At 35.7% G+C, this 53,902-nt stretch overlaps 12 protein-coding genes across 14 annotated transcripts; 5 read left to right on the top strand and 7 right to left on the bottom strand.

Annotated features, from left to right (window-relative positions):
- Window positions 1–318: 318 nt before the first annotated feature.
- On the bottom strand, window positions 319–2,180 carry LOC121807076. The gene is made up of 2 exons (XM_042207271.1): window positions 1,414–2,180; window positions 319–597 (listed from the first exon to the last, which is right to left on the bottom strand). The coding sequence occupies exons 1-2, from the start codon at window positions 2,115–2,117 to the stop codon at window positions 528–530; spliced, it is 774 nt and encodes a 257-aa protein (XP_042063205.1). The 5' UTR covers window positions 2,118–2,180; the 3' UTR covers window positions 319–527.
- Window positions 2,181–5,748: 3,568 nt separating this feature from the next.
- On the top strand, window positions 5,749–9,345 carry LOC121807679 (pentatricopeptide repeat-containing protein At1g43980, mitochondrial-like). 2 transcript variants are annotated; one of them, XM_042207945.1, is made up of 4 exons: window positions 5,749–6,135; window positions 6,253–6,869; window positions 7,143–7,751; window positions 8,853–9,345. In XM_042207945.1, the coding sequence occupies exons 1-3, from the start codon at window positions 5,768–5,770 to the stop codon at window positions 7,679–7,681; spliced, it is 1,524 nt and encodes a 507-aa protein (XP_042063879.1). In that variant the 5' UTR covers window positions 5,749–5,767; the 3' UTR covers window positions 7,682–7,751; window positions 8,853–9,345. The 2 variants fall into 2 exon arrangements, with proteins under 2 accessions (XP_042063879.1, XP_042063878.1); XM_042207944.1 differs by having other exon boundaries at window positions 6,253–7,751.
- A 997-nt stretch (window positions 9,346–10,342) lies between these two features.
- LOC121807865 (serine/threonine-protein kinase PBL34-like) lies at window positions 10,343–15,787 on the top strand. Its single transcript, XM_042208210.1, has 11 exons — window positions 10,343–10,550; window positions 11,823–11,959; window positions 12,047–12,144; window positions 12,916–13,262; window positions 13,677–13,820; window positions 13,900–14,544; window positions 14,659–14,816; window positions 14,919–14,992; window positions 15,072–15,210; window positions 15,287–15,436; window positions 15,658–15,787. The coding sequence occupies exons 1-11, from the start codon at window positions 10,343–10,345 to the stop codon at window positions 15,760–15,762; spliced, it is 2,205 nt and encodes a 734-aa protein (XP_042064144.1). The 3' UTR covers window positions 15,763–15,787.
- Window positions 15,788–17,341: 1,554 nt separating this feature from the next.
- Window positions 17,342–21,671, top strand: LOC121809379 (probable serine/threonine-protein kinase PBL23). The gene is made up of 10 exons (XM_042209962.1): window positions 17,342–17,579; window positions 18,351–18,490; window positions 18,845–18,942; window positions 19,419–19,777; window positions 19,868–20,308; window positions 20,383–20,543; window positions 20,693–20,766; window positions 20,861–21,008; window positions 21,109–21,258; window positions 21,411–21,671. The coding sequence occupies exons 2-10, from the start codon at window positions 18,431–18,433 to the stop codon at window positions 21,486–21,488; spliced, it is 1,569 nt and encodes a 522-aa protein (XP_042065896.1). The 5' UTR covers window positions 17,342–17,579; window positions 18,351–18,430; the 3' UTR covers window positions 21,489–21,671.
- A 652-nt stretch (window positions 21,672–22,323) lies between these two features.
- On the bottom strand, window positions 22,324–23,676 carry LOC121807863 (putative late blight resistance protein homolog R1B-16). The gene has a single exon (XM_042208209.1). It carries the CDS (start codon window positions 23,674–23,676, stop codon window positions 22,324–22,326), a length of 1,353 nt encoding a protein of 450 aa, XP_042064143.1.
- Window positions 23,677–23,801: 125 nt separating this feature from the next.
- LOC121807202 (putative late blight resistance protein homolog R1A-10) lies at window positions 23,802–24,912 on the bottom strand. Its single transcript, XM_042207419.1, has one exon. The coding sequence runs from the start codon at window positions 24,888–24,890 to the stop codon at window positions 23,802–23,804; it is 1,089 nt and encodes a 362-aa protein (XP_042063353.1). The 5' UTR covers window positions 24,891–24,912.
- Window positions 24,913–25,181: 269 nt separating this feature from the next.
- On the bottom strand, window positions 25,182–28,047 carry LOC121806516 (chaperone protein dnaJ 10-like). Its single transcript, XM_042206577.1, has 10 exons — window positions 27,772–28,047; window positions 27,075–27,134; window positions 26,911–26,993; window positions 26,651–26,804; window positions 26,438–26,567; window positions 26,183–26,341; window positions 25,947–26,125; window positions 25,772–25,852; window positions 25,572–25,697; window positions 25,182–25,463 (listed from the first exon to the last, which is right to left on the bottom strand). Exons 1-10 carry the CDS (start codon window positions 27,856–27,858, stop codon window positions 25,383–25,385), a joined length of 1,140 nt encoding a protein of 379 aa, XP_042062511.1. The 5' UTR covers window positions 27,859–28,047; the 3' UTR covers window positions 25,182–25,382.
- An 894-nt stretch (window positions 28,048–28,941) lies between these two features.
- Window positions 28,942–34,629, bottom strand: LOC121808653 (putative DEAD-box ATP-dependent RNA helicase 29). Of its 2 annotated transcripts, none has more exons than XM_042209243.1 (11): window positions 34,158–34,629; window positions 32,434–33,595; window positions 32,280–32,337; window positions 32,087–32,194; window positions 31,644–31,686; window positions 31,240–31,313; window positions 30,751–30,803; window positions 30,493–30,574; window positions 29,927–29,983; window positions 29,691–29,826; window positions 28,942–29,531 (listed from the first exon to the last, which is right to left on the bottom strand). In XM_042209243.1, exons 1-11 carry the CDS (start codon window positions 34,528–34,530, stop codon window positions 29,122–29,124), a joined length of 2,556 nt encoding a protein of 851 aa, XP_042065177.1. In that variant the 5' UTR covers window positions 34,531–34,629; the 3' UTR covers window positions 28,942–29,121. The 2 variants fall into 2 exon arrangements, with proteins under 2 accessions (XP_042065177.1, XP_042065179.1); XM_042209245.1 differs by having other exon boundaries at window positions 32,434–33,498; window positions 34,158–34,295.
- A 1,202-nt stretch (window positions 34,630–35,831) lies between these two features.
- LOC121809448 (probable protein phosphatase 2C 11) lies at window positions 35,832–38,746 on the top strand. The gene is made up of 8 exons (XM_042210082.1): window positions 35,832–36,109; window positions 36,487–36,629; window positions 36,740–36,838; window positions 36,925–37,083; window positions 37,394–37,480; window positions 37,917–38,008; window positions 38,169–38,240; window positions 38,362–38,746. Exons 1-8 carry the CDS (start codon window positions 35,967–35,969, stop codon window positions 38,485–38,487), a joined length of 921 nt encoding a protein of 306 aa, XP_042066016.1. The 5' UTR covers window positions 35,832–35,966; the 3' UTR covers window positions 38,488–38,746.
- Window positions 38,747–39,091: 345 nt separating this feature from the next.
- Window positions 39,092–42,324, bottom strand: LOC121809404 (ras-related protein RABC1). The gene is made up of 7 exons (XM_042210005.1): window positions 42,135–42,324; window positions 41,872–42,047; window positions 40,459–40,527; window positions 40,180–40,245; window positions 39,868–39,989; window positions 39,625–39,753; window positions 39,092–39,510 (listed from the first exon to the last, which is right to left on the bottom strand). Exons 2-7 carry the CDS (start codon window positions 42,008–42,010, stop codon window positions 39,403–39,405), a joined length of 633 nt encoding a protein of 210 aa, XP_042065939.1. The 5' UTR covers window positions 42,011–42,047; window positions 42,135–42,324; the 3' UTR covers window positions 39,092–39,402.
- A 203-nt stretch (window positions 42,325–42,527) lies between these two features.
- On the top strand, window positions 42,528–45,026 carry LOC121806912. The gene is made up of 5 exons (XM_042207089.1): window positions 42,528–42,994; window positions 43,164–43,223; window positions 43,500–43,544; window positions 44,423–44,520; window positions 44,683–45,026. Exons 2-5 carry the CDS (start codon window positions 43,170–43,172, stop codon window positions 44,768–44,770), a joined length of 285 nt encoding a protein of 94 aa, XP_042063023.1. The 5' UTR covers window positions 42,528–42,994; window positions 43,164–43,169; the 3' UTR covers window positions 44,771–45,026.
- Window positions 45,027–45,892: 866 nt separating this feature from the next.
- On the bottom strand, window positions 45,893–46,897 carry LOC121807862. Its single transcript, XM_042208208.1, has one exon. The coding sequence runs from the start codon at window positions 46,895–46,897 to the stop codon at window positions 45,893–45,895; it is 1,005 nt and encodes a 334-aa protein (XP_042064142.1).
- Between the last annotated feature and the right edge of the window lie 7,005 nt (window positions 46,898–53,902).

Raw genomic sequence — 53,902 nt, 5'->3', positions numbered from 1 at the left:
GGCCAAGAAACCCATGTCTTCGCACAGACCCCATAGCCCAACTCCCAGCTTGGAACAGGAAGGCCATAATCAGCATTCCAAAGCTCAGCCACATAGTTCGCCCCTACATTCAACCACTTTATATCCCCACTTGGGTTACAAGCCCATATTACTAAGCTCGGTGACATAAACTCTATTTGGTATTATTATATGCATTTGGCATTTATCATGACGTGGGAACGTAGTATCAAAGCAAGATAATTTTATTGTTCATGTACTAAATGAAACTTACAACACTGAAACAAGACAAATTGCAACAGAATACCCTCAATTAAGACATATTTCGTCGAAAAAGCATCCTTTATAATGTAGATGAGACTGCAACAAATGTGTTATTGTGTGATGTTAAATTATGGTTCATTAACAGCAGCACTATTCAACTTGGAATTTTGACAACAAAGGATTATTACAATTGACACAAATTGAGTCTCGATTACAAACAAAACAGAATAATATCGGTTTCATGAATGTACAAATCCCTCGCTCTTCTACTCTGTTGATTTATTGTTTTTGGCTCGAAAAAAGGGCCAGCAGCCTGTTTGATAATCGTTCCTTTTCCTGCATCAAAATAAACATATGTTTCAGACAACCCCTTTGCATTTCAACAATCACATAAACAAACTGGACAAAAATAAGTGCAAATTCTAATCCGATCCACGACTTTAAAATCAGGAAGGAAAAATCATGCATACAGTTTTTATTTGTTTGTAGTTATTCCACAAATCAGGAAATGAATCTAAATTTCATGATTTTTTTGGTGTTCAATTCATAGAGAAAAATGGCATCACGTTTATAAACATACCCTAATAGGTGTGTGATCAAATACTAACTTTTTATAGTAATAACTAAATATCAATTTTGTATGTTAAAAATATCAACACATAGGTATAAATTTATCAATCTTCTTGTGTTGATAAACTTATGTCTTTGTGTGGATATTTAAATTTACATGTTGCATTGATATTAGTATTATATCTTTGTGTTGATAATTTTAGTACACAATATTAAAAGTTATTAGTATTACCGTAAATTACTTAGTACACTAAAACAACCCTACTCCAATATAATCCATTTTTCATGGAATATAGCTTCTGTCGTGAGATAATTGCGAAGAAATATAAACATAATTATTTTCAGCTTATTTTTTAAATTGTTGGTCGAGCACAATTTACAAAACTAGGCGAATTTTTCCGGCACACCAAATTTTTGGCGAAATCATAACGTTACACAGTGAGTTAAACAATGTTGTCCATCTATAAAACGGCGTTACCGTGTTACGTTGTTGAAAAACATCAATAATATATTCCCGACAATTGACCAATACCAAGAAAATGTCCAATACCAAGAAACTGAAAAGGAAATAAGCCAACATACCTGCCGGCGCCAAAGCTCCGGCAGCTACTGCTGCCAGCGCTGCTGCTTCTGCTGCTGCCGCCGCCGCTATTAACGCTCATCCTGCTACTATCACTCTCACTCGACCGACTAACCTTCTTCCTCCACCAATCCCCTTCCCCACCGCCGCCGCCCTTCGCCGGCAAAACCCTCCCACTACTAAAACTCCGATCAACACCACTCCTCTTCTTCGCCGGCAACGAAAACGGCAACACCATATTCAAAAACACCCCTCTGCTCTCAACCTTCAAGCTCCCGCTCCTCGACATACTCCTCTTGCTCTCCTGCCTCCTCACTCTCGCCGGCGATTCCTCCGGCGGCGGCGCGTGGGCCTCAATCCGGTGGTGCTCGACCAGATCCTTCAGCGACAGCTCGTAGGAGGATTCCGGCATGTTTTTTACCATCTCCATGAGCTCCCTCTGCCCCCTCGCGATGGCCTGCAGCCTCGCCGCCGGAGAAAGGTTGCGGTAGTGGTGGTGGCTGAGGAGCGGCTCCGACGGCGTGCTCGGGCTGCTCTTCCACAGCGGCGGCGAGCACGCGCCGGAATCGTCGTCGGAGGTCTGGAAATTCGGCCGGAATTGGACGAATTCGTGATCGATTGATGCGCTGTTGATGCAGCGGTTTTCGATTTGGGGATTGAAATTGTGATCGTTGGATTTGGAAAGGTCGAATCTTGGATCGTTCATTGCAGATTTTTTTTTGAGTTTGAAGAATTTGAGGGAATTTTGGGGAAGAAGAAGAAGAGGTGGTTGTGGTGGGATTGTTATTCAATAGATGTAGGTCCAATTGTCACTTTTTTTTAAATTAAATTTTATTTGAAAAAAAAATATTTTGATTATTTATTTATTTAGTATTAGTACTATTATTTTATTTTATTGGTTGAGGGATATTAAAAATGTTAATAATGAAAAGTCAAGCGTTTCTAGATTAGTGGGGCGATGATTATACCCTGTTTTTCTGGGTTTTGTCTGTTTTGTGTGGCATTAAAATTTGTTTTACTTTAGGTTTCGTGGAGGAAAAAGATTGAGTTTGGAGTTTTGTCATTAGCTTCATTTCTAAAGATTGTTTATGAGGGAGTAATATCTTATTTTAATAAAAAGCGTTTGTTAAAATAGAATTATAGAAAAATTTATATTAATTATGTTAAAATAAATTCAATATATTTGTAATGTATTATGCGATTTATGCTTGTGTAACAATGACACTATTACAAAATTTAAATTGAATTATTATTGGTTGCGAGAGATCGATGTTCGTCTCATCATGCTCACCGACTTCATTTTATTAAAATGCATATGCTACATACTGATAATCATTAATACACACAGCATACGTGTTATAATGCAATAAATGATTAAATTTTTTAAAAAGCTTGGCCAACCAAAGTGTCCAATATTTTAAATTCGAATGTGAGGTCTCTTCTTGATTCTTAAGATTAAGTATCGTAAATTGAGTAAAACAATTTATTGGCATAATTCCTTGGAAATAAATCGTTTTTTTGGTATTATACACATGTGACTCTAACTCTCTAAGCGGGTCTAAATATATCCATTTTGTAAATCTTTTAAAGAAACGAATTTATATTTAAATGAGTAAAAACAATGAAGGCTCACATATACGACAATGAAAATAAGAATATAGAGTTTTATTGGATGATGGAAAGGACAGTTGAAAATTGTGCCACGACAGTCATTAACGTTACCAATATTATTATTTAAAAATTATATGAAAGTGAAAGTTATTGGTAATGATTGTGACGAGCTACTAGTATATACACATATGTACGAAATTATATATACACAAACAATTCAAATTTGGTGAAAAGGTTATATACATACATATGAGTGGAAGGTTTTCAGCCTTTAATTTATAAACCAAGAAAATAACATCTTGGCGTTGAGCCGCCATATAACATTGAATTTTTGTGAGTGGATCAATCGTTCTAATTTTTAAATAAATTAGACCCGATATAATATTTCAGGGTGTGACACAACAAATTATTGAAAGCATATGAAAAAGCCACATTGAAGTCAGGGAGATTGGGTCGTAAATTTAATATATAAATTCAAGAATAAAAATAATAAGTAGAAAAAATTATATGATTAAAATTCTAAACATAAGAATTAAAAATATATATATTATCTCTAAACAATGTCTTTTAAGAAGAATTCGATAATAATATAATCTTGTGAAAATGTGACAAGATTTATACTACTGGTACTTAGCATAATAACTCTATTTGATAAGTAAAATAAAGTGAAAAATTATAACTTTATTAAATTCAACATATTAAAAGTTTGGTCATAGAAAAAACATCTTAGTTTAAGTTTCTATACATAAAAGTGCTCGAAGTCAGGCTAGTTAACGAGCAAAGCTAAAAATCTCAGACAAAATTCACCAACCTAACAACACACTACCTGCGATGTAGACGGGATGAAAAATCAAGATACTAACAAATAAACCTCAACAACTCAAATAAAACAAAAACACATAATAGAAAAAAATAGCAAACATTACATCAACGGAAATATAGATAGAATCAAGTCACCCAAAAAATGAATCAGCCATCTTAATTTCGGTTTAAATGTACTATTTCATAGAAATTCCTATATATACAATTTACATTGTAGTAGTACATAATTTCCAAATTTCAATTCGTCGTATAAGATTATTTTTGTCCTTATTTGAATGCATTGAATAATTCATTGTTTTTAATCAAACATTGCCTACTCCACTAAATAAAACATTTTAAGTAAAAAACAAGTCGAAGTCTTGGCATCATTTATATGAATATTATTACCAGAAAAATCCACCATAAAGATTTGCCAGCTGCATTATACCCACACGTGTGTAATTTAATACTTGTTGCGTGAGCAGCTAGCTTTCTTCACAGAATCACACTAAATTACAAAAATATTAATAATGCGACAATACACAGTTATAATACAAAATATAGTTGAAGAAATTAAACTAAAAATGTGGAATTCGAGAAAGTGGAATTCTTCTTGAACGGATGTATGCAAATAAAAGATAAGGTCAATATAATGTTGTTCTTCTTAAACTATGTTTCAAAATACTCCCTCCGTCTCTTAATATGTACACATAGACCTATTATAGCTTTTATGAAAGAAAGTGAGTTCGAAAAAATTAGTGATATATAGATCTCACTTTTATATATTAATTTTATTATATAATGTAAGAGGAAAATAAGTTAGTGAAAGATAAAGTTCATTATCAAAATTATTAAAAATAAAATGAAATAACTAATAAAGAACGGACCAAAATAGAAAACTATGACACGTGTGGGGAGAGAGGGAGGGAGTACAACATACTCACATATTTGCTTAGGTTTCATGAGTCAATGATGGCAAATTGTGTGTCTATTTTTCCTCTTTTGTATTTTCGTTACGGTAGTATTTTTAAACAAACATATCCGCAATAAGGAAATGTAAATATTAATATAAAATGCAAACGTAAAATTCCATATCGAATTATTTCGTCATAGAAGAGCGTGCCTGATTTAATTGGTGATCTTGTATTTTAGCTGATGAATGCAACATGTTACATAATTTTTAGTAGACTAAATTAACAAATCAAAGTAATAACAATAAGATCACACGCAACTTAACTCCAAAGTTTAATATACAGCTCTCTTATAAGTAGAGTCAGGATCAATTTACAATTTAAAATAAGAGAAGAATAATTGAGATGAAATATGAGAATCAATGAGGATCAAATAGCTATAGATCAAAAAATATATTGGTAAATTATTAAAAATAATGAATTTAATTCGATTTGTTTTTTTAAGGAAATTGTGTGCCTGCCACCGTGCCCGCAACCCAGCCGCCCCGATCTTTCTTCCCTCGAGAATGGAGTCGGCTACGCCTCTGTGTTGCGCAGGTTCTAAACTTAAAGGATTATAGGACAATGTATCTACTTTATTCTGCAAAGACAAGTGACAATATATCAATATCAATGACATAAATATAGCAATAATCATGTAGGCTTGGTCAACATTCTTCCCATCACATTATATGCTTCCTTCACAAGTGACAATTTTTTAGGTCGGGGTTATGGCTTGGTCGCATTAAGAAATATATATAAAAATTTGTTAGTTCATTCTTATAAGTGTTTATGTATTGACCTTATAAATTTATGTTTACTTATTCATAACTCAATCCAAAACTGCTTGGGCTTTGATACTCGCTTTTGAGCCCAGTAAATTATGCTAATTTATTTACTTAGCCCCAATAAGTTCAGGCCCACTAACGATTAAGCCGTTTTATTGAGCTGAATTATACCGCTTCAGAATTTCATGATTGTCGTCTTCGTTTGCATGTTCAATTTGCTTCAAAAAGCTCACAGATTTCATCACACGGTGTCGTTTTTCTCTGGCATCAACGATCAGTGTTCTTCTCTTAAGAGCCCCTCAAATTCTTTGAAATTAGTACACGCGCAGTTGGTAAAAATTGGCTTGAATTTCTCAAATGTATACCTGGGCAATCGATGTGTCGATCTCTATTTCAAGTCGGGATCACCGAAAGATGCTGTGAAGGTGTTTGATGATATGTCCAGCAAAAATATCTTTTCTTGGAACTTATACTTGAAAGTCTTGGTGAAATGTTCCGACATGGCGACGGCGCGTAGGGTGTTCGACGAAATGCCTGAACGAGATGCTGTGAGTTGGAATACGGTCATATCTGGGTATGTTTCAAGTGGGTTTCGTGATAGTGCGTGGGAAGTTTTTGTGGAGATGAGGTAGCGTGGGGTTGGGCCGACTGAGTTCACTTTTTCATTGTTGTTGTGTTGTGTGAAATGTAGGGATCATGCTAAGGAGATGCACTGTCGCATTGTGAAGAAAGATGGGTGTTATTCTAACTTGGTGGTGGGGAATTCATTGATTGATATGTATGGGAAGCTTGGCCTTGTCGATTATTCTCTTGCTGTGTTTTTGAGTATGGAGAGAGTGGATGTGATTTCATGGAATGCTATGATTTCTGGTTGCTGTACATCGGGTTATGAGCGTTTTGCTTTTCATCAGTTCTGGGTGATGAGAAGTAGTGGTTTCGAAGTAGACGAATATACGGTCTCTGCGGTGCTTACTGCTTGTTCCAACTTGCGGAATTTGGAGAAGGGTAAGCAGATGTTTTGTTTTTCTACTAAGATGGGATTTCATGGGAATGCGGTTGTTTGTAGTGCAGCTATTGATCTGTTCTCAAAATGCAACAGACTGGGAAGCGCGTTGCGTGTTTTTAAGGAGTCACATATGTTCGATTCAGCTGTGTACAATGCTATGATCGCGTGCCATGCTAGTCACAATATGGAGGAGAATGCTTTTGATCTTTTTGTTTATTCTTTGAGGGAAAGTATTAGGCTAACAGAGTTCACACTCAGCTCTGTTCTTCACTCTGCTGCTGTGTTTGTTCCAGTGGAGCAAGGTAGTCTGCTTCATTCGCTCGTGATCAAAACAGGGTTTGAAACGGAGGCAATAGTGGCGAGTTCACTTGTGCAAATGTATAATAAATATGGGTTAGTTGAGTATGCCTTGAAAATTTTCTCGAAAATGGCTTCTAGAGATTTGATAGTATGGAATACTATGATACTGGGATTGGCTGATAATGGAAAACTATTCGAATCTATTGAACTTTTTGAGAAACTTCTTGAAAGTGGTTTACATCCTGATCAGATTACATATTCTGCGGTTCTTTCAGCTTGCAGTTATGGTGGATTGCTCGAGGAAGGCATGGCTGTCTTCTCCTCCATGCCGCAGCAGCAGCGGGGAGTAGTTCCGACGAATGAGCATTATAATTGTGTAGTGAATATGATGATCCGATCTGGCTTGATTAACGAAGCAATTTATTTCTTGTACTTGTTGCAATGGGAACCTGATTCTCGTATATGGGAATCCCTACTCCTTGCTTGTGGGGATTATGAAAATCTAGAGCTGATGGAAACCATTGCAGACAGATTGATGGAGTTGGAACCTCACTCGCCTCTTCCTTACTTGAGTTATTTGGCTAACACTTACGAGAAACGAGGTAGATGGGAAAGCGTTGTTCGACTGAGGAGGAAGATGGAAAAGGTGACCAGAAAGGAAGTAGCTGACATCAGTTGGATTGGTATAAAAGGCCATACATATTCATTTGAGGCGAACCCAACGTTTCATCATGGTAGGGAGAATGTTTGTTCGATTTTGGGATTTTTAAAGCAGGATATGTCGACTGGAGATGATAACGTGTTCATCAACTGATGAGAGATCGCGTTTGAGAGGAATGATCGGATGGAAAGAAGAGATAGTGCTCTACTACTCTGCTATTTTGGTATGGCTATACTTTTGTATCTTCTCTACGATGCTTTAATTCTGCATATTTGCAATTCCTGTGCATCTCGCGAACTTTTGAACTGCAAACTCCATATATTGATAATGAACTATGAAGAAGAAGTCGAGCGACAAGTGAGTCCTTGTAAGTACTAAGTACAATTTAAGTGAAGATAAACACACCCCTTTCATGTTATAAAATGGATTTGTAGATTTTAGAAAAACTTTGGTAGATGTTTCTGAAATGTCTGTTTGTATTATAAATTATCAAAGAAAGAAATATCTCGATATCGACCAACCTTGAAGGGATTATTTTGGAGATCAGGCTAGAAATCTCCATTTCCCCTTGTGATGATTTCATTATTATGGAGATTGTCTAAAAATTACTTTACGTGATTGAGCATTTGTTTATCTTTGAGTTGATTTATTTCCTAGTTTAGAGTTGGCAAAAGTCCTATAAATAGCTCTTCTTTGGAAGAACTAGATATCTCGGAAAATAAACAGTTTAGGACGGTATCAACTGTAAGCCTCTTTTGAGGATTATTAGGCATCTTCGGAGGATTGTTCTTCTCACAATAAGTTCTCTTCTTCCGTTTTCGCTTTGTATTCGTTCCTTTGCATTCATCTACCTTTATCTTTATCAATTGGTGTAAGGAAGATGGAAAGAACAAATACAAAGCGGAAACCGAAGATGAGAACTTGAACTGAAACTCAAAGAAGAACCGTCCTCTGAAGAGGCCTACGGTTAAAACTGTCCTCTAAACACTTTATTTTTCGAGATAACTAGCTCTTCCAAAGAGGAGCTATTTATATCTCTAAACTAGGAAAGTAAAACAACCAATATGAAAATAATATAATGGAGATCTCTATCATATCTTTCATCCGTGAAAAAACCAATCATCAATTCATAAGGATTCTCGAGGCTTGCATAGTACGGTAGATCTAGTAATCTGTCTTAAGGGGTTTGGTTTGATAGACTTGTAAAATTCATTTCTTCTTTGGTAATTCTGACTGTTGTCCATTAATCGTGATCGATCCTATGCTTCTTTGTTGTCTTGGCATTGTGAATTTAACGCGTGGTTATTCCAATGTTTTTGACCAGATTCCGCATCTCCCTTGTCAATATCATAGGTATCCTCTGATGATTCCGACCAATCATCAGTAAATAAAGTTTATTGCAGGCAGACAACATGTATCTTTCTGGCTGGGATTATCGACTTGCTAGACGAAGAGAAGGAAACCAAGGTTAGCCAAAATACGAAACAATATCTCAAAATTCACTGTTTTGGTGCAGGGTGGAAACATTATTCGACTGACAGAGAGGTTTGAGAACCCTTCTGATGTCTATGTTTATTGGTCAGCTTATCTCCACGAGCGACGTAGATCAGCTGGATTTCGTTCATGTGCAAAGACAGATACACTTCCACAGAGACGAGGAGAGAGTACTAAGTATTTCAACAAGAAATATCTGTTTTTTTTCTGCTGAATTGTTGAACATAGTTTACTCCAAGTTCATGCTAGAATGATCATTTTCTTGTAAATGTACAGTCGTTTGTCTGATTCATTGTTATTTTGTTGTTTATGTTTATCTGTAATATTGGAATACAAAATTATGTGTAACATAAAATATATGTATATAGCTCATATTTATTTTATATTGATGAGATGGTGATTTGGGAGGTTCGAAATTGTCCATAATAGTTGGCCATCAAATATTTCAATGCCAGTACATACTTATCCTACTCTCCCAGTGACCTATTTCGTTCGTTACACTCAATGATTTAGTATAAAATTATTCATCAAGGAAATTTGCATGTAATTTCTTTCTGAATATTTTCGGCTTCAGAAAATTCTGGTTATACATATCAACTTTAAAACATGTTTGTAAATTACCGAACTTTTGATTTGTTATGCAACGTGGCACTATTGGACATGACATGGTATGCTACGAAACAAAGTCGTATTGTTGAATCAGAATTTACATTTAGAAAGAATGATTATCTCAGAAAACGAGCAGTAAAATTATTTCATTTAGTATAATATCATGTCGGCTCTGAAATCTTGATTAGTTGCAAAATCAGAACGAATCTACAATTCAGTAATTCACGTACATATTTAAAGTAGTTGTACAGAACTAGAATTTAACGAAAGTTTTCTACAACAAACACGTACTATACAAGAAGACAATAACAAACAAGAAAAGTGAGACGTAGTGACACGATTAATGCAGCAAAACGACCGCGTACAAGGTTCAAAATGCAAGCCACCTACCACATTTTGTGTTGTTCAGCCTCAATAACAAGATACCCAAAAAACATAGTGTTCTTGAGAACATCATCATCTGTGCTTCGATAATGTCTATGTGTCCCTCTTACACAGCCTGTTTCTGTATATATAATCAAATATTAAACACATATATATCACTATTGTTATCCTTTTCACACAAAATTGACAAATGACAAAAACAATGACAGCAAACAAACAGTAGAAAGGAGCCATAAGTTTTGCTAAGGAAACTCTGTCATGTTATTTTCCTTAAAGAAGATTTGTGTTGTTCTTGAATTTACATAGAACATTCCAGATTGAATCTGCATGGATTCATTCGTTGCTCGGAGCTGCAGCACCAGGAGGTGCACTCCTCTCATGCTCGGTGGTGTCGTGATTGCTTTCGACGCATTCAAAACTCATGACATCGACGAGTTCAAGAAGATTATTAGTGATGTTTTGAATAGGGAACAGACGTTCGAAGAAGTTAGAACAATCACGTTCCTGGGAGCGCTCGACAGAGTGCTGCATCCCAGTAAGTAATTCTATGTCTCGTTTTACTATAGAAGGCGTTGGTAAACAGGGCCGGATGCAGAAAAAAAGTGTTGGTAGGAGCTTTATTGTGCCCGTTTTCTCATAGTTGAATGGACAACTATTTTTCACTTTGACATTTTCCTTTTCTTTATTAAACCATTTTTTGCCTCAATTTTTCTTTTCTTCTTTCTTGATGTTTGACAATTTTCTTTGTAAGCGTCAATTTAGTAAGGATTAAATCTTGCATGATAAGAGGGTGAGTGTTTGATTTTTAACAAAATCAAATCAAATTGAAAAAAATGATTTCTTATAAATAAAATCACAATCTAATTAATTTTTGTTACGAGTGTTATGTTAATCAGTGTTATAATATTAAAAATAAGAGTAAATGTTAATTTAGGTCTTAAACATATGACCAAAAAACGTATTTGGTCCAAAACATTCACTTTTTGAAAAACATGTCCATAACAAATAAAATCCTTGTCGGAGTGGTCCTTTTTTTACGGTTCCGTCGAAAAACTAACGGTCATGCTACTGTGCAATTAGCGTTGACCATTAGTTTTTTGACGGAACCATAAAAAAAGGACTACTTCAGCGACATTTTCATTTGTTATGGACCTATTTTTCAAAAAGTGAATGTTTTGGACCAAATTCGTATTTTGGTCACATGTTTAGGACCAAAATTGACATTTACTCACTACAAAAAACACGCTCATTAGTGACGGAAATTAGTGACACCGCGGAAATTTCAAGAATTAGTGACGGATATATGACTGAAAATCGTCAGTCACTAAATAGTGACAGAACAGTTCCGTCACTAATCCAAACTTTTTCATGACAGATATGTCAATATTCACTCTGTCACTAAATATGTTTAGTGCCTAAATTTTGATGATTAGTGACGGATAATTTTGTAGTGATGGACAATTTTGTAGTGACGGACAATTTTGTAGTGACTCTAAAAATAAATTAGGTTCTTGTATTTTATTTTTCAAATTTTTGTCACCCGAATAGAACCAAACCGATGAAATAATTTTCTTAAAAATAAAATCGAACTAATTGAAATTCAAACCAAATTATAAAATTTGGTTTGGATAATTGATTTTTGAATTCTTTGCTCACCTAAACTTATGCTGAGAAAGATATGATTTTTACCTATGTGATTCAGAATTTTTGTAATGTTCTATACATATCACTTATAGTTCCATATACTCTTAATTGTTTATTTATTGCAACTTTATTACATGCTCATTGTCAACTGATGTATCTTCAGTGGGGTTCAAGATCCAAGTAGAACATAAGACCTTCGTGGGAGCACACGGTCGTGCAATCGAGGAAGACGTTTCTAGAAAGCTCGAACAGTACGTAAGCGCACTCCAAAGTAGTGCCGTTGAATGTGAAGAAAAAGGGGTAATATATATAACAGCAAGATCCTCTTATCTTTTGTAGAAAAATCACACATATTTCATTGCATTCACAAGAAAATCTTTTAAATAGGTGGAAATCCAAGTTAAAATCATAGTTGGAGCTCCATTGATTGATGTTATTGTGGAAGAAATATCATCACTACGCGCAACATGGACTATACTTGATAGGTATGTCCAAACTATTGATACGCAATCGAAAAATAAACACGATTCATAATTGATATTTGAGTTGACTATATAACTAATCGAAATTCCCGTCATCATCTAATGATACGCAACCGGATCTAGATTCATTATCAATATTGCTATTTGAGTTTGTTAACACAATACTTGGAAAATTCACTCTTTGGGTTATGGGATGCTAGTCTACAAAATAGGACGTGAATAAACAAATAGGAAACAGATCTAGATTCATAAAAGATATTGCGAGTTGTGTACATAAAACACAACCGTCAAAGAACTTACTTGTTGAGTAATTTGTTTCTCGTGTTTGATCGGATCCTGCAAGGTAAATTCACTGCTTTTGGTATAAGGCACATGTCAATCTGATACATGAACAATTCTTCGTGCACAATTCAATTAGGGAGATGTTAAACATATGTGATTGAATAAACATACTCTAACTAAAAAATTATTCTACATTCCAAATGTTCTAAAATCACTGACCTATTTCTCTATAATAGAGAACAATATATTAACTGCACCATATGCACCGGGCACAGACTTGCAGTATTATTTAGTTGCATTAATTAACTAAAGTTCAATCGTGCTTGGGCGAGAGTCGTGTTTCACCTTTCAGGCACATGTATTGTCTCGATTTAACATTTTTATGATCGAAAAGTGTCCGAAATAATTAACTAAATTTAGATATCCTAATCTAGTCCATATATCTAATCAGTTCGTCACCAATTTTCTCAAGCTGATGATTCACTACTTCAGGAAACTGAAAAAGGAAACAAGGTCTTGCTACCTTAAAAATCTGTCTTGCAAAGTTGCACAAGTGCGTGATAACTTGTGTTTGGAGATATTGAGGCCTTATAACATCGACACCGGCTACAGAAACACGAAGCATAAGCTGATTTACTCGTTAGGCAAGGCGGTGCCACTGCCTCCTACTCAAGAAGATGAGAGTGACATGACCTCTACCAGGTCCCTGCCTATCACTCCCATGATAAGGTCTAGAAATCCAAACAACTGCTTGATGGCGCCTCCAATGACGAACTCTGAGGAGAAGCTCGTCTCCTCGGACGATGAGAGTGACACGAGTCCTCATCAAGAATCACAAGGTTCGTAAGACTATGTTTGGTTTGGTATCATGTAATTGAGTGCGTGGATTTGGAATTGGTGTCTTCAATTACGATTCCAATAGTTGTAATATTACACACACTGCACATACACAACACACACTACACACTCATGCACTACACACACAATAACACACTACACATACTTACATACATAAGACACACTGCACACACAACACACAATACAAACACTGCATAATAATGCACACATCCAATATGTGTATTGACTATTGCGTATGCAATGTATGTATTGTGTGCGTAGTGTGTGTATCGCATTAATTCTTCCCGTTCAATTTCGTATCAGTTACTTTAATTTTATAAAAACAAATGATTTGGAATCAAACTAGAATACAATTCTAAAGTCCAATTCTATAAAATTCCAAGTCCAATATGCAGTTTATGCAGGAGAGATTGAGATCGGGGAAGAAGATAAACACGATGGCTCCAGGCAAGTGGAGAACGAGGATGATGACGTTGATTTGAGTTACTCGGAAATGAAGATTGAGGCAGGTGAATATTCCTCCGACACTTCACCAGAAGGTAAATGTGGACTAATGAAAAATGTCCTAATTCTGTCCCTTCACATTCTTGTAACGACAGGTTTGAATAACTCGTGCAGATAACGATCCCAAAGAAGAAAACAAGGCGGGAGACGAAGTAGACGACGAAATCCAAGAGTGTTCCAACGTTTCTGATCAGCCTTTTCCTTGTGATTCTGAGAAGACGAACGCATGCCTTGAGTCACTGAGATCCAGCTATTCGCTCGTGCAGACTGCAACAGACGACTTCTCGTTCGACAAATTTCTTGGCGAAGGCGGACACGAGGTTGAGTACAAGGGAAAGCTTAGTGATTCCAAGGAAGAAAGCAAGGCAGGGGAGGAAGTAGAGGACGAAATCCAAGAGCGTTCTGATAAGCCTTTTCCTCGTGATTCTAAGAAGACGAATGCGTGCCTTGACCCACTGGGATGCAGCTATTCAATCGTGCAGTCTGCAACGGATGACTTCTCGTTCGACAACTTCATTGGCGAAGGCGGGTACGGGATCGTGTACAAGGGAAAGCTCAGCGATGGGCAGCTTGTGGCTGTGAAGGTGCAGAAGGAGACAAAACCACAGACTTCTGCTGAGTTTCTTGCTGAAGTCTCGCCTCTCAGCGCTGCTCGACACGCCAACATTGTCCCGCTTCTTGGCTACTGCAGCAAGGGAAACCTTAGAATCTTGATTTATGAGTACATACACAACAAATCACTAGAGTGGCATTTATTTGGTAAGGATAAATTTTTTTTTTCACTTCAAAATTGCTAAGTTAAGTGATCGGGGGGGGGGTCGAGCCCCCCCTAAGTATAGCACTTTAACTGATGCCAGCCTTTTTTCAAAACAGATAATGCAGCTGGAGTTCTTGAATGGAGCCAGCGATACGCTATCGCTGTCGGCGCAGCAAAAGGGCTGCGGTTTTTACATGAGTGCTGCGAGAGTCCCATCGTTCACTGCAACGTTAGGCCAAGCAATGTGATGCTAACACAAGACCTTATTCCAATGGTAATATTTTGAGCCTAAACTTGATTGAACCTTTGTTTTGTAAATCTGGGTGGCTCAAGCCCCCCCAAGCCGTTTTTTGTGTGCTAATTTGATTCTCAACAGCTGGGAGATTTTGGGCTTGCTAAGTATAGCACTTCGAAATTCGATAAACAGAGAAACTTTCTAGGCAACCTTGGGTGAGTTGTGAAGTTTCATATGTTGGAATATCCATGAAACTATGTTGCATCTTTCTTATTTGGAGAAGCCCTTGTGCAGATATGTGGCACCAGAGGGCAGCATTGGGTGTGTGAAGGCAGACGTGTATGCGTTTGGCATAGTGTTGGCACAGCTCGTATCAGGGCGGAAGGCGGTGGATGCAGTGCCCGGGGATCAGCAGCAGTCAATCAGGGAATGGGTATGTAGTTACTAGTTAATTAGGCCTAGTTGCACAAGAAGAGTTTAAAATTTGTTTTTTTTTGTTTGTGTGACAGGCTTTATCTTTGATTGAATCTCTGGCGTTGGATGATCTCGTTGATCCACGCCTTGGGGCTGCCTACTGCACCTACGAACTGTACAACATGGCTCGAGCCGCCTACTCGTGCCTACAGACTGCGCCACTGTCGCGCCCAACTTTGACGGAGGTGTGTTTTATTTCAAATTTAGTAGTCTTACTGTAAAATGTAGTATACAGAAATGCATACTGTTACCGTACCACAAAATTTTTTGGTGCGATAAGAGATATATACCACTATTTTGGTATATTTTCTTACCCCTGCGCCTTTACTCCTAACAGAAGAATTTGAGGGTTTTGTTTTCGGTGTTTTCTCTCTCAATTTATATCGTAACACGAATCTTTTTGTAGATCGTATGCATACTCGAGGGGGAGAACGATCATCTTCGCCATGTGAGTAGCAACTTATACCCCATGATAATAAGAGCAGAGGACTGCAGCCTCTTGATACGATGAAAGTCGAGACAAAATATAGTATGTAACTGTACATCTCCTATTCAGATGATTTAATCATGAACCTCTTGTTTTGGGATGGATTTGTGACATTTTAACTAAAAAAAGTGCATGTGTGTTTTGTGTACTCTAGTGATGTTATCAATTCTTGAAGGGTTATTTGCATGTAAATAGAAGAAGTTTCAATAGTAATTTTCAGTTTTTTCCTCATAACTTTTTTAAAATCTAAATACAAGAACTTTGAGATTTTCTTAATTTCTCCTAGACGAGCAATTCCTATCAAATTAAAGCTGATATGGACAACAAATGTCATATTACCATATAAGTGGTAAAATGTGTCACGACAATCTATCAGGTTATTTGCATGTAAATATACGAACTTTTATCATTTTATGATTTTCTCCTGAACTTTTATCATTTTATGATTTTCTCCTGAACTTTTCCTTTTGAATATAGATACAAGACTTTCGAAAAAAAAATTCTCATGACACTATTTCGATCAATTTAATTGTGAATTGCTCTAATTTGTTTCTTTTGTAAATTTATTCGTTCACCTTTTTTGCAGACAGCAACTGTGTGTGAATTGCATTGGCTTCAACTAATCAAATTGAATTTGGTTGGACGTTTTTATGATTTATTGTAACATAATCATGATTTGTAGGCACAAATGCTAAGATTAAATACAATCACATGAATCTCCTTACAAGATTTGAATATGCAACTTATCTTACCACATAGACATATGAACTTGTTATATTCATACTGGAAACACATGTACTTGTAATAATCACACCAAACAGTAACTAATTGCGCGGAAACATCTATTGCTGGGAAAAATTATGAAATCGCAAAAGTTCGAGGAAACTCTAGAAAATCTCAAACTTTTAGGAAAAAAGACATAAATCGCGAAAGTATGTGTATTTACACGCAAATCACCTTCTTCTATTAAAAGCGACATCATTTTAATGGTCGACGTTGACACTTCCGACGAACACGTCAGCTTCAATTTGAAGAAAAAATACAGTGGAAAAAAATAAAGTTAATGTCTTTAGATCTATAAAAAAGTGTTGGAAAAAACCATAATATATAGAAAATTCACACATTTAGAAGAAAATCACTTGATTATTAATAAGATCAATTATATTTCTGAAATATTGTCAAATTGTGGTTACTCTTATATTAAAATATACTATATTTTTTACAATTATCGCATCTATTTACAAAAGGATGCATTTGGTGATGTTTAAAATAAGCTCGTTCCATTAAAATAAATATTTTTTCTTTTCTTATTGTAGTGAAGCAATAATGTTTCAAGGATCACCAAAAGACTTCCCTTTATACATTAAGACAGAAAAATTAAACTTTACAATTTAATACTAGTATTTTATTCTTAAATCATAGAACTTTTAAATAAATTTTGTAATTTAAATAACTATTACTACCATTTAAATAAAATAAAAAACCAGCTTCATTTCTATTCTTTTCTTTTCTTTTCGTAAAGCCAATTTTCTCCTTTGTTAATCAAAGTCCGTTAAAACCGTTGCATTTAATAATTAAATAAATAAGTAAATAATATCTCGAAGAAAATGCGATCGTAAATTCAGAAGCGTACGGAACAGTGAGCTCGACCGACTTCTGAGAAACCAAGACGCAATTTTGGCTGTTTGAAGCTCAGAAATCCTCCAAAAATGGTGAAATTCTTCGACGTGATCTATTTTGTCTCTCATCATTGGAGGCCTCCTCTTCCCTCCGCGCTGTAGTTCGAATATCCGCCGCATATTCACTCGGATTATGCTCCAAATATCTTCATCCAAACCGAGGTAAATTAATTTACTGCATTCGATTGGATGGAATCTGATTGGATAAACCCTCACTCTCACTTGCGCTGCTAGTTTTTGGCCTAATTCATGATTTTCCTCCTTATATTTCCCCCTCAGATTCATGCTCTTGCATTGTAGGGAAACAAGGTTTAAATTTTGGGTTTTTTTTAAAAAAAATTCTTCATTCCATCAGTTATGGGGAGTAAGAGGGATAGTAATAGGGATGGTCGCTCAACGCGGATTTTGTTTGTGTGTGATGCCACGAAGTATCCCGGCATTCATGAGTTTAGGCATTCGATTCATAATGTTCGGATGCAGGCCGGCATCGTGAATTCAGGGGATACAATTGTGGTTTTTGGGGCGTTGCATAGGATCTTACATCCTAGTAAGTTTTTGCATTGTGAATTGTGATTAAAGTTCAGGTGTAAGAGGAAGTTGCAGTGTTTGGAGATGGATTTGAGTGAAATTGGGGGTCTTATTGTGATTGTTCAAGATTAGCAATCATGTAAAATTTTATGCATCTTATTTCAGCTGCAAATTTATTGAAATATAGATAGATTCCACTCTCTATTGATGTGTATCGAAAGACTGGGATTGGAAAGGTTGTAATTTAGGCGTTTTAATTTGTAAGGCTTTTCTGTTGCTCGTGGGTAACATTCTGTGGGCCTGCGTAAATTTAGGAATCAGATCATACCACATGTCGGTTTCCCATTGTTTTGCTTTTATATCTATCTTCTGAAACTCTGTTTATTGGTTACTATTTCTGTGCAGTGGGTTATTATGTGGAGGTGGTTCCTGATAATTTCTTCGGAACAACACATACACGTGCAAAGGAAGAACATGTTTCTAAAATGGTTGATTTGTATGTCAACATGCTCCAGAAGAGTGCAGAAGAATGTGAAGCAGAAGGGGTAAATTTCTCATTTCTACTGATTCTGAATGAAGTCCTGTTCTTATGTGGAGATGGGGAATGCTGTCTTTAATATAAAATCGAGACTTTGTAACGAGCTGTTTGATCATCATTGATGCATATTAGTGAGCCCCTAAGTTATAGTTTCAACATGATGCAGTGCTTGATAGTATCACGCCTTCATAATCAAGATTCATTTTTGCCTAGGATAGAGAACATTCAGTTTAATTTTGTTATACTGTAGCATAAGCTTATCTGGAAACATGTTTTGTCTCTTTGGATTATTCGTATTTTTTTGAGTGGCAACTTTCTCTTCAGGAAGCGGAATTGTTTCATAGTTCTTATCATCGTGCAGGTAGATATAGAAGTTAAAGTTACTGCTGGAACTCCCATGAGGAAGGTTGTTATGCAAGAAGTTGCAATTTCTGAACCAACATGGGTTATACTTGATAGGTAATGTTGAGCCTACATACTTCTATGTTACAGTTATCATGATGATGCCATTGCTTGGATGTATTCGAAGCTACACAATGACAAGCCTCTAATTTCTGATTTGCCACAAAACCTTTGTCAATTCGCTATGCTTGGGTTGAATAGAGAATTCTACCATATATAGGAGGTGGATAATAATAAAATTTGGGAAACAGAAGTTGATTACATCAATTGAGGATAAGCATCTTTCTTCTATCAGTTCAAGAAACATCATTTCTATATTCTTCAATCATAATCCATATTCTGGACATATACCTTTTTGGCCTTTTCCCACTGCATAGTTCCATAAATCAAGAAAGTTTTGGTATACCTTTACGTGTGAAATATCGATACCTTTATTTTGTTCATACGAAGAGATGTGAAAAATCCACTATATGTTATTCTTCAGTTGCGGCTTCATATTATATGTGGTATTGATCCAATATCTATAATAACAGGCACCTAAGAAGGGATATGAGGTTTTACCTCAGACACATACCTTGCAAGGTTGCTATGATTCTTGATAACTCGTCAGTGGAAGTTCTGAGATCACATTCCTCTAACAAAAAAATTGAATATGTTGAAGATAAGCTCTCCTACTCTCTATCCAAGCATGTGCCAGTTCTACCGATGCATGGTAATGAATACAGCGAGCAGTCCACCATACCTTTCAGCTACCATGGATCTATGTATTCGATAGAAAGCTCAGAGATGGCAAAGAATGGGGTGCCTTCAATTGCGTCCACGTCGAAGAAGCATAGCTCTTCCTCAAGAGATGATTTTGAGACAAACTCGAATCCTAAGCTAGAGAAATCAGGTCAGAGTGCTTGTGCATCTTTTATGCATTGATTATTATATTGATGTTCCGGTCTTACATACTTTTAATTGTAATGAGGAATGTCTGTAGGTGGCTCTGATAATGGCAACAATGAATACAACTTTCCTCCGCTGGTGATACCACAGCAGTCACAGCCCACTTCACAGAAATCCCCCAATGGTCCTGCTATGTGCGTGACTTGTGGTTTGTGCACGGAGCTTATATCTACGAGATATAGTTACGTGGATATACAGCTCGCAACAGATGATTTTTCATCTGACAATTTGCTAGGAGAAGGAGGATATGGTCCTGTATATCTAGGCAGGCTGAAAGATGGCCAGCGTATTGCAGCAAAGGTGCAAAGGGAAGCGAGTATAGTCGGGCCTTCAGAATTTAATTCCGAAGTGTACATCCTAAGCTTTGCACGTCATAAGAATATTGTGATGCTTCTTGGTCATTGTTCCAAAGAAGACCGTAACATCTTGGTTTATGAGTACATTTGCAATAAATCACTCAACTGGCATTTATTTGGTAAGTACAATTATGAAGTCTTTACATCTTCTATTGCCACCAGCTGCCTCAACCGGTTTATCGGATTTTGACAGAAAATACAGAGCGTGTTCTTGAATGGCACCAGAGGTATACTATTGCCATTGGAATTGCCAAAGGGCTGCGCTTCCTGCATGAGGAGTGCCGTGGAAGTCCAATCATCCATCGGGATGTTTGGCCAGGCAATATAATGCTCACGCATGACTTTGTTCCTATGGTGATCCTTAAACCTTCTGTATTCATTTAGTCGTCCTTCATTTGGAGGATTGTCAAATTGATTTTGAGTCTTTGCTTCAATTATTTTCATCTACTAATGCTCTAGCAGCTAACTTTATTCTCCCCGTAATTTTTATTCTCCGCAAACAGCTTGGGGACTTTGGGTTTGCAAAGTGGAAGATGGATGGGGATGACGTACAGACGAGAATTCTTGGCTCCCTTGGGTGAGTATATTATGTCTACCGTTGGTGCTTCATGTCATGTTACCTTCAAAAATTTTATAGATGAGTTGAACTTGTGGTTTCTTGTGTTTTGCAGATACCTTGCGCCAGAGTATGCTGAGAACGGCATTGTCTCTATAAGGACAGATGTTTATGCATTTGGTGTCGTCTTGATACAACTGATCTCTGGACGCAGGTCGATAGATTTGGATAGAGATGGCCTACAAGTGCCTCTCAGACAGTGGGTATGCCGTGTTGGACTCTCTTTTGTTTGTTATTGCAAGTGCATCTCACGAAGTATAAGTTATCATATATCTGCTGTTGATATCATTCAATTCCTTTCAGGCATTACCTCGTATTGAGGCTCTTTCATTTAAGGAACTTTCCGATCCCCGTCTTGAGGAGCCATGTAGCACATGTGAACTCTACTACATGGCTAGAACTGCATATGCATGTATTCAAACTGAACCTGAGATGCGACCGTCAATGGCAGAGGTACTTAGTATTTAATCTCATGCCACAATCAGTTTATGCATTCTATGCCTGCAATGACAGTTTTATAGCAAATCAATTAATCAATTATGTAATGAAGAAACATTTTAGAGTCAGTTCGGTGAGTTATGACGCTGTTTAACTTGTTGTTGCAGGCGTTATCCCTCCTCGAGGGGGAAAACGATCATCTCCACCATTTGACCGAGCAATTCATACCTCATTACAGCAAGTAGCTGGAAACAAGGTGTATTAATGACACCAGTAATCCCCATACTCTTCCCTTGTGTATATGGTTTGTGTGTATCCTAGAATAGTCTTGAACCCGTAGCGTTGTAGCTTTTTACGCGATACGTCTCGTTTCTCTTGTGCTGTGTAAGACTTGTACTCTTCGTCGAGAGTGATGTTTTGATCCTTAAGGTTCTGTTTCTGTTTGAATAGATGCTGTTTAATGCATGATTTCTACTTCTACCTGCCCTTAATTATTTAGTTTTTGTACATTTCTTCTAAGGATGAAACATACATTTTTCTTTTGATATCTTTTTATACTAAATTAGCAATATGTGATCTTAAATACACAAAAATCAATTTTGGTTTATGATATTTTGTGACATTGTGTTGGTCTCTGGCCTAGTTTATAATTATTGAATTCAAGACCTGAAATATGAATTCCTAAAAAATCTAAAACGTGAAGGAAAAGTACCCCCAAAACCCAGAAATTATGAAATACTATTAGTGTATGATTAGTACAAAAGTAGGTGAAAATTCAAGAAATCTTCTTGAATCTTTAACGATATTACAATATACAAACTTGCACAAATGATGTTCATCAATTTAGAAAATGGAACTCGTCGACTGAAAAAGGTCGCTGGCCCATTCCTGCACACAAGGCTGCGTTGCATCCAACTCCTTACACTTGAAGATTTGATAAAGAAGAAAAGATATAGTGTAACACTTTAAATGAAAATAAATGAAGTTGCCAATCCTACTAAGCCCCACCTGTTGTTGAAACCACAGTGCATTCAAAATCTTCAAGGTAACAGAAATGGTTACCTTTTGGAAGTGCGTTCACTAGCGCGGGTTTAGGATACAAAGTTTGAGATCGTAGTTGTCATAGTCAGATTGCTGCTCCTCCACAATCGTTTCTGCTGAGGCCACTGAGGATTTGCTGCATCCATCTAACTCTATTAATTGGAGCGTTGGGATTTCTCCAATGCGGCTAGGGATTTCCTCTAGATATATGTAGTTATCTACACGGAGGTGGTGGAGTCTGGAGAAGTTGGTCTCATCGGCTATCCAACTCACAAGAATCAAAAATTCGAGATACAGGAACTCATCTCCATCTGCTAACTCCCACTCCTCATCGCGTGTCTCCTCGCTTTTAAAACTGCATGCGTTTATCTTGAGCACTTCCAGCTTATGTAGTTCACACAGAATCCCCAACACTCCCGAATTTATTTCACACCCACACAGTACTAGTTTTCTGATGTTACAAGGAAACATAACTCTGGAACAACAATCCGAACCATCTACAAAGGATATGATTCTGATATAATTGCATCTTAATATCTGTAGCTTGTGGAGATGACTAAGATCGATTGTCGTGGATCTTCTGCTGTAGCCATCATCAATCCCCAACTTTTGGATATTTGGAATGCTTTTGAGGAAACCATCCCAAGTTTCTGCCTCTCTAGTTAGAGTTGTAACTGAAATTATTTGGAGCTTCTTCAGAACACAGTAGTTCATTTCCTCGTCTTTTAACAACTGAATTTCACGTACGTTGAGATTTCTTAACTCAGAGAACTGCCATAGCTCAGATGGCACATCAAACCAGATATAACCTATCAAGGTTTGCAAATTCCGCAATCTTGATATTCCTCTAGGTATCCTTGAACGGCACCAGATACTTAAGAAGCGTAGGTTGACAAATTCAAATATTTCAGTTGGGAACTCTTCAAAATTTATGTACATTAAATCCAACACTGTTAGCAATCTCGAGGAGAAAAAGGCAACAGGCGGAATCTCATCCCTCTGAGAATCACCAATGCCTATAACAGATCGAGTAAGTGACATGGACTCTGTTAAAACGTTAGCATTGTTCATGCTATTTGATATGTCAGAACTCACGCGGCGTGGATTAGATAATATGAGCTCGGGACCATTCTTCACATGCAGAAACTTGTCTTCATCAGATTTCCTAATGCATACATCCCTCATCGTATCATGCATGCTGTAACTCTTTGAATTTCCATACTTGTTCTTTCCTCTAAGCATAATTAGATTTCTCTCTACTAGAGATTTTAGCCAGTCCCGTGCCTCTTCCTCCAAACTTCTTTCCCTATTTGATTTTACAAATCCTTCTGCCACCCACAAATGTGTGAGTCTAGAGCCTTTAATCTCGTAGTCTTCAGGGTAAGCCCCCATGTATAAGCAACATGGTTTCAAGTGATTCGGCAAGTGGTTATAACTTAAAGATAACATGCTATAGCATTGCTCACCTGATTCAGCAATTGCTGCTTTTACATCATTCCCAATTTTCTTCCAAACATCTAATGATCTTTCCGTTTTAGATAGTAGCCCTCTCCAACCACACTGATAGCTAGAGGAAGCCCACCACAACCTTCGCCAATCTTTTGACCAACCTCTTGTAATACAATAGGGCAATTCTCTTCTCCAAATGCAAGTTGGTGAAGCAGATTCCAACTTTCAGAATCACTAAGCAACTGCACCTGATGTTGCGCACTCAACGAGTCTACATAGTACGCCACACCAGATTCCCTAGTTGTGATCATAATGCGGCTCCCATTGTTGTTATCTGGAAAGTACATCTTTATCTCATCCCAGAATTTGGTACTCCATATATCATCTAATACAATCAAGTACTTTCTACCATACAAGCTCTTATGCAACATAACTTTTAACTCATGCCTTCCCTTTTGCTTATGTTGATCACATTCTTCTTTTCCGATTATGCAACTAATAAGGCTTAAGAGATTTTTTTGCATATTGTAATCTTGTGAAATAGTGGTCCAAGCACGATAATCAAATTGATAACCAATCAGTGGATCTTCATAAAGCTTTCGAGCAAGAGTGGTTTTACCTACTCCACCCATACCAACGATGGGGACCATCTCCAGCTTTGTTTGCATCCCTGCTAGCCGATCCTTGAGCTGCATCAGATCTTCATCAATTCCAACCACAACACACTTGGAACTCGATGAATTGCTATGCAGCATATCCATGGGCTTCAACACTTGTTCCATAGCAGAATCAACTTGTTGAAGCATCTTGTTATCCTCCATCTCCATGAGCTTCTCCGATTGCTCCAAAACAGAATCAAGATTCCGTGTTACTTTCTTCGGACACGGTTTGGAAGAGGTAAATCTCACACAATTAGATCCAGAGAGTATGTGACGAACCATGTGGGATTCAATGATGTCTTCAGCTTGATGTGCTACTTCTCTGATTTGGCTGTCTAGTTGTGTGAGTGAAGATTTATCAAGGAGCTTTTGAAGAAAAGTAACTTTATCGAGCAGGGATTGGAGTTGTGGATTGTTTTCATCGACAATCCATCGTGTTTGGTCAGGATCAAGGATACCTTCAAGAATGGTGATGAGAGGTTGAAGATTGTATGCCATTTTTCAGATCTCAACAAAGGAAGGAAAGCTTGTTGCAAATGGCAATCACACAAAAAAACTGGTATTTGATGATAATATAAAAATGGTCATTGTTGACCACAAGCAAATAATATAAAACTATTATCTGATAATATATTATGCAGTTCGATATGATTTTCTTAAGGTAGTTGTACTTACCCTTGAATTTTGTCAAATATTTCCACTAATTATCATCTGCAGAAATAGCATGCTATTAATGCTATGATGTTGTTGTTGGTCATATCAAAAAGGTAGAAATATGATAGAAGCTTCTACTGAATGCAAATGAAGACATTAGATAGAAAATAAGGAAAAAATTTTAGACAGAGAATCAATTTCAGTTTCTTGCAAAACTTGAAAATGAGACATTTTCTCCACAACAAAAGAACATAAAATAATCAATGTCTGAAACAGACACTTTCTTGTAAGAAACTGAGCCTTTACTAAAGCACAAGCATTAATCTGTTGATACACTCATCTTCCTCTATACACAATTTCATCGTCATCAACGTCGAACGCCGGGTTACATAGACACCTGAAGAGCCTTCCTATTCCCTATCACAAATGGATAACAATCAAACTCAAACTCAACTGCTGCATGCTTATCTGGTTCATATGACTGTCCCAGTGTGTGTGTGTGTGGAAGAAGAGAGAGAGAGAGACCTGCGTAACAAGAGGTGTCTTGTAATTGAGTGGTCTGTGAGAGCCCTCATCATCACTACTATCAGAGGTGCTGTCATCTTCAACTTTCTTCTTTGATGTTCCACCATTTTGATTCAACTTTTGACTCTAAATATAAACAAAAAAACGGTCAAATCACACATTCTTGAACAGATCATGTCACCAATGGTGCAAGAAACTACCTGAAAAACTCTCCCTAGATTTTTCAGAGCAAGGGTCCGCGTCTTGAGCTCTTCCCTCCTCACATGGGTGTCTTGCAGCACCTACAAAATGAGTTCAAATCTGTTGTTGCAAGTCGGAAAAAAAGTAATTTTGAAGAATTGAAAAAAAACAAAATGTTACATAGAGCTAACTAACCATTTGACAGACATGAACCAGAGTGATCTCAATGTCTACCACATTCAGTTTCCACAGCGAGTTCATGAGCGCCTCCCTGTTCTGTTGTAGATGTGCCTCCACGTCGTCTTCCTCACCACCACCTTCGATCTTGCACTGTCTTCTGATGTCATCCTGGAGCTGCAGCAGCTGAAAAGCACCTGCACGAAGGTGCGTTTAATGGACTTTGACAAGAGATAATAAACACGTGTTAGTACCTTTTGCTGCAGTGAATTGTGACTTCCAAAAGTGTCCCTTGGTGCGAACCCACTCAGCAACGAACGGCACCCCTAGATAGAGGGCTTTCTTCCCCAGCTGCAGCGCCGCCTGCCTCGTGTATATGTATCCAATGGTATTCAGCATTTCAGCCCCAAAAGCTGCAGATAGTGAAGGAATATATCTCCTAGTTGATGTTTTTGAAAGACGCCAAGAGAGATTATTTGTTGCAAAGTAAAGTCGGGTTATATACTAACATGCACGGGAAAGCCTCTCTGCTTCAGATTCAGCTTTTCGTATGAAGCCATCTTTGTCACCACTGACATATTGCTGAAGAAAATCTCTTAGCTTCACAGCAAGCTTTTCCTCTCTCTCTCGTTGAACCGCCTTTATCAGAAATTCTCAGTAGCAAAGTGAGAACATAACTAGCTAAAAAGGGTAATATTTTGGTGAGTAGAAACCAATACTACCTTGAGTTTGTCATGGACTTTTTCTGGATTGTCGCTTTCACCGGATAATTCAGTAGACGCCATTGATGCCACAGCTAGATGCCCGATATAATCTTCAAAAAGTTCGCTCCCAAACAGGAGGGCAAAAACAGCAGTTGGATCAAGCATTGTTTCCCTATTAAACCACTCTTTCATTATGAAAAAACTCCCAAATTCCAAAAGATGCTTTATGGTGAAGATACACAGTTGAACAGATAACAGCCTCGACTCGAAATACTTACTTAGATATGCAATTCTTGCCATTCCGATCATATGTATCTCTCTGCAACGGATCACTCAAAACTTGGTAAGCTTCTCCTAGTACCTGATGACAGCAAGAATAACTTCATTGAGTCAACGATTGTCAAGTTTTATACGAGATAAGGGCGAAAGGGAGTGGGATTGCCTGAAACCGCGCAGCTGCCTGGGGATCGTCCGGATTCTTATCGGGGTGGACTTGCCTAGCCTGCAAACACGACAGTCGCTAAAAAAATCAACTAAAGCTACATTTGACATAGCAACGTAAACAGGCAAACACGTTATACATTACACTCTACTTAGTTTGGATGGCGAATTCAAGCAGATTAAACATCTGATATCATCACCCACCAATAAGATAAGTATCAACTAATGTTGTTACATAGGGATAATAAGGGCAGGCACAAGTGATTGGACCATTTTTCATAACCCTCTCAATCATCCAGAATAGTTGGATTACAATAATTCTCTCTTGAAATCTTGACACAAGTCATCACATTTTGGCTATTTGTAATCATTCTCATCAAACAAAAAAGCAAAGCCATCAAAACCTGCTCTCTTCTTATCAACATGATCCCACACAGATTAACTATTCCATGACACAATTAATTATAATGAATTCTACATATTTATAGCAAAGCCCCTAATTTCACAAAAAATTCAAAACCCTTTAGATAGCAAAATAAACCCTAAAACGAAGCTACAAATCAAAAACTGCAATCACACCTCCTCGTCAACTTCATCAATCAATCTCATGATACAAGTATTAAAAATTAGTTAATTGCGAAAGAACAATCAATTAATCACCAAAACACAAACATCGAAGAGACCAATTGGATCATAACCTTAAGATAGTAGGCTTTTCGAATCTCCTCCACGGAAGCAGCAGGGCTGACGCCAAGAACGTCGTAGAATTCAGTTTCTTTAACCATATTTGGCAGAGGAAAAGGAAATCGAAGAAAGTGCGATCTTGGGGCAGAGAGGAGAGCAGAAGAAAAGTAGAGGAAGTGGGCATGTCGGAGATGGGGCTTTCCAGTGATTCAAAACTTGAATAAAGCAAATCAATGCCTTTTTCCAAAAAAGCTTTATTTTTCGCGGGAGGAAAACAGTTTTTTTAACTGTCACTCTCTGGTGCTGATCATTTGCTCTGAGTTGTCGATTCATCTTAATTTATTCATTAAACTTTTCTTTTTTTGATAATATCTATTTAAATAATGAATTTTCATTTTTTTTCCCTAAAGTGTCACATGCGTACAAAATGATGTGGTTTTAGTGATGCCAATCTCTCAAGTTATAACTAATCTCAAGATTGAACTGGTCCGAGATTAATCTGAACAAACATGTGTTTGATTATATGGGTTCGATTAAAGTTCTAGGAATTGGGTGTCCATTTTTTAGATAACAAGATTTAGATTTTGTATTGTTGTATAGCATCATCACACAAGACACCAAAGAAGAAGAAAAGATAAGCGAAATTTGGAAAAATGTCATACAATTAACTTGCATAATTTCATTACGACGCTTGAACTAATGAAAGCCAAATTTGAGGGGAAATTATTTGGTTGGTTTCGGTCTTATCTTTAAAGGAGAAAATGAAGTGACATTGATTTGAAATATTTTGTACTTTCTTCTTTTCTTGACTGCATTCAAACTACTTTAAACTCAAAAAAAAATGGAACTACTTTGATCTCCATGATGATACACGTACCTCAAGTCATTATTCAATAAACAACCCACCAAATATTATAAAATTAACATAAATAGTTTCTTTCCTTTACACTTAAATCTCACATTTATTTCCAACTTTAGATCGTATCTTCTTCAAACCCTACACATTTTAAAAGATGGACTTTCTTGAAATATCAAATAATATTAGTAATATTCCTCTATCCCTTAAAATTGAGATTTTGGACAATACAAGTTTTAATAAGAAATGGATTAAATATGGAAAAAAAAATGTGTTTATGGATAGTGGCGGAAAAAGTTCAAAAAATAAAAATTGACAAACTTTAATAGACACACCAAAATGGCGACCTTCTCTTAAAATAAAAACCTCAAAGTCGTATGACTGTGATGAAATGTTATTACAACACTAAATATCAAAATTTGGATACAGTGCAACTCAGTTATAACTTGGCCATAATTTACATAAATTCCATTAATTTTAGTTTATGCAAGTTATAGTCAAACCAACCCTAGTACTTGCCCTTTCCTCTATTTCCACCACCACTCTTTCCTTTGTTATCAAACTTCCCCTTACTTCCAAACTTCCCACCACCACTCTTTCCTCTATTTCCACTCTTTCCTCTATCATCACCACCCTTTCCTCTATAGCCACTCTTTCCTCTATCATCACCACCCTTTCCTCTATAGCCACCCTTTCCTCTATTGCTACTCATTCCTCTCTTGCTATTCTTTCCAAACTTCTTTCCTTTCTTGTTCTGTTGGCTCTTAAGATAAGACACACGGTCCGCCTTCTTTTGCCGGTCCTTGCTAACCTGGTTGAGATCCTTGATCTCAGATCGGACATGGGCATTGTGTACAGGTCTTTTAAGGTTTCTTCCGCCCTTGAATCCCCGGTGGTCCCCTCGGAAACCAGAAGCACCTGTCAGCAAAAAAGTTGAGATGATCAAACACAGATCTGTAAGAGCCTCTATTGTTCAAGTCAATATCGTAGACAGAATGGTTTGATTGTAATCAATGGTGTGATTTCGTCCTGGGAGAGAAGACAGTCATGTCATAGTAGGCTTGTATCCAAGATTACCTGATGAACTAGCACTTCCATCTGCAGCAATGTCGTTTGTTCCTCTAAGAGATACCTTGCTGTGTGATTTTTCTTTCCATCTCTTGTATATCCCAGTGCTCTTGGCTTTCACTTTCGCGCCACTTTCTGTTTTAATCTGTGCAAGACAGAATTACACGCAAACAAATGTGCAACCAGATAAGAAGAGTCAAACAAATGAACTTAAAGGCATAATTTTATTTGCATGTAAAATGTACCTTCCCACTGGCCGTCACACGATCTCCATTATTCAGCTTGATATACTTTTTGCTTCTCTGTGCAGCACAAGGATGGCAGGTCAAATTAGAATACAGATGCTCATGAGTTCGTGGGTGCCTCTCTTTTTATATTTTATTGGAAAATGAAGATTGGTATCAGTGTTATCAATCTCGTATGGCGGCTTATGGCGGTTCGCCTAAAAACCGCCACAGGGATATGGCGTATTAGTATGGCGGATATGACGGTCAATAATTAAATAAATAAAACAATACTTATTATTTATACATAATTCAAAAATTGGAAAAAACAAAAATATAACATCTAAAACTCTTAAAACAATTAATAAAGCATAAAATACAGCTCTAACATCCATGTTTCATGCATAATGCCTCATTCCTAAATGCAGTACACACGCAATGTTGTCAAATGGCGGATATGGCGGTGCTATGGCAGCGTCATGTTGCTATGGCATTTCCACCACAGAACACCATGCCATAGCGCCATGGCACCGCCATATCTGCTATTTGATAACATTGATTGGTATTAGAAGAGCAGCTTGTGTTACCTTGTCCCAATGATATGTAGATTTCTGCTTCTGCATTCCAGAACCGTCATCGGCATTGATGTCTAGAACTGCAGCATCCAACCTGTTCATTAAAGGATACGTCAATCTCCATCCGCACATGATAGTCAAATGAACACTAGATTGCAAACTTTGGGGCATTTTGCAGGGAGTGAGATATTGGGTTCAGTGATTGAGGGTTCAAAGATTTCATGCTATAAGAAGATACCAAGATATGTTATCAACAAATGCCACGCTCACCTATTTGATTCAAAGCCTTGGTTACCTCTCACTGCAAGTCCTGCTTCAAAATGCTGTAATTGACAGAGATATGAAAAGGTTATCTCAAATATAATAGACCATCAAATCAAATGAGTGTAAAAACTACTCAATCCATCCATCATGAGCGTGCATCATTGAGGTCACGGGTTTTAATAAAATGTTAGGTGGATTTTAGTTAGTGAAGAGAGTATCTCATCAAGGGAAAAAAGTGGATAAGGCTTTTTGTAAATAAGGATTATTTTTTCACAAAAGAATTTTGCACTCTTTTTGTATGACTGGATGCCTTATGGCCATTGTTGCACACTGGTTGGTGGACAGAGGGAGTATGATATAATAGCTGAATAGTAATTAGCTACTACTATGCAAGAGATTGTAAAGTACAAGAGGTAGTGACAGGTGTTGTGTGAAGTTGATCAAACTAGTAACTGTACAGTAAAGCCATGAAAACCAATAGGTTGAGTAATTTACCTGGTTTACAGGTACAGAACTTATGAAATACTCATCATCTTTGAAACTCTGAGCTTTCCTTTTCATGCCAGATACTGCACAGAATAAAGAAGAGAAGCGGTCAAACTATAATGCTAATGTCTATCTGCTTAAATCGTGAAACTCTCCAAGCATCAAATATCAATATGTCTATGCCAAAACCAAGTGGATCAAAAAATTACTAATAAACAAATTACAAAAAGAAAACATCCTTGTGTCTTTTGTCCATTCATTTGAGACAAGTCAATTTCTTGAACCACAGCTAATCTGTGTTAAATTGTCTTTCCCCAACACTCATTCCAACTGATATAGAAACTCCTTAGTTCCATCTAATACTCTCTCACATAATATTTTACAGTATAACATTTGAAGTTCAAAAAAGGCACCTTGTTTCCGCTTGGTTTTTGGAATGTCATCAGCTTCAGTTTCCTATAACAAAAAAGAACTTACTAAATTATCTGCAGAAGACACACAGAAGTAAGCAATAAATTCATTAACTTGTGCTGGTCAAAATGATAGAGAAGGAGAGGACAGAGTTTCAGGGATTTGCTCGGCCCACTTCTATGTCAGAACACATCAACTCACCCAAGGGTTACAAACGGTAGATGGGAGTTCACAATAAAAAGAAAATAGACTTATTTTTATCAATACATAATAAAGGGCAAGGAAACATAAACACGGCTGCCAAAAGAAAATAAGTGGCATCAATCCTCATACTCTAAACACTGTCTCAGTCAAATATACTAAGTAGCAAGCAGTTTATTGGTGAATACAAAAAATCAGTCCATCATACAGTCATACACTTACAATATTTTGCTAAATCTATTACCTTCTTAGCATCATCATCTCTGGAACGCTGTTGCTGAACTTTATTAATCACCTCCTCATGAACAGCTCTTTTAATCTTCATTATATCGGACCATTGACTAACAGATCCCTGAAATTTCACTTAATCGTCAGATTTGGTGAAGATGGCATATCAAAATGATCTTTTTAAAGACTAAAAGTCAATGATTTGTTACCTGATGATTTTTTGATTTTGCAGCATCCCCTTCAGCTTCCAGGATGGTTTGCTTGGGTCTGTTGAGATAGGTCATGCAATGGTGGGAGATAAGGAAAAGGAGACAGAAAATCGCAGTCCTAATGTACAGATAAGAAAGTTGATTTAAGACATACCTAAATGCTTTTAGACGCTCAGAAAAGGCCAAAGCTGTTAGTTCGTCGCCACCCAAGACATTCCTAAACATTGGATGTAAACCTTCACGGGGCAATTTTTTCACTCTTTTGATGGACTCCTTGGATGGTTTCGCTTTCGTCTTTGAGTACAATCCAAATGCTTTCGATAAAGGTCCCTTCAAAGTACTCAATTCTGCAGATGAATCAAGTATTTCTCGGACTCTGTCTGAAATCAGATCTATAGGTCTCTGGGGCAAACGCCCATAAACAGTGTCTCCATTTGCCATGGCTTGATCTATTCTAGTCATAATATCATCCATATCTTTCAGCAGCTCTTCCTCTGTTGGAGCAGGCCTGATCGGTTTCGAGAGAAAGAGATGAAGGTCTAACATGTAAGCAATGTCCTCTGATGTAACAAAAGAATATGCAGCACCGGTTCGGCCAGCTCTTGCAGCTCTCCCCACGCGATGTACAAAGAGCTTGGGTTTCGGAGGAAAGTCAAAATTGATCACATTATCAAGTAAAGGGATGTCAATTCCCCTTGCAGCCACATCTGTCACAATCAGCAACATTGTCTTTCTAGCCCTAAATTCTGATACATGAACCTTGCGGGCATCATGATCCATATCTCCATAACAAACAGATGCCTTGATACCATCTTCTTTGAACATGGCATAGAGAAACTCGACATGATATTTGGTTGCAACAAAAATTAGAGTCTGTTCATCAGAACGTATATGATCCCTTACCAAATAAAGCACTGCAGCATGTTTTTCTTCCTCTCTTAAAGTGAAAAAGCAAAGTTTCAAGTCCGGACTTATCTTCGTCTCCAAATCGAGCCTGACTAGTTGAGGATCCCTAAGACCAGCCTTTGCAAACTCTGCAAGGGCACTCGGTAAAGTTGCACTGAAAAGCAAAGTCTGACGATTCTCGCTCAGCTGTGCAAGGATCTTGTGCAACTGTTCTGCAAATCCCATGCTAAAGAGGCAGTCGGCTTCATCAAAAACAACATATTCCACAGTGCGTAAAGACATGTCCTCAACCTCTTCCAAATGATGCATAAGCCTACCAGGAGTAGCAATTATGTAATCAGGACGCTGTGCCAATTCCTCAAATTGGCTTTCCATACTATCACCACCAACTAGTAAGCTAGCACGTAGGCCTACATAGAAAAAGTAACTTTGAAGTGGAAATTTCACGTCTTACACATACATCGCAAGATTTATGAATAAGAACATGACCCTTTATGTAGACTATGACCAATCAACTCAAATCAATATAGCCACTCAATAATGGTAGCTACTTTCTATATACCTCAGATGATGTAACCAAATGGACAAATAAGATAATTACTTCAAGTTCAAGTAAAGAAAATCCAATAAATCACAAGTACCATAACACAAACATATATGTGCCAACTTACATCTCTATAGTGCTAGCCCTTTAACACGTCTAAATACACAAGTGCCTTTACAGCATTCCAAACATTCACCATCATCACTAATCAAGATCTATGATAAAGTGACCATTTTTACCTACTATATCTCCAAAGATGGCAAGCTACCACAAGCAACTCTACACAAAACTAGCTAATGAAGCTTAAAACACAGTTAATTCTCAAAACTCATAAAATCAAACAAACAAACAAAAACACATTTTTCATCCGTTTATCCATCTAATCATACCACTAACTACCAACAAAATTCAAAAATGGATCAAATTACCTGTATATCGGCCAAGTTCTTTGGCGAATTTGAAAGTCTGAAGAGCTAAGTCACGCGTGGGCGACAGAATAAGAGCCCTAACTCCAGCCTGCGGCACGTGCTGCTGGAGTTTCTGGAGCATGGGAATCAGAAACGCCGCCGTCTTGCCGGAGCCAGTGCGTGCCATGGCGACGACGTCGTATCCTGTTATAATCAATGGCATGGTTTTCCTCTGAATGGGCGTCGGAACTCTATAACCCTTCTTCTTCACCCCATTGTAGATGTTGAGACTCAGTCCAAGAGACTCGAATCCACATGATTTCGATTTCTTTGCTTGCTCCTGTTTCTTCTTGAGCTCCGTTTTCGAAGCAGCCAGAATGCCTCCGGCTCTCATCGTGGCAGCGGAGGGAGATGAATGAAGTGGCGGCGCCGCTTCGTTTAGGGATCGGAAAATGCGGTTAGTCTGGGTGAGAATTGGGATTTAGGGTTTATGGTACATATATCTACGGTAATTGTATAGTTTTTATATTCATATATAGTTGTATTTTATATAAATAATCATTATATTAAGGTTTTATGATACGATATCATGTCTATAAAAGCACTCTATATAATTTTATAATATTACTATATTTGTAACCCTCTTTCAATTTGTATATTTGTAAATAATTGTAATTCCTTACTCACATTCTTAATATTGGTTAATTGGTTCTAATCGAATCGATGTTATCATATAATCGATGCAGACTCTAAATATGAAATTGTATTCGAAACAATTTAATAGCAATAAGTTATTAGACTCATTGAACAATTTTAACCCGTTGATTAACCGATTGGAACCACAATTAAGAAAAAAAGTATTATATAAATTATTATAACCGATAAATTAAGAGTATTTCCAATCATTTATACTGAACTCAAACTCATTTTAGTGTATGTGTCAAGTTTAATATGATTTTACTTTAACCATTTACATTAAATTCAAACTTAAAGGATTATTCTCTATATTATAATTTTTACTTACAAAATTTAAAAAGACTTTTAATTTTATTTTAGTGTAAACCTAAAAATAGTTTTTTTCACTTAAAAATTAAAATTGTGATTAGTTTTGGAGACCCATTCAAGGTAACCGTTTTATATTGTAGTGTACCTTAAATATGATCTAGAACCAAAGTTAGAGAAAAAATTATAAAAATGTTCCATTTGATAGGAATCATACATTTCATCACTTCAAATATATTTTAATAAAATATACTCCGTAATTTTATAAACTGCATATATGATCATCGAAGCAACAATAATCAATATAATGCTTATTTTACATATACATGATTTGCTTAAAGAAATGCAGAATTTTCTAAATATAATTCGATTAGTTCAATTAAACCGACCAATTATCAGTTAAAATTGATAATCGAATTCAATTAAAATCCAATAATAGAAAAATTCGTAACAAAATCATAATCTATAAAATCGGTTACCAAAACCCAAGAACCGACTTTAATAAAGTTTTAGATTGGTAAAGTAGAAAATTTGTGTTTCTATTTTACAAAATAAAGTAGAGAACCAATCCAAAAATGAAAATATTAAAACAGAATAATATCGATAACTATGTACTACTAACTATTATACTAATCGATGAAATAATTTATGTCATCAACTTAATATAGTAAATTCTAAAACAAAAAATTGAAAAAATTGCATTATCCCGAAGTCTTAGGCAAGCCGTTAACTGTGTTTCCAATCAAAACTACAATCATTACAGAGACAAGAGAGAGATGAATCAAAGCTACAATCATTTCTTCAGAATAAGGTTTACCCGAATGCACAATGCACACTAATCCAGATCGACCTCTATCTCAGCGGCCGCTACCGCTGAAGGACCCATCACCGCAACCCGCGGCGGAGGCTCCGCCAAATTCTGATGTTCAGCCTAAAAATCCCGATGCCATCTTGAGCGGCAGCGGAACCAGGTGCATTTTTCTTACGTTTGAGTGTTTTTATTTCCAATTGGCATCAATTATTGTGCATTGAATTTGTATTTTATTTTGTTTTTAGCTGAGAGCGTGAAATTGATTGAAGCTAGGGTTAGCTGCCTGTGATCAATTTTTTTAGAAAGAAATAATCCATTTAGGATTATATTATAAGTTTTATTCAAAACTGCAGCTTTATCAATAAAGAGAAGAATGCAAGGATAGGTTATGGGTAGTATTTATCATGATAGCAAGAAATTGGTTGAAACTAGCTTTAGCTGCCTGTGATCAAGGGTGATATATTGAGAGAGATTTTTTTTTTCAGCGAAATGATCTATTTGGAAAATTATGTGATACTTTTTTATTCAAAATTGCAGCTTGCTGACTAGAGATAAGAATGCGAGGATAAGGTATGGATATTCCAGTTTCAAGGGTAAGCGTTCGACCATGGAGGATTATTATGAGATAAAGATATCAGAAGTCCAGGGTAAAATGGTTGCCCTTTTTGGCGTTTATGATGGTACGTCGCTATAATGGAAAAACAAAGATTTTTTTATGTGATAATGTATTAATGGAGAAGGTGGAATTATTCGATGGAATAACTCGTTTTATTCTTACATTTGATATCAGGGCATGGCGGGTTCAAAACTGCGGAGTACCTTAAGAAGAATCTCTTTACTAATCTCGGAAGCCACCCCAATTTTATTAAAGATACAAAGTTAGCTATTGGTATGAATTTCAAGATTCTGATTTCTGAGAGTGATGGTAAATGTGATATTGAAAAAACTGAGGTGGTGTATCTTTCTTGATTGCAGTTGAAGCATTCAAACAAACTGATACGGAGTACCTCAATGAGGAGAAAGGTCAACAGAAAGATGCGGGTTCGACTGCATCAACTGCTGTCCTCGTACAGGACAAGATCTTTGTTGCAAATGTGGGAGATTCTAGAGTTGTTGCTTCTAGAGCCGGCTCAGGTTTGATGCCAACTTGAGAGCTCGATCTTTTTGCATTTAGTATCTCTATATAAATATGTGAAATATTTAGTATTTTGTTGATAAGGGAACTTCTCATATCCAACCCATATCGGGAAATGATATATTTGCTTCATAGCAATATAGCATATCTAGTAAGCCATAAAAGAATTGCCCAAAAACATTGGACAAACATGATAAGCTACAGAATTTCCAAAGATCAATTTCTTGTTTCTTTTGGATCGTTTTACATATGCTGAGATTTTGAGACGTTACCTCTAGCAATTTACTGACACATTGCTTCTTTATGTAGCTATTCCATTGTCGATTGACCACAAGCCTGATAGGACTGATGAACGTGAACGGATTGAAAAGGCTGGTGGTTTCATCGTTTGGGCTGGTAACTTTGAATTTTCATGTCTTCTGTTGTTGACCTATTTTTTAGTCAGCTATGTACTACAGTGAGCTGCAGCAATATTATTTCATTTAACTACCATCATTATGAGCATTGAGACATTGGTTGAATACTTTTGGACCATAGCACTGAATCATAATGCTTAAATTTTAGTAGTATCATTTATGTGGTCGTTGACATCACTTTTTTTTTGGATCCAACACCTTTTTTCTTATATACTACCTCATACCAAATATGGCGTCAATTCTTGTCTGTGGTTTCTGGGGTGTCCACCGAAATCAGAGTATTTTGCTGACACATTTAAATACTGAAATCTAGATGTTGCCCATTCCCCCCAAGCGCCTTCTGGCTGCATGTTTATTTGGCTACTTTTTTTTGCGTCAACACTTTGCCTTGAGGCTACTTAACATCTCTTGGTCAGGAACATGGAGGGTTGGTGGGGTTCTTGCTGTTTCTCGAGCATTTGGAGATAAACTTCTTAGACCATATGTAGTGGCGGAGCCTGAAATTCAGGTACTGTTATTGCATTTACATACTACTCGCTGTCAAACTTTCTCCTACTTGCATTCTAGATGCTTTAGCGGCTCAAAACACTGGTAATATCTATAGCTAGCTAGCTATTCAAGTTTGATCGATACCGCTCCCTTGTTTTGACATTTGTTCTGGAATATAGGAAGAAAAAATTGATGGTGTAGATTTTCTTATAATTGCCAGCGACGGGCTATGGAATGTCCTCTCAAATAAGGTTAGTCCTCTCTATTACTTGCATGAATTTAACTAGCATATGCTCTTAACGGATGGGTGATTTATCGTTGCATATGCACATATTCTTAAGTCGAACTGTATGATACTTGTCGTTCGTCCAGGATGCTGTACATATCGTGCAAGGCATACCAGATCCTGAAGCAGCATCAAGAAAACTGGTGGAAGAAGCCTATGGCAAGGGCAGTTCTGACAACATCACCTGTTTAGTCGTTCGATTTGAGAACTGACGATCAGACAACAACATCGTATCGATTGTTCTTTTTTCTTTTTTCGATTAAAGCCCGTGATTGTAGGAGTATGTTTCTTTATTGCAGATTTGATCAGTATGCAACAGCATGCTACTGTTTCTGGTTGTATTTTCAAACAATCTTTGTCATGTAATTTCGGAGCTAAAACAGTTTCTCCACTGCTTCTGGTATTAACTGTAAATCAATTGAATAGAGTTATGTTTCCATATTATTCAGAAATATATACAGTTTATAATAATGCGTTTTACTAGTATGTAATTAAGAATTACACTACTTCCTAAATAAATAGATTTAGTTGGTAACATTTGTTCAACCTTTGAGAATTTGTAGTAATGCATTCACTTTTTATCTATATCAATAAAAAATTTGAAATGCTAATATTCATGGGCTTATTTATAGCAAAATAGACATCTCAAAAGTTTAGAAAGTGTTTGATTTGCTTCCAATTCATTGACCATATAGTATATCATAACTTTAAAAAATTGGGCTTAAATTACAAATTAGATTAAAATTCATGCATTAATGTACACTTAATTAACTATATACATTTCCTATTACCTACAATAGAATACCATTTTTCATGTACATTGAAAATAAAATAATGTATAATGTAGAGTTTAAGATCTCCTTCAAATAAGTGATACACACACACACACACACATATTCTACTTAAACGCGAGAAAACATATAACTAAAACCAACTTATGAAAACTACTTATACTTTCTTCTTTTGCAGTCACCAATCTATGGGTGAATTCAAAGAGACGCTGAGATCAAACAAGTATGCCATCTAAGATAACTTGAGCAATGTACGAAAATATGCAAGATATGAGTTGCAGACGCGTCTCCAATCAAACATCAACATGAAACTGAAAGCACAAGAGGGTAAAATATTCAGCAGCAACTGCTCGACGCATCACTAGACTCGGAAGGCTTCTGCTTGAAAATGTTCTTTTTATTACCAGCTAATCCCTCGGCCAAGAGACTGGGCGTTTCCAAGATCTGTCGGTATAACATAAAATTAAAACCAAGCGAAGAGTGTGCAACGCAATATCCAAACCGTCTTTATATGTTTGAAACAAGATATTCACACATAGATTATGTAAACCAACTGACCTTCAAGACAAGTTCCTCAAAACACTGCTCCACGTTGACACGAGTTTTGGCACTACATTCGATGAAGAGGCAACCATATTCCCTTGCAAAGTCGATCCCTTCTTTTTTGCTGACAACCCTTTCACTCTCCTGCAAAAGATGTGAACGTTAACAAGCTTATCGCAGGTGTAAAAGAAGACCCCCACCACACAGAAATTATGGAAATCCGAATAATGAACCAGCTAGTGCTAACAAGGGGAATACCTTATCAACTTTGTTACCAACTAGCATCTTGATGCAATCCTGGTTTGTGGAGTAGAGATCAATTTCTTTAGCCCAAATATCCGATAGATTCGTAAAGGTGTCTCGTCGTGTCACATCATATACTGTGCCGTGAAAAATGATTTTGTGAGTAAGAAACCAGGAAAGATAAAGTAAAAATCAATGTTCATGTGGTATTGACAATGTCTAAAGAGTGAAGTGACAAGAAATAGAACTCACAGCTCCAGAAATTTGATCAATAACAGAAGTGCAAGAGCAGCAAGGAAACACAAATAAAAATCTTTTTGAACATACCCATGATGATTCCTTGAGCACCTCGGTAGTAGGAACTAGTCAAAGTCCGAAATCTTTCCTGTCCAGCTGCAAAAGGGAAGTTTGTTTGCGATTAAATGTGTGCGCGTAGCTGTTAAAAAATTGTGATTTAATTCGTATGATGTACTGATGTATTATCCAAGCAAAGCAAGTTATTTTGCTTTATTAATTTAGAATGTTTAGTGAAAACTTTAATCTTATCTATGTGACAATGATATTAGTCTTTATTTAACGAACTGCAGGTCATTGCAGCATTCTTACCTGTATCCCAGATTGCAAGCTTCAATTTCTTTCCTCCAAGTGTTACGTGTTTTACCTTAAAATCCACTCCTGTAGTAGAAAATGGAACGTTATAGTGCCAGAGCCCAGAGGTAACATATACTTGAGACCACACACATGAAAGAATAGTATTCATAATTCAAATATAGACAACTCCCAAGATGGAGACCAGGCCATCCTCGAGAAAACATGCTTTGCTCAGTTTCTTGATACACCACGACCAAACAAGTATAGGTACATACAGAGGGGTTCCGATTTACAGTACAAAAGTGAGAATGGTTGCAAAAGGATTTGAACACAACAAGAAGCAAGACATATAAAAAAAATTCAAGTTTGGCTACACTGACCATAAACCAAATTTTGGGGATAGGTTGGATTATATAGACAGTTGTACACGATATAGGAAATATGAAACCTAACCCCATTTGTACTGCAAAAGCAAAAAATATTGGCTAAGAAACCACATAACTTAATATTTTTCAGAACACCAAAAGAGATTTGGGTTGGTTAGATGTAGCGCAGGGTATTCGGTCGGTTCGGTTCTAACCGAACCGAATACCCGGTTAACCGAAATCAAAAGAAACCGAAATTGAAGCACCGGAACCGAAACCGAATTGGCCTCGGTTCGGTTCGGTTCCTAACCGAATAGGGTCGGTTCGGTTCCAATTAACCGAACCGGAACCGAATTTTAAAAAAAAAAGTTTTTGCAGTTCATGGGGATCGATCCCTGGACATTTCATACGAAAAATTCCCAGCCTAGCCACCACTTGCGCTATATTGCGTTTTTGGTATTTAATCGGTTTTTCGGTCCTAAATTCGGTCACACCGATCGGTTATCGGTTCTAACCGATAACCGATCAACACTTGAAGATGGGAACCGAAATTAACCGATAACCGAGATGGGGCGGTTCTCGGTTAACCGAGAACCGAGGTGTTCGGTTCGGTCATCGGTTAACCGACTAACCGATGACCGAATTATCAGCCCTAGTTAGATGAATAGCCTACATATGCCCCAATCCAGGGATGGGAACTAACATTTTCCTATAATCTACTGAAGGTTCGGTTTCTGCTCCCAAACATGGAACTACTTTGTCCCCACTATCCTCAAATATATCAAAAACTATCCAACTCCAAAAACCTAACAATTAGGTTAGTATCATTAAAACAAATGAGGGCAGGGGGGAAAAGCCCCAATAACAAATCCATGCATTAGCTATATCAATAATGACAACAATTCCCCAATCCTATGAATTGGGACCTTACACAAAAGGATCAAAACCTCCACACTGAAATTCCAAAATTATGACCACATTAACTTATATCAATAATATGATAAAAAAAAAACACAAGCATATGCAGACCACACAACACGAAGAAGATCGATCATTGAGCTACCGATTGTGGGAGAGAGCTCCTCGAAAGCATCAGATGTAAAGCTCAGCAAAAGACTGCTTTTTCCAACCCCAGAATCCCCAATCATCAGCAACTTGAACAGATAATCGAATTCTGGCGCTTCTCCAGATGATGACGCCATATTCTTGTCAAATTCACAGCTTTTTCTTTCGATCAACCTGATCCCCACAAAATCAAAACTCAGAATACTGACCGATCAAGACAAAAAGCAAAAAAGCAACAAAAAAACAGATTGGAAATATGACCTAAAATTGAATGCAGATCTGATGTAAACGTCAATTATGCACCTAAATATGAATATTAATTAATTTCGTGTAAATTATATTCGCCTTGAATACGTAAACGACTGTAAATTAATACGATGGTGGAGTCTGGAGAAAGCAAAGTGATGAAAATGGGCTAAAGCCTAAAGAGGTCGTTTGAGGAAATATTTTTTCTCGTGACGCTGGGAACGGCGACAGATAAAGATGCAAAGGTTGTACTCTCTGCATCAAGGATTGTACCCTTTTCAGTTAATCATTAGTATGAGATTTATTATTAGTTTATTACGGGGTATTTATGAGATTTTATGCAATTATATTTTTTACATTAATTTTCTGTTGTATTTTATTGATAAGATAGAATAAATTATGTTAACCATTTCTGTTTTAGTACTTGTACAGTAGTATAAGATTTAAAATTTATTATTGAATTTGATACTTCAAAATTTTTGTGAACTTTTAAGTGGATTAATGTCAAAATTTATTGTGAATTTTCATTTATTTTGTGTTTATAGACTCGATTACAATTATATGTTTGTCAACTAGTAACAAAAACTCAATTAATATATCAAAAACATAAAATAAGAGGAAAAAAGTTGATTTAATTTTTAATCTTTGATCATTTGTACAAATTAATGTTTGTTATATGCAATTTATGGAGTTTTATTAATCCTGTAGTTTCCAGACGGAGGCGTCACCCCTTCACCACTTTGATTCGTCGCCGTTCAGTTTCACCATATTCCCCTCCGCTGCCCAAATCCGCCGCCTCGCCACACGCATAAATACTCTAATCGCAGATTCATTTTCTACTCGCGAAGCGCTACTACTACTGTACCGGCGATTAGGTAATTCGATTTCGATTATCCTGATCAAGCTGTCAACTATTTCGAGCTAAAAGTTGTGGAATTCGTTTACCAAATTTCATGGTTTAGTGACGCAGCTTTCGATTCGGTTTGTTCAGCCAAAAAACTTCACTGTTCTTATTTTTTCAGCCTTTTGTTTTGTGATTTGCAGAAGAAAATGCCGTCTCTGCAAACAGCATTGCCTCCTGAGCTCGCCAACAATTCCATCAGGGTCAGTCAGTGTATTCCTTTTTTTTCTCTTCTGAATTTGTCTCTGTTTTCTCTCTTAATTGTTCATCCGTAATATTTATGCTATTGCTTATGAATTTTAATGAAACAGAGATTTATATGAATTGGAAAAATAAAAATCAGCACTTCCAGTTTTATTGAGTTGTTGCGCAGATGAAGGAAAATGCTATTATGATTTTCCTATGTGATTATTTTTCACTTATCAGTTTTGTTAGTCTTGTTATGCAACTTATTTTGTACTCCTACTTTTGATATGCAGCTTTATCGTGAATGCCTAAGGCGAGCAAAATATATTGGGCAAAAGGTAGTATTTCTTAAAGTGAAATTTTATTCTATGAGCTTTATATAGTATGCATGATTGTTTGATGTGCTTTACTGGTTTTTGTCTCTCAATCTAGTATTCATAATTTCATACAATGTGTAACACATAAGGAGATCATTCATGCTTGTTTTGAAGTGAGAGTTTTGAGATTGTAGCTCTTAAATCAGAAGGGCTAGTTGATGTTCAACTCCCTGCCACATGCAATTCATTAAGTCATGGATTTATCTGCCTGTGTTGATGAAGTCCGACGAAGAGGTGGATTAATAAACATTTGTGCATCCGACTTGGAATGCTTGAAAAAGGGGTTTGTGAATAGGTTTGGATTAGGTTAGAGTGTAGTATAGCAAATAGCCCGCAACCTCTTGAATCTTGGTTTTCCTAGAGTTAATGGCTGTGTCTTTAGTCACCCTTAGCTGGTAATTAGTGTAAAAAAATTCACAGCTTTCCCATTAGCTGCTAGTTTAATCGTGAGCTTTCAAAATATAGGACAATCCACCCTTATTCTTGCAGCAATGCAGCTACAAAGTATCCATGTAATTTTTTCGATTATTTGAAAGGACGGTTCTACACTTCTAGTGGATTGCCTCATAGTCAATGGTATTTCAGTCGTGACCTTTCGAAAAACTGCAGGAAGTAGGTGGAAATATTTTGTGGTAGCAATGAGAGAAATGAAAAGTAATGAGTGAAACAAATAGATATCTGCATCATGGTTACAAACTGAATCAAACACCTTATTATAAAATTGTCTTATAAGAGTAGTTAAATCTGAAGCTGATATATTCTACATGATTGAGTTCTGTCAGCAGAGTAAGAAAGAAAGAACGCAGACTAATCAATTTTCTTTAACTATTTGAATTCAGAAATTCAACACTGAACTTCTAATTACTATGGTGAGAGAGCAGTTCAAGAAGAACATGCATGAAACAGATCCAGATAAGATTCAAAAGATGAAGGATGAGTGAGTCCCATCTTCTCTTTCTCTATGGGCTGTATATAATAATATCATCATTCAAGAATCACTATGGTAACTGGTTGAGACTCTTTGATGAGATCTGCTAGTGTATGTTGCTCTTGCCATCCTCTATATCAAGGCTTGCTTATATTGTTTTTTATACAACAGTGCTGCAAGAGGACTGATCAACCATATGCTATACGAGTCTGAAAACTTGTCCGGGCGAAAATTCAGCAAAAGCACTGATCAAAGCTGAATCTCAGGTGTGCTATGCTCTTAAGTATGGTGGCTGCCTTTTGGGATCTGCTCACATGTTTCATTTATTTTCTTTAGCGAGAAAAGGATTACATTTTGAGATGTGGGAAAGGTTTTCATTTACTTGTTATTGCCTACTATAAGAGGTGAATTTGATGCTACCTTTGTCATAGCGTCATATTGTAGAATAACGTAGGCTGAATCATAACTCTTGTATAACACGTTTAAAGACGATATCATACCGAGCCTATTTGTTACCTGGTTGCAATTCTATATTTTTAGGCTGAGCTTGAGCTTAATATATCTGCCTTCTACATGCATGTAAAAAAGATTATTTAAAGATTGGGTAAATACATATTTAAATTCCTAAACTAGAGGTTTTATGTTATTTTTTGTTTAATAGTACTACTTTTTACAACATAAGAAGTTAAGAACGCCCTTAAAAAAGAAAATAGGGAAATTCTGGAAATAAATAATAGAAATTGTACTGTTAGAATAGGTCTGAGCATTCAGACAATATTGCCTTATTTAACTGAATTATAATTTTTCTTACCTGTTATGTGCGACTTTTCAATTTATTGATTATTCTTGGTCAATTCCTGTCACCTCAAATTTCCAAATTTCACTATCTTTTATTTGTTCAATATATTGACTCATAAATTGCAGTTCCTTTCATTTGTCAACAAAGTTTTGCACATCTTTTTTTTGTGTAGTAATTTAATTTTAATTCAACCCCCTCTGATTTATATCCTTTATAATTCTGTAGTACTACATTTTAGTTTGGCAGCCTTACAATTTTGTTGATGACCTCACCAATTTCTCCACCACCATTTTCCATTTTACAGACTAGACAAAGTTATGTAAGTGCTCTTATTTGTGCAATAAAAAAAGCAAATATACATATATAGAATACAAGAAATTGACATCTCAGCTACTCCATTGAAATGACTTGGTCATTGCATCCAATTAAATTACACAATGTTCTATGAAGCCCAATAAATTCCTTATACTATGTCTCATTGCATCACTATAAAAAACAAGAGCAACAAAACACGTCCCTCTCTTATTATCATAGTATAAAATATGTATATTATATGATTTATATCAAACCAAAAAATGAATCTCAGACATGATCAAGGTCCTCCATCTGCACATTCTTGGCAATCAATGGCACATAATCTCCCAAATAAACCCCGAGATGGTCGGAAAGCGCCGACTTATCGATGTTCTCGTGGTGGTATGACTTACACACTAGGTAGAGCACAGTCTGCACCACCAATGTAAAGAGAATAGTCATCAACAACACCACCAGAAACAAAACCCCGAACCCTAAGCTCCGAACCAGCCCGACCCTAAAGCTCCGGTACACCACAAAGATCTTAAAGAATATGTTCAAGAAGAAGATCAGAACGTTGAGCTTCAAGAATATCGCCGCTGTCACCATCATCTTCCCTTGCATCAGCCTCTTCCCCTTCATCATCGCCGCAATCCCAGAGGAATCTTCCAGAACCGTCACCACGCTCGCCAGCTGCCATATCACCGTCAGGTACACGAAGACAGCGGCGTAGAGGATCAAGAACACGACGAACACCACGGCCCCGGCCACGGAGTCCGATATCGTGGCGCTCCACACGAACAGGGTCACCAGAAACCCGAGGTTGTAGAGGAAGAAGGCGAAGAAGGCGCAGAGGAAGGTGACCATGAGCCGCTTCCATACCCGAGGGACGACGCGCATGACGGTCCGGAAGGTGGCGTCGCGGCCGGCGAAGGCGCACGCGACGGTGTAGACGACGGCGGAGGTGGAGAGGAGGGAGAAGACGAGGACGAGGGCGAGGTAGGCGAGCTTGAGGAGGATGTACTCGGCCCATTCCTTTGAGACGAGGTCCGAGAGCCTGTCATGCTTGAGGGTCCCGGGAGGGGCCTCGTGGAGGAGGAACTCGTTGAAGCGGATCTTCCAGAAGAGGATCTCGGAGACGCGCTCTTGAGCGAGGTAGATGAAGGAGAGGGGGAGGATGAGGGTTAGGGTGAGTTGGGTGAGGATTTTTCTTAGCTTGAAGATGAGTTTGAAGGTTTCTTTGTAGATGCCAAAGAGGCCTAGGAATTGGAGTTCTTCTTGCTCCTTATCCATGGTGATTTTGAAAAAGGAGAGAGAGAGAGGTGTGTTTAGATTTAGTGATGAAGTAATGGAATTATAATATAGTATGATTTTGAAGTCACCTATGAAATTACATTGTTGAATGGGTTTTGGGCGGACTTGACTCTTGTGGATGGGGCCACTTTGGAAATTTCTATGAAATTTTCTAAGAATGTATGTATGGCTTAGAAATTGGAATTATAGGGAGAGAGGTGAGGATAATAGTCCACTTCTTGAGATAACATGCTACTTTTGTGTTTTATTTTATTAGTGCCTCATATACATAGAAAATGACCTAGTACTTAGATCAAGTGGCTATTTTTTGGGTTTAAATTTAATAAATAATACTACTACTCATTTGCATTAGCTGTTGATTATATATTAAGGGGTTGATAAACATAACTAATGCATTTCAAATCATTGGATTATAATTAATGATGTTGCTAAGTTAACTATTACTATAATGTTATTTTTAAATATTTTTTAGTATAAGTATGATTTCTGTTAAATATTAAAAGTTCTTATTCATTTTTTTTCTAATTATAAAAAATAATACAGGCACTCATATAATTTTAAATTTTATGGAGTAGTATATAAAAACTATTCCGTAGTTTATAAGCTGATGTCACAAATAGATGGCAGATTTGGGCCATAACATAACAGAAATGGGCCTGAACTGCAGACCAGATTTTAACCTTCAACCATATGGGCTTGGGCTGGAAAAATAAAGGAATTTATTTGGGCCGTATCAATCCAAATTTTGCTGTGGGAAAAGAAACTCCACTTGCTAAAATGCATAAATAAAACATAATTGGAGCTCTAGATTATATCTATATCGTGTTTGATTTACTAGATTGAAGCTCAAGACTTAATCACATGTAATAATCACAAAACAAGAATAATAGCAACTCCATCTAACAAAATTGATCTCATCTAAAAATTATTATTTTGTACGAATCCTTATGTTTTTATAAGAATAAGTTGTTCAATTAATGATTTGTAAAGATTAAAGGTATTCGAGAAATTAGTAAATATTGTGTTTATAGGTGCATAAACTATCATTCTAACTAAACGATTTCTTTTTTGTTATGATTCAATCTTTGTTTATCGTAAAGTATTATAGTGTCGCTATAATATTGTCAAAGCAACTGAACGACATCTTAGAAGTCATACTCTTACCTGCTTCTATAATTCATGATCGAACACGGACAGTTGATACAAAGTAAAACGAAAAAGGAGGCAAGACGAGCGCATGTTCTGAAGCACATTATAGGTTATTGTTCGACGTTATTTATTCAAGAATTGATCTCACAAGTTTTGTTCCCGAACTCGTCAATATAATATCAATAATATTTCACACTCTCGAAATTAGCATGTCATTATTGTCATCCGACTGAGCATTTTACTTTATTTCAGGAATTTTATTGAAATAGGCCTATCGATCGAATTACGCGTTTTGTAGGTAAAATCCATAAAGCATTAAAGCACTCTCATCTTAACATTAACTAGTTTTACCCCACGTGCGATGCACGACGAAATATTTTTTTATCATACGATTTTAAATTGTTAATTGATTAACACAAGATCAAGTTTTGATTCCGAAAACAAATTGGCAGTATTGCAAGTTTTAAAATTGGACGATAGCTTTTCAAACCTCAAAACGGTTTTAAAAATGTATTTTGAAGTATAAAAACGCCGACGCAGAATAATATTGTCACAAAATTATGTGTAATCTTTTTTGTATTTTGTATCCATTTAAATTAGTACTACTATACTTTATCATAGTCGAGCTTCTTTACATTGCAATATAGTGACCCTAATACGCTAAAAACCCAAACCTTGAAACCTAAATCATAAACCCTTAACGTTAAAATATAATCATCATGACCAACAAATAAGCCAAACTTTAAATAATAGAAAAAATAAAAAGAATATCACAACTTCATGTTAAACAATATGAAGAGTATTGGAAAATATGGAGGGAGTGAAAAACGTGATGAAAAAAAATATGTGAGTGGATAAATCACCAAATGTCATATATTTATAGTCCAAAAAATAGAAGATAACTCCTCAAAACTTTTTCACTTTCTTCACCTATTATTAAATTTTTTAAAACCTTTTAATTTCCCAAAAATTTAAAACTAAGTGTTACATAAATGTTATCGAATTTTAAAATGTAATAAGTATTAACTTTATAAAATATTTAAATTTTCTAACTATTGATTTAATAATATCCAAAAAAACTTATACGTAAAGCATTACCAATATTCTAAAATTCTGCAAAATAATATACATAAACTATTTTAATACAACAGGAATTTGTCCTACGATATTTTCAATTTTCTCAAGATATGAATCTATAACACTTTCTCATAGTGGACAACTAAAACTATATTATGCCTGCAACCAAAGTAACTTAAAAAATATATTAAACAAAAAATATAAACAAAATGATGATTCAATACTTATTGTGAATCAACAATTTTAATATCGATGAACCGAGAATTAGATTGTGAGATAACCTTGTAGAGGTCGACGACAACGCCAATTATATCTACAAAAATAGACACCGAGACAATGTTAATAAGCAAATAATACTAATAACAATAGTAATAATAGAAATAATAATAATTATAATAGTAGTAATAATAATATTATTAAAAATTTACCATAAAGTGCCTATCCAACAACCTTTTCAATCTACATTTGATAACATATAATGGTTTTAGACAAATTAACTAAAAAACGTAATAAGATTAGAAACAGCATCATACATACGTTCATGAAAAATACATTCCAAGTTAATGGCATTTGATTTGTCACCATTTTTAGTCATTTAAAAAATACGCACACACCGGACTCGGATAACTGATTTGGTATTGCTAAGCGTTAGATCACGAAGGAATATGAATTCCATGGTTTAGAAAACTCTTCTTTCTCCAGAGGATTTGTGATAAAATGAGAGAAGTTAAAGAGAAAGTGAACCTTAAGCTAGAAAATGATGGATATTTATAGGGAAAAAAACATAAAAAAGCTATTCTAAACCCTAAACCCATCGTACATCACAAAATAAAAAGGTCTAATTTATCTAGCTAATAATGAAAATTAAAATAAATAATTGTTTAATTAGAGACCCTAAAACTTCCATTTCAATTGAATAATCATTAATGATTATTTAGTGAAATTAGTGCTTATGGTTTAAAAAAAACGCCTAAAGAAGAAACTCTCTATTTTGGAAACTGCCGCATTAAATAAAATAAAAATCGTAACTGCTAAATTTTATTTTACAATTTTCCACCAATTGTACTACAAATAAGTACTCTTTTCATTTTTCAGTATTTATGATATTCAATGGAAGGTGTGAAATGATTTAAGGCATGAGAAGGCAACGTCTAGATTTTTATTCATAAATGTATAGATTATGGAGTAGTTTTTATTCTTAAATCAGTTTTATCAAAATTATATACTTTTAAATCTTAAATTGCAGTTTTGTAAATATCTCCAAAACTCCCATTTTGAAAATTAACAGTAGTGGATTGTGAAGTCCACACTATTAGTAGTATTTTTAATGTTTAAAACTTTTAAAGTCCCTTGCTCTAATTATCATAAGAATAAAAAAACACATCAAAATTTATGTTAGCAATTAAAAACATTTCATTACACGAAACACGTTAAACACACCTTTTACATGCTAAAAGATACGCAAAAATTATTATCAAAAATGTAAATTCAATATAGTAATAAATAGCATTAAAAACTTTTCAAAATGGTAATGTACTTGACACGATTTTTACATGTTTGCAATAATTATTTAGTGATTAATTTGATATTCGTAGGTGACAATGTCATAACTAATATGGAAGAATAAAAACAAAAAATTCATATTATGCATTAAAAAACAAAATTTATGAAACAATTTTATAATAACTCCAATAACATTGTTATTTCTTCCAAACTTATGTGTATATATAGATTTTCAATTAATTTACCATATAAATATTTTATTTGAAGATATATAATAAAAAAGTTAACTGAATAAAACTGCCGCATTAAATAAAATAAAAATCGTAACTGCTAAATTTTATTTTACAATTTTCCACCAATTGTACTACAAATAAGTACTCTTTTCATTTTTCAGTATTTGTGATATTCAATGGAAGGTGTGAAATGATTTAAGAAATGGGAAGGCAACGTCTAGATTTTTATTCATAAATGTCTAGATTATGGAGTAGTTTTTATTCTTAAATCAGTTTTATCAAAATTATATACTTTTAAATCTTAAATTGCAGTTTTGTAAATATCTCCAAAACTCCCATTTTGAAAATTAACAATAGTGGATTGTGAAGTCCACATTATTAGTAGTATTTTTAATGTTTAAAACTTTTAAAGTCCCTTACTCTAATTATCATAAGAATAAAAAATACATCAAATTTATGTTAGCTATTAAAAACTTTTCATTACACGAAACACGTTAAACACACCTTTTACATGCTAAAAGATACGCAAAAATTATTATAAAAAATGTGAATTCAATATAGTAATAAATAGCATTAAAAACTTTTCAAAATGGTAATGTACTTGACACGATTTTTACTTGTTTGCAATAATTATTTAGTGGTGACAATGTCATAACTAATATGGAAGAATAAAAACCAAAAATTCAAATTATGCATTAAAAAACAAAATTTATGAAACAATTTTATAATAACTCAATAACATTGTTATTTCTTCCAAACTTATTTGTATATATAGATTTTCAATTAATTTACCATATAAATATTTTATTTGAAGATATATAATGAAAAAGTTAACTGAATAAATATGCACTGAGCTGGTATAATTAAACTAATAAATAAATACTAAATATATGAATTAATTATAAAAATACAAATTCAAGATAAAATCACCAAAAAAATGTATACAAAAACTCCAAAGTTTACAAAAGAGGGGTGCCTCCTCTTCTCCAAATCCATTTTTCAATTCTTAACTCTTCCATCTTTATAATTTTTCTTCCGAATTTCTAATCAAATATTTCCCCTCCTTCCTTCGTCTTCATCACGTGCTCCTATATTTCTATAAGTTTTGTGAGGTTGAAGGTGGAGTTTCAATCATGTCATTCCAATAGCAACTCTCCCAATTGTCACCTTCATATATATAAGCCAGCATGGAGTGACTGCAAAAAAAAAAGAATGAGAAAGAATTGGATAATAACTGGCAATCCATATATACCAAACATCCACCAACATTTACCTGAAACTATTATACTATCACAAAGTAGATATATAAGTTAGAATAAAAGAGATCATATATCAGCATAGAACAATGGTTAGAAAGCTAAAACATCCAACAATTAAACTATATCCATAAAAGTACACAGGAGAAATAGTTTAAAAATAGTTGCATGACCATCATTAGTCATCAATTTCTTGAGCACGAGATATCCAAATTTCTGCAAAACCATCGCCATAAAGCCAAATTTATAGAATATTAGAAGCCCTTGGAATTCTGCTCGTTGGCCTCCTTCTGTATCATTTCATAAATTAAATTGATGATAAATGTCTTGACCTTTCAAATTATTGTCTATTAAGAAGAAATAATTTTATTTAATAAATATTTTTTAATTTAAATGACACTCTTCTAAATTTCTCCAAAACTCCCCTCGATGTTTTTCATATAATCAATGGGAATATAACGTCTAGTATAACACCAAACATAATGGTCTTGAGAATTTGTTAAATGCTCATTATTTCATTAAAAGAATTGTAACAGCACGGCTACTCATTATAATGCTCTTAAAAATTAGTCAAAGTCTTTATTAATATATCTAGATAAATATTATATAATAGTTTTATTCTTAAATATCTAGATTATAGTATTTAAATTATATATTTAAGCTTAAATGATAATTCCATAAATACCCTCAAAACTCCCCCTTTATATACGTATAGATGTATTTTACTACACGAGTCATGTCACATTATTTTTTTTACATTATTTCTAAATATATATACACATTTTGGATGTGGTTAGGTGGGGCATGTTGAAAATGAAATACTAAGAGATTTTAGTGAACATACCACTTGATTGTTTTGCAGTGCAAATTCCACTAGTGATTATTCTTGTGTTTTATTTTTCAAGTTTTCTATTTTGGATAAGAAAGAAACGCATCTATATTGATTATTACGAAATTATGAGTCTTCATTTTTTGTTCAACCATACTATGATTGAATCCGATCGGTAATTTCACTATTATAAACCAAACTAAATACTGTCCCAAAAATATTCATTTCACACTAGTGGTGGAATGTGGGGAGTGAACATTCACTACAAAAATAATACGCTTTTTATCATCAAAAAATTGTCAGTTTTCAATTTGTTAATTTCAGGTTGGTTCGAATCGGATATGCATTAAGTACCTGTTAATAAGAATTATTTTAATTATTTTTTTAATTCTTTCTGACTTTATTAGAGTTAGATTTTTATTTTTTCACTATTTATATGGCTCATCTATTACATTTCACTTTTATCACCAATTCCGCAAGTTTAAACTACTTCTTATCTAATCATTGTCATCATTGCCACGAACACAACCACCAACTGACATCGAGTCATATATCCTCTGCAATATACCTGAATTGTTTCATGTTGTTATTGTGTGGGCGTCGTGTCATGTCGGGTTCATGTCATTGTTGTGTTGTTGTTGGGTTAGCTTGGCCGAATCAACACAAACAGGATTGTGTAGCTAATGGGATCATATCTTGTGCAGGTTGTGGTCAGACTTAAACATAACAAGTCAGGTTTGAATTCGAGTTGAAGATTTTTTTAACACAATCTTATTCAGATTTGATATTAAATATTAACGAACTTGGTCGTTATTACTTATTATTTTGACTTGATAAACGACTCATCCCACACCATTTGTTAGCTCTATAATCTAAACTCATATTTGCTCATATATTGATGGAGTACTTTTTATGGATCCAAATGTATATACTAGTA

Source organism: Salvia splendens, chromosome 6 (genome assembly GCF_004379255.2).
Source record: "Salvia splendens isolate huo1 chromosome 6, SspV2, whole genome shotgun sequence".
Lineage (NCBI taxonomy): Eukaryota > Viridiplantae > Streptophyta > Magnoliopsida > Lamiales > Lamiaceae > Salvia > Salvia splendens.
This window is presented reverse-complemented; position numbering and strand designations above follow the sequence as displayed.

Excerpts from the sequence above, each read along its gene's own strand:
- LOC121807076 (XM_042207271.1), bottom strand. The coding sequence starts at position 2,117 with ATGAACGATCCAAGATTCGACCTTTCCAAATCCAACGATCACAATTTC. Across the intron at positions 598-1,413 it reads CGGAGCTTTGGCGCCGGCAG|GAAAAGGAACGATTATCAAA; the intron begins GTATGTTGGCTT and ends ATTTTGATGCAG.
- LOC121807679 (XM_042207944.1), top strand. The coding sequence starts at position 5,768 with ATGTTCAATTTGCTTCAAAAAGCTCACAGATTTCATCACACGGTGTCG. Across the intron at positions 6,136-6,252 it reads TGGAATACGGTCATATCTGG|GGATCATGCTAAGGAGATGC; the intron begins GTATGTTTCAAG and ends TGTGAAATGTAG.
- LOC121807865 (XM_042208210.1), top strand. The coding sequence starts at position 10,343 with ATGGATTCATTCGTTGCTCGGAGCTGCAGCACCAGGAGGTGCACTCCT. Across the intron at positions 13,263-13,676 it reads TCCTCATCAAGAATCACAAG|TTTATGCAGGAGAGATTGAG; the intron begins GTTCGTAAGACT and ends TCCAATATGCAG. Across the intron at positions 14,993-15,071 it reads AACTTTCTAGGCAACCTTGG|ATATGTGGCACCAGAGGGCA; the intron begins GTGAGTTGTGAA and ends GCCCTTGTGCAG.
- LOC121809379 (XM_042209962.1), top strand. The coding sequence starts at position 18,431 with ATGGTTGATTTGTATGTCAACATGCTCCAGAAGAGTGCAGAAGAATGT. Across the intron at positions 18,943-19,418 it reads ACATGGGTTATACTTGATAG|GCACCTAAGAAGGGATATGA; the intron begins GTAATGTTGAGC and ends CTATAATAACAG. Across the intron at positions 21,259-21,410 it reads TGCGACCGTCAATGGCAGAG|GCGTTATCCCTCCTCGAGGG; the intron begins GTACTTAGTATT and ends TTGTTGTTGCAG.
- LOC121807863 (XM_042208209.1), bottom strand. The coding sequence starts at position 23,676 with ATGGGGGCTTACCCTGAAGACTACGAGATTAAAGGCTCTAGACTCACA.
- LOC121807202 (XM_042207419.1), bottom strand. The coding sequence starts at position 24,890 with ATGGCATACAATCTTCAACCTCTCATCACCATTCTTGAAGGTATCCTT.
- LOC121806516 (XM_042206577.1), bottom strand. The coding sequence starts at position 27,858 with ATGGTTAAAGAAACTGAATTCTACGACGTTCTTGGCGTCAGCCCTGCT. Across the intron at positions 27,135-27,771 it reads GAAAAGCCTACTATCTTAAG|GCTAGGCAAGTCCACCCCGA; the intron begins GTTATGATCCAA and ends TCGTGTTTGCAG. Across the intron at positions 26,126-26,182 it reads ACAATTCACTGCAGCAAAAG|GTGCTTTTCAGCTGCTGCAG; the intron begins GTACTAACACGT and ends ACCTTCGTGCAG.
- LOC121808653 (XM_042209243.1), bottom strand. The coding sequence starts at position 34,530 with ATGAGAGCCGGAGGCATTCTGGCTGCTTCGAAAACGGAGCTCAAGAAG. Across the intron at positions 32,195-32,279 it reads CAAAATCAAAAAATCATCAG|GGATCTGTTAGTCAATGGTC; the intron begins GTAACAAATCAT and ends GTGAAATTTCAG. Across the intron at positions 31,687-32,086 it reads GAGATGATGATGCTAAGAAG|GAAACTGAAGCTGATGACAT; the intron begins GTAATAGATTTA and ends TTTTTGTTATAG.
- LOC121809448 (XM_042210082.1), top strand. The coding sequence starts at position 35,967 with ATGCACACTAATCCAGATCGACCTCTATCTCAGCGGCCGCTACCGCTG. Across the intron at positions 36,110-36,486 it reads TTGAGCGGCAGCGGAACCAG|CTTGCTGACTAGAGATAAGA; the intron begins GTGCATTTTTCT and ends TCAAAATTGCAG. Across the intron at positions 36,839-36,924 it reads AGATACAAAGTTAGCTATTG|TTGAAGCATTCAAACAAACT; the intron begins GTATGAATTTCA and ends TCTTGATTGCAG.
- LOC121809404 (XM_042210005.1), bottom strand. The coding sequence starts at position 42,010 with ATGGCGTCATCATCTGGAGAAGCGCCAGAATTCGATTATCTGTTCAAG. Across the intron at positions 39,754-39,867 it reads TTGGTAACAAAGTTGATAAG|GAGAGTGAAAGGGTTGTCAG; the intron begins GTATTCCCCTTG and ends CATCTTTTGCAG. Across the intron at positions 39,511-39,624 it reads TTGAGGAACTTGTCTTGAAG|ATCTTGGAAACGCCCAGTCT; the intron begins GTCAGTTGGTTT and ends TTATACCGACAG.
- LOC121806912 (XM_042207089.1), top strand. The coding sequence starts at position 43,170 with ATGCCGTCTCTGCAAACAGCATTGCCTCCTGAGCTCGCCAACAATTCC. Across the intron at positions 43,224-43,499 it reads TCGCCAACAATTCCATCAGG|CTTTATCGTGAATGCCTAAG; the intron begins GTCAGTCAGTGT and ends TTTGATATGCAG. Across the intron at positions 44,521-44,682 it reads ATTCAAAAGATGAAGGATGA|TGCTGCAAGAGGACTGATCA; the intron begins GTGAGTCCCATC and ends TTTATACAACAG.
- LOC121807862 (XM_042208208.1), bottom strand. The coding sequence starts at position 46,897 with ATGGATAAGGAGCAAGAAGAACTCCAATTCCTAGGCCTCTTTGGCATC.